The sequence below is a fragment of the Mesoplodon mirus genome (assembly GCF_964341445.2).
Source record: "Mesoplodon mirus genome assembly, chromosome: 13".
Taxonomy (NCBI): Eukaryota; Metazoa; Chordata; class Mammalia; order Artiodactyla; family Ziphiidae; genus Mesoplodon; species Mesoplodon mirus.
In genome coordinates this window covers 17,689,148-17,760,461 of record NC_138989.1, presented here as the reverse complement: position 1 = coordinate 17,760,461, position 71,314 = coordinate 17,689,148, and the positions used below count along the sequence as shown (strand labels likewise).

Sequence of the window (71,314 nt, the reverse complement as noted above, 5' to 3'; positions counted from 1 at the left end):
CAGTTATATGTGGAATCTAAAAAAAGTGATACAAATGAACTTATTTCCAAAACAGAAACAGACTCACAGCCATAGAAAACAAACTTACGGCTACCAAAAGAGAAAGGGGAGGAGGGGTAAATTAGGAGTATGGGGTTAACAGATACACACTACTATATATAAAATAGACAACCAACAAGGACCTACTGTATAGCATAGAGAACTATACTCAATATTTTGTAATAACCTATAAGGGAAAAGACTCTGAAAAAGAATGTATCTATCTACATCTGAGTCACTTGGCTGTACACCTGAAACTAACACAATATTGTAAATCGACTATACTTCAATTAAAAAAAAAGAAAAAAGTGATTAGAACCAAATCTGTCACACAGTAAGTACTATGTAAGTGTCCTGTCACCAAGCACATCTCATAGTTGGGGAAACTGAGGCTCAGAAATGACTTGCTCAAGATCACACAGCTGAGAAGTGGCTGATCAGGTCTTAAACCAATGTCTTGAGACTCCAGTGTCTGCTCCTTTTCCCCCCTGTTCAGAGGCCCCCATTTGACAGTGCCCCTTGTTTGGGTCCCCTGTCGTGCCCCAGACATCTGGGTGGGATACCCCAGCCTCTATGGCTTTGGCCTGTCCTGTTTTGGTCCATGGAAGACCCATGCCCAGTCTGAGCCTCCAGGGGCATGGAAATAAACCGCAGAGCCTGAGAAATAAATAAAAAATTAGCTTCACACTTCCAGTGTCCAGAGGCTGAGGCAGGTGTTGAATTATTCAGGCTGTTTGGGTGAAGTGTTAGTTTTCTGCTACTCTCGCCTTGACGGCTGCCCTGACAGATTGATGGATGAGCCAGTAAAATACTCGGAGCCCAGGAGGAAAATTCGTAATCATAACTCGCTGACGGGAGTGAGCGTCTTTTCTGCACTGGTAGCTCCAGAGGCTCAGCCTGGACCGGACCCTCCCGTCTTCCTCTAATGAAGCTGGAGATGCCAACTGCACAGTCATCCTCGGTGATCAGGTGAGCACTTAAAGGAGGCCTTTTAAGAATGGAGCTCTTCCTTCATTTGTTATGTTTGTATTTTAAAAAGGAAGTAGTAATTTATGTAAAAGGAACAAAATCTTAAGTGTTGAGCTCTATGAATTTTCACCTTTGTGAACACGGTGTAACTACCCACTCAGATCGAGATATGAAACATTCCTATTCTTCTCGAAGTTTCCCTCATTCTCCTTTCCAGCCAATACACCTCTGCTCCCAGACAGTACCTATCCTGATCTTTATCGGATTAGTTTTGTCTTCTCTAGAGTTTCATACAAATGGAATCATATAGCTGGTGTCTAACTTCTTTCGCTAGCATTTTTTTGCGATTCATCCATGCCATGGCATGCCTCAGTCATTTGTTCATTTTTATTATTGAGTAGTATCCCACTATATGAATATACCACTATTTCTCTATCCATTCTCTTATTGATGGGTGTCTGGAATTCTCCAGGCTCTATTATAAACAAAGCTGGTATAAACACCTGTGTACCAGTCTTTGTATGGACGTGTGTTTTTCTTTCTCTTGGGCATACACCTGAGGCAGAGATGGCTGTGCCTCAGCAAAGTGCTTGTTTAGTTTTAAAAGAAACAGCCAGACGATTTTCCAAAGTTGTGCCATTTTACAGCCCCCATCAGGAGTCCATGAGTTTCGGTTGTTCCACATCTTCACTGATACTTGGTATGACCAGTCTTTTCAATTTCAGCCATTCTGATGGGGATGCAGTATCATCTCCTTGTGGTTTTATTTTTGTGTGATTAGTGCTGGCGAACCACTTTACATGCACTTAGTGGTCATTTGCATATGTTTTGTTTTTTTTTTTTTTGGCTGTGCTACATGGCTTGCAGGATCTCAGTTCCCCAACCAGGTATTGAACCTGGGCCACGGCAGTGAAAGCCTGGAATCCTAACCGCTAGGCCACCAGGGAACTCCCTGTATATCTTCTTTTGTGCAGTATCTTTTCAACTCCACCCATGTAACTCTGCTTCTCTGCATGAGGTCTTCTTCCTGGACCTGGGAGCCTGCAGTGCAGTCTGGAGATGTGAGAGACATAACACCCCAGGGGCAATCTTCAAACAGGAGAGATGGAATTTCGTAGACAAATGACACAGCTCTCATCCCTCCAGCAGGCTGATTCTAAGGTATGATTCTTAGAAGGGCCCCAGTGGAACCGAGCCCAGTAGCCCATCAAGGTCACCAGCTAATTCACATACTCTTTATTAGCTTTGATTCCTTCCCCATCTCACTCCCTCCCTTGTTCTTCTGGGGTTGCCTCCCAAGTAAACTGCACGTACCCAGGTCTTTGTCTTGGGATCTGCTTTGAGGGTAACCCAAACGCAGATGGCAGGTACCCCAGAGATGAGCAAGGGCAGGAGGCTGTTACCTCCCTGGTCAGGAGCTGCAGGAGCACAGGGAGGGGCTGGTGTGACTGGTGTCCAAGGGCTGGAGCCCCGGCAGAAGCTGGAATAACAGTGGCCTTTTCAGGGGAAACTGATGCCTCCCCTTAAGGAGTCCAACACTGTCAGACACACGCCCAAATCGGAGACGGAAGGGGAGAAAGGCCGTGGCTCCTCCTCTGTCCCCCACCCTCCAATCTCCTGCCCGAGCTTCTCATTAGTGGAGTCCAGACAGAATCCAGATGAACCAGGAGCCTGGGAAATGCAGCCTGCAGCGTCAGGACCCTGAGATTCAGAGCTGAGCCAGGGAAGGACGAGGCACGGTTACAGGGCAAGCTAGCCCAGACCCAGAAGGAAGCAAATGGGCGGGGGGCCTCTTAGGTACTTAGGGATGACCCACTCTCCTTTTTCCAGTGGATACCCACACCAGATCCAAGAATCATCCTCTTTGCTGCTTTCTTCTCCCCAAGGCTCTGTGTGGATGCTCTTTCTCAGTCACTTAGATCCTGAGCATGACAGCTGCCCCTTTTGCCCAGACACAGGGCATGATCTGGAGCCCCTTCTTCCAGGGCACTTTGAAATTTTGCTTCTTCCGGGGTGATGGGCTGCATAGGTATCTGTTGTCTGCAAGATTAAAACCTACCCAGGTGGAAAATGGCAGATGGGATGCTAAGCAAAAGGATTCCTTCCGTCCGCAGCGGGAAGGCAGTCCTTTGAACCAGTGCCAGGGATGTCGGATGCCACTGCTGGCAAGGCCCGCCCTGGCAGATGGAGTCTACAGACCTTGGTGCCCTGCAAGGGAAGTCAGACCGAGGAGGAAAAAAATCCAGACTGGAGCCTGCATGCTCATCCAGCCCATCCACCAACTGGACAAGTGACCTTGGGCAAAGCATCTCAACTCCCCCAGTCTCTGCTTTGCCGTCTTGTAATACAAGATCATGATACTCTATTACATTTCTCATGGCATGTTGAGTGGACTCATGTCCAGAGAAAGTACCTGTCAACAGGATGAAGGGAAAGAAGCTTGTTTCTGCCCCTACACAGTCTCCTGCTCAGAAAAGGGGACATTGAGGACGTACACCGGCAAGTCCAGTTTGTCTTTAGCACAGACACGTGATGGGAAAACCACTAACGTGGCCCCCAGTGATCAATGATCAATTAAGCAGGTGCTTAATAAATGCTTGCTAAATGCATGAATACATCAACGCCAGCCCCTTACCCCTTATTCAATCAGATCTAAACTAATATCTGGTGGTCAAAGCTCCTAGGTCTTGCCACAGCCCTTCCCACCTAAACTCCTTTCCCGCTGCTTCCCACTATGCAGCTTGCATCCTACTGATGCCTGTCTTCTCATCCTCCTGCTGGCTTGTGACTTGGCTACATCCCTCTCCAGAAGGCCACGGCTTCTGTTACACAGTCCTCTGAGCTCTGTACCGCTTCCCCCATGCCTCCTACTTTTTCTGCCCTTTCCCAGGCCACCTCGGGCCTCTGGACCCCTCTAGCCCATCCTGGCGCCTGACAACTGGGGAGGATTGGGGAGCACAGCATAAGCAAGGGCCCAAGGGTGGGAATGAGCAGGCCCTGAACAGAGCAGGGAGGCGATGGACCTGATTACAGGGGTAAGTTACCGAGCACATGTTCTGTGCCAGGCACGGTGCCAAGCTCATTACACACATTCTCATTTAAGCTGCTTATGTGTCTTATGACCCCTGCTTATGTAGCTAAATCCCAGGCTCTGGAGTCAGACAGCCTGGGCTCAGAGCACAGCTCCCCGACGTCCTGGTAGATTGAACTTGTTAGAATGTAACCTGGCTGCCCCTCAGCTTCTCCAGAGGGAGCACCGGGGATCTAGCACCTACTCATGGGGTTCTTATGAGAATTAGGAGTTAATACATGGGAAGTGCTTAGAACAGGACCTGCCACACGGTCACTGCTCGGTAGATGTTATCATCAGGGTCTCCAGACTCGTGCTGTCCAATGCGGCAGCCACCAGCTACATGCAGCTAATTTAAGTGAATTAAAATCCAATAAAATTCAGAACTTAGTTCCTCAACACATTAACCACAGTTCCAGCGCTCAATAGCCCATGATTCAGAGAACATAGGTATGGGACATCTCCATCACTGGAAAGTTCTTGGATGGAGCTGCTTCAGAGGATGCATAAGCAGCTCGTATTAGTGGTTACATCTGGTGTGGGGAGGAGTGGAGATGGTGGAGACAGGGGTGGGAGAAAGACTTTCCTCTTTCGTACATTTGGAGCTTTCGTTTTATCTTGAGCACTTATTTCTTAGCAAAACAAAAAAACACCTTAGTAAGCAACCCTCTTTGTAGAGGAGAATATGAAGCTCAGAGAATGTCTAAGCCCACAGCGCTGGAAAGTGGAGGGTCCGAGGGTGGAACCTCCTGTCTGACCTAGACCTTGAGCCCTTGACCACCAGGCAGCCGGGATGCAGATTTGAAGGGAAGTGGGGAAGCCCCAAAGGCAGGCAATGTTTCAAAGGGGTCCAGCCCTGGAGACTCCCAGGACCTATTTCCCTCATTTAGTCTTAAACAGGGACCACCTTGTAACACCCCTTAGAAGGATGAGTCAGATTCGTGGAGCCCATATTACAGGGACTGTGGTAAGAGCTCTGGCTCTGGTGTCAGGAGGTTCTGGTTCAAGTCCAGCCTCCTCCACTAAATTGCTGTGATCTTGTGCCTTGGTTTTCTCATCTGCAAAATGGGCACAGTAACTGTTCCAAGCTCACAGGGCTGTTGCCAAGATGAAGTGCTTGGCTCACAGCGAGCCCACAGTATGGGTGAGTTAATTATTATTTTATTAAACTTTTCAAGCTGGCCTCTGAAGAAGGAATACGTGAAGGGGGAGCCATTTGTGGGCCCCCTGAAGCAGCTTCTCTTCCCACATCCCTGGGAAGGGCAAATGGAAAAGGGAGGAGGGAGCCTGAAATTCTCTTAATTACCAATGGGGCCCATTCCCTGGCATGTTCCCCTCAGCCTTGCAAAGCGTGGACAGAAAAACACTACCTTCTGATAACAAAGGGTGTGGCAACAGGCAGGAGTGGCCTCGAGGAATATTTATGAGGCTGTCTCACGGGTGTTCTCCAGGTTTCCAACAGTTCCAAGGTGAAGCAGCAATTTTGTATCTACCATTAACCTGGCAAATAAATGCATGAAGTGGCCGCAGCTGGGAGTTTTCCTATTAATTGATGGTAGCTTCAGAACCGAGTTCAGAGCTCATTAGGCAGGGCTTTTGCAGGTGGTAGTCGCCACGTGGCATGTGCAGCCCGCCGTGGCCCTGGCTTAGGGGTGGGCGGTGCTCGGGGCTCCCCACAGCACCAGGACTGGTATCCAGGAGCCCAAGGGGAGGAAGAAGGGGCTGCGAGGGTGGAGAACAGTGTGGTTTCACGGAGTGATCTTGGGGTTGTGAGAGGGTATGAGGTTTGGGAGACAGGGGTCACGTCTGGGCGCCCCACTCCCCACTAGTAAGCACTCGGTCACTGCCCCCTCTGAGGCTCAGATTCTTCATCTCTGAAATGGAGGTGATACCAATGCTTCATACAGAAATTTACTCTGAGGGTTACGTCAGTGCTACCATTATTGTGAGCAGCATTTACTCTGACCTAGGATGTGACTACTGGGTTCTAGAAGAATCTTTCCTTTAAACCCCAATCCCATCTGCTATGTTTCAGGATGGCTGAAATACTCCCCTTCATGCTCCGTCTCTCAAAGATATATATTCAAACACGCTGAGCTGTGATCCATCACTGACAGCCCAGGGTGAATAAAGGATTGAAGAGCACGTTGCTCGGGGGAAGGGATGGCGGAAACCAGGAGGCGCTGGGAGCCCGGGGAGGGGGAGGGGGTGGGGGTGGGAGAGGACCCCTGACGCGCGTAACGGGCTTTACAGCTTTTATAGGATGCGATGCGCATTCGTTGCCTCATCTGTTCACCTCCCAAGCCAAAAAGGCAAACAGGCATCTGTTGATGTCTCTTTGCTACTTTTCCAGCCTTCACTCCGAGTACTATCACTTCCCCCTCCGTGTCACAGGCCATCTGCTTGGTGCCTCTTCCCTCAAATGTCCACTTCACGTCTCAGGGCCTTCTCCAGAGCACTACCACGTGAAACCCTCATTGGTTCAACCAATCAGTGAACCAACCAACCATCTCATCAATCATCTTATCAATGAACTGGCCATCTAACTAGCTAACTAACCACTCAACCCAAATAATGGAACCAACCAACCATCAACGGACTGACTAACCAATCAAGTAATCGACAAACTAGCCAACTGATCAGTGAACGAGCCAACTAGCCAACCAACTACTCAACCATTCAATGAGCAACTAATCAATCATCCAATCCCACAAACCAACCAACCAAACAACCAAATAACTACTAACCAACAAGTCAACCAAAATTTACTAGTTTCAGGCAAATACACACGACAAGACTCTGGCCCAGGGCGAGGGCTGTCTGCCTCCTGTCTGGGATTTCAGCAGCCCTCCTGGTTAAGGGGCCTCACCTGGGCACTAACCTCCCTGGGTAACCCTGAGCCAGGCATTATCCCTGAGCCTGACTAGAACTTTGCCAATGGGGTTCCTTGGGGCCCGGGGTTCTGTGGAAGGGCCCTGGGGCTCCCTTGGGAGGCAAGAGGCAGCCATGTAGGCAGGGACCTGGATTGTCATCTCTTTTTTCTCCTTTTATCCATTTTGTGTTGGGATTTTGAGTAAGTCTTTCTTTGAAGAAAGTCTTACATGTCTTAAAAACCATTGCGTTGGGTCACCTTTTCAACTGTAAGGGGGAAACGAGAGTTTCCTTGTGGTTGTAGGGGGAGGCGCGAAGGAGACCCTGGGCTCCAGACCTGGGGTTTCCAGTGGGAAGAATGCAGCGAAAGCACAGAGGCGGCCGCGTGGGTCTCCCTAGGACGTGGGACTGCCGAGTTCCGGGTTCCAGGACAGCGCCGTTGGGAACCCGATGTACTTAGAAGCATTCAGAGACCACATATCAGTGAAGGGCTGAGTATAAACAACGGCTAACTGCATTTTCTCACCTGTTTCCAAGCAGAGCTGCTTCCCATGATCCAGGGTCCGCTGCAATTTCCAAACAGCCCGTGGCAGGGCGTGGGATGTCCTTGGACGCACCACCCACCAGGAACTGACTCCAATCTGCCTGGTTCTCGGAGTCACCACAGTGGGAGGGACGCAGAGCCGGGGCGTGTAGGAAGACGGTGTGTATCACAGCAGCCCACAGCAACCGGCCCCCAGAGGCCCCACGGTGGGCTGTGCAGCTGGGACTTCCCAGGGGCTTCAGCCCCCAAAAGTGAAAAGGCAGCCAAAGAGCTCCCAGGGCTCCCATGGTGGGAGACAATGGCGTCGGGGGCTCGGGCATTTGCCTGAATCCCGATTTGCTGTGAGACTTCATCTTTCTGAGCCTCTATTTCCTCTTCTGTATAAAATGGGGCCGGTCAGTGGTTACCACTGAGACGTGCAAGGTCAAGAGTAGCACACGTCTTTGTTTACTGGGACCCCCAGTTTCTAGATGAATAAACTGGCCAAGCAGCGGATTCTGAGAGGAGCTGGGATTGTAATTGAGGTTTCTAAATTGATGTCTTTCCATAATCCCATGTTGGGCTGCACCCCGTGGGCCCGCGAGCCTTGGCCCAGTCTCGAAACCGAAGAAAGAGCCTGGAGACAGTGACAGGGGCGTCAGTGGTTTGTTGGACGGGGGTCTTACACGTCTGAAGCAAGGTCTTGGAGCGACAGCCCACCGTTCGCAGCAGACAGCGAGCAGAACATGGCGGCACTCTTTTTCACCACGGGGAGCGGGGGGAGGGAGGCTGCCATTTATACAGGGAACCTCCATCACGTGGGCTCATCAGTTACCCGGGAAACCAGCAGCTTGGGCACGCCCCTCACGGCCCTCAGGTTAATGACCATCACGAGGCCAGGTGTTTCCCTTTAATAAACTAGCAGGTGGAGTCGCTCTGGGCTAAGGATTAGGACAATCACTAGCTGGGGGCTGGTGGGGCAGGTACGGTCACGTGAGCAGGCGCAGGTGAAGCGGGGGCTGGTCGATCAGGGGACATACAGAGGGCAAGAGAACAGCTACCTTGAGCGGCCTGACCACACACCCTGGGACTTTTTTTCCCTCTCTCTGGGGGATGTTTTTCTTTCAGGCAAGGTAGAGCGAGCCGTGACTGAGAGAGCTTGGGTCTGGTTCTGTCCAAGTACCCAGGGATGACTCCAGGGGCCTCTTGATCTGCTCACCACACTCCCTGACTTCTTAGCCTCCCACCCCAGCAGAGTGCGGGTTGAGCTCTCTCCCAAGGTATGTTAAACAGCCCCAGCTCGCCTGCGCACTGATCAGAGGGGCTATCATTTATTCAAACGCATCACCGGGAGTTTCTGATTTATTGGTGACGGGTCAGCTACGGTCTTCAGGCAGCTTATGGTTGTGCCATTAAATTTTCAGAGAATAAGAGCATGACGGGGAAGATAAATAGTGATTCTGGGGATCCTGGGAGAGCAGCTCCTAGGAGGCGCCCCACGACCCTTCATGCTCACTTCATGAGTCCCTTTCTGCCGCCGTCATGATGAAAGGCATCCCAGAAGGAGATTTGCTCCCAGAACAGGAGAAGGTCCATTCCTGGAGTCACAGGCTAGTCTCATGCTAGAATCATGAATATTTGAATCGGAGAATCACAGATGGTTAGAGAAAGACAAGCTCTTAAAAATCACACAGTCCAGCCCTCTCATTTTATTGATGAAGTAACTGAGGGCCAGGGTGGGGAAGTGACCTAAGCAGGAGCATTGAGCCAGAAGGCTGCATCCTGACCCTTTTTCCAGTGCTCCTTTTGTGGCACCAGGATACCCTTCTCCTAGAGGTAGGGATTAGCTGCACCGTGGAGGAAAAGGACTTTTGAGGGGGACTTACATCTTCATCAGCACCCCGACCTTACAGAAAAAGAAGCTGATGTTTAGAGAAGACATCTGACCTCCTGACTGTAAATTTCACCAAGACCCGTTGGTTTTGCACAGCTTCCTTAGCAACCACCTCAGTGCTTAGAATATAACAGGTGCCAAAAATATTTGTTGAATGAATGAATGAGTGAATGAATAAATGAATGAACGTTTATCAGCAGATCTGGAACTAGAACTATGTGATTTAAAAGCCTGCATTTGGTGCTGGAGAGGGTGTGGCGAAAAGGGAACACTTCTACACTGTTGGTGGGAATGTAAGTTGGTGCAGCCACTGTGGAAAAACTTTAGCCTCAGAAAACTAAAAATGGAATTACCATATAATCCAGCAATCTCATTCCTTGGCATATATCCAGACAAAACTCTAATTCAAAAAGATACGTGCACCCCTATGTACACAGCAGCACTGTTCACAATAGTCAAGACATGGAAACAACGTAAGTGTCCATCAATAGATGAATGGATAAAGAAGATGTGGTACATATATACAAGGAAATACCACTCAGCCATAAAAAAGAAAGAATGACATTTGCAGCAACAAGGATGCAACTAGAGATCATCATACTAAGTGAAGTAAGTCAGAAAGAGAAAGACAAATACCAAATGATATCACTTATATGTGGAATCTAAAATACGACACAGGGAATTTCCTGGTGGCCCAGTGATTAGGACTTGGTGCTTTCACTGCCGGGGTCCTGGTTTCGATCCCTGGCTGGGGAACTAAGATCCCACAAGCTGCACAGTGCAGTCAAAAAAATGAAATAAAATAAAAGATATGACACAAATGAACCTATCTATGAAACAGAATCACAGACACAGAGAACAGACTGGTGGTTACCAAGGGGGTGGGAGTTGGGGGAGGGCTGGAGTGGGAGGTTGGGATTAGCAGATGTTAAGCTTTTATATATAGGATGGGTAAACACCAAGGTCCTACTGTATAGCACAGGGAACTATATTCCATATCCTATGGTAAATCATAATGGAAAAGTATATATATATATATATATATACACACATATGTATAACTGAATCACTTTGCTGTACAGCAGTAATTAACACAACATTGTAAATCAACTACACTTCAATTAAAAAGGAAAGCCTGCATTTGGGCTCAGTGGCCAATTTCTGCAACAGCAGCTGCATTGCTGCGCAGCCTGTCCTATTTTATGCGTTTCCCGTACGGTAATGAGCAGCAGGTGGGGAACTGGAATTCCCACGGGTGGACACTGCCTTCCAGACAGTGAAAATTTCCATCTGAGGGCTTTAAATGTCCCAAAGGGAAATTTTAAAAGGCTTCAACAGCCCCCACAATGCTTAGCCTTGTGCCGACGACCCCCTCCTCCTCTTTTAGGTAAATGCCACTGCCAGAAAAGCGACTCAGAAGGCTCCAGTGCTAAGACAGACTTCTAGGGATACGTCTGAAATGGATCTGGAAGTTGAAGTCGTAGCCCAGGAGGGAGGCAGAGCCTGAGAGCTGGAGTAGGGTGGCCAGGCTGGAGACATACTAGAAGCAAGAGGCTGCAGAGTCAGGCGTGGACAGTTGGAGGGGAGGACGGGTATTCCTTGTCTTTACGGACCGTGCCTGGGTGATTTCACACCATCACCTGGGCAAGGACCCCATCCCAGCAGAAACCACAAACCAGTTCTTGACATAGGAACACAAAATCGGTCGAAATAATAGCATTGGATTCTAGTAGGTCTAATTCCCAGAGACTCTGTTCAATGAAACAGACATTTTCTGAGCACTTATTGTGTGCGGAGCTCTGCCCAAGGCTCTTTGGGACTTAGGATAGGCAGGGCTGCCTATAGTTAAGAGAATGGATTCTAGAACCAGACTGTCCGGGTCTGAATCCCGGCTCTACCACTTACTAGCTGTGTGACTTGGGTAAGTCACTTAATGGAACCTCAGTTTCCTTATCTGTAAAGTGGGGCTAATAGTCATACCCACCTCACAGGGAGGTTGTTGAGGATTAAATGAGTAAATACACATAAAGCACTTGGCATGGTGTCAGCACATAGTATGTGCTCAATAAGTACTGTTGCTCAGACGTACATGGAGCAATGCAAACGGGGTTGCAGGGACCATAACTCTCAAAGTACAAGGGCATTCAGTCCCTACTTGCAGGACCTCACTTTCCCCTCAATGTCTCTCCCAGTGATTTCCAGAGGCCTTCCGGGGTACTTCCCTTGTGTTTTGGAAGTTGTCCACCCACGTTCTCCTGCTCTGAGCCCCATGAGGACGTCCACACCCACAGGCCATTTAATTTCCCACATAATTCCTACAGTCCACTCTCTCAGAGGTTACACACTGGCAGTCTGCACTCTGTATGTGGCTCCAAGACATATTTGGATGGATGGCAGGATGTTTCAAAACAATTTGAGCCAACTTCTATAAGCCAGGAGATTTCATCTTTAAAGAAAACATATTTTCAAAAACAAAAAGGAAGCCCTAGCACATCTTCCAGAAATGCAGAAATGGGTCTACATTTCTGCTTGGCAGTGGAACTGAGTAGCTGCCAACCTACTGAGTGGTACAGTGTCCACTTGGCCCTAGTCCCCAGGGCGGTCTCTCCTAACCCCCCATCCCCCCACCCCTCCAGTCCACTGAATCCTATGACCAGCCTGGCCTCTGCAAGCATTCCTGTCCCCTGATCCATTCCTTTCTGGCCCTGCTGAATAGGTCAGGGCTGACTCCACTGTCCCCTCCCCATGAATTCACTACCCTGGGAGTCAGCTCCAATGACCTCTGCTCCAGCTCCCACCCCACCTCTCGCCCCTGGAGTACTGCTTGTGAAACAGGCACAATTGATTTGCCAAGGACGGGTGATTAATTAGAAACAAGGGCTCGCAGCAGGAGAGCCTCCAAGGCTGTTTTTTTAAAAAAATACATAAATTTATTTATTTATTTATGGCTGCATGGGGTCTTCGTTGCTGCACGTGGGCTTTCTCTAGGGGGCTACTCTTCTTTGCGGTGAATGGACTTCTCATTGCGGTGGCTTCCCTTGTTGCGAAGCACGGGCTCTAGGTGCTTGGGCTTCAGTAGTTGTGGCACGCAGGCTCAGTAGTTGTGGTGCACGGGCTTAGTTGCTCTGCAGCATGTGGGATCTTCCCAGACCAGGGCTTGAAACCGTGTCCCCTGCATTGGCAGGCGGATTCTTAACCACTGCGCCACTAGGGAAGTCCCCATAGTGATTCCTAAATGACAGGGTATTTGATTCTCACCATCCACCACCCTCCACCCTGCCCCCTGCCCAGCGTCTGGTGCGTGGTAGGTGCTCAGTAAGTTTTTCTAGATTTGAATCCCCCATAAGGCTAGGTTCCCTATGTGGTTCTGAGCCTGGACCACAAGTTGGACTCCTCTGGGGAGCTTTACACTTTACTGGTCACCAGACCCCACCCCCAGGGAGTCTAACTTAATTGCCTGGGCATGGCTTGGTTGTGCCTGAGCCTGGCCTGGCTTGCAGACTTGAAAACTTCCCAGAGTTCCAAGTGCAGCCCTGGCTGAGATCCACCATGTTGTTGCCTAAGATAAAAGTTCTGAGTGGTCAGAATCACTCTTTCAAATCCCACAGTGAGGCTGGTGTTGGAGACCCACTCACCATCTCTCAGTTTTTCCTCAGTGTTGGGATTGGATAGCCGTTTCCCCACTGAAGAACAGATACACTTGCTGGCTTGCATTTAGGCTCAAGACATGAAATACGTATCTTTGAATCCAAGGATCACGCTTGGGTGATGGCACCAGGGTGAGATGCTCACTTTGGGAGGGGCACGTGGGACCTGAAAGCTCTTCCACGTACATGGACACACCTGCCCTTTTATCCCTCTCTTCTCCCACCTCCCGTAGTTAACTCCTATTCCTTCTTTAGGTTGCAACTTGATGGTCACTACCTCCAGGAAGCCTTCCCTGACTACCCATAGGGTAGGCAAGTTCCTTTGTTACTTGTTTTCAAAGGACGATGTGCTTTTCAGAGCCCACTTGGCAGTTAGGCGCTCAGGCATGTGAAGTTGGGCTTCATGTCTGGCGCCCCCTTCTGGACTGGAGGCTCGCTGCAGTCCTTCCTTGTATTTCCAGTGCATATCACAGGGGCTAGGTAAACATTGCAATGAATGGTTGAATGACTGAATGAGTGAGTGAATGAATACATGTAATTCCACATACACAGGTGGTGGAGGGTGCCACAGTTGGGGGGGGAGGGTTCTTCCTTTCCACATGGCTTCTATGTAGATGGGGCTTACCCAATTACCATGAGGTGTTCGGTCAAACCTGTGGCGTGCAGTGAGGCATAGCTGTGTTTCTTAGGTCTACAATTTTCCAATAATTAGATTTTCAGGCACATAGGTCTAGTGGTTTGAATATGATTCAGTTATATCTCTGTTGCTACAGAAACTGCATACGTAAGCCCTCAAAAATCTGCTTTAATCGTGATGGGCTACTGTGAATTTGTGCTATTTAGGTAACTTGCAATATACTTTCAGGACAATAAAATTACATGGCTGGGTTATTTTTAATTTCATGGGGCAGTGTTTCTCAAGCCTCAATTGTTCCAATGCCACCTTTTTTATTTTTGCCCTGCTTGTATACCACCTCTATGGTGTCATGAATTTAATATTTTTCTTTAAATCTACTCATTAAAAAATGTGAGTAAAGTTATTCTTTAAAAAATCAGTAAATGTAGCTCAAAAGGAAAATTTATATGACCACAGTAAATAGAAAACCAGTTATCACTTTCCTCGAATAGGAGGTAACCATAAAATATCGCCGCCCCCCATAAACAATAAAACAATATTATTAAATGTTAGCTGGATACTGTTGCCTGTGGGCTCTGAGCCTGAAGCCTGCTCTTTCTTTGTTATAGAGGGAAATTGGCAAGTGTTGGAGAAGATGTTGAAGACCTGTTAGCACCAAATGGAGACTTTTTCCTAGGTGTAATTAGAAGGGTTGAAAGAGAATTGGAAAAAATAATTTCCTCATGTTGTGATTCCATATGTATTTTGTGTCTTTTTCATATTATCGGGTATTTTTTATCATGTAAATTCATTTGTACGAGCTCATAGCTTGCTCTTATAAAGTCAATAGCAAGTCTGATGCTTCAGCATCAAGTTTATTGTAACTGACTCTGTTTTTCTCCAGGTCTTTCTTACGACATTACCAAGGTCGAGATCAGGTGGGTCTTAGGGTCTTTTGTTCTGCCTAAACAGTAAAGTTAAGAACCACCGACAGATATAGGGAACAGACTTGTGGCTGCTAAATCTGGAGAGGGGTTGGAGGAGGGATGGATTGGGAGTTTGGGATTAGCAGATGCAAACTATTATATATAGAATGGATAAACAACAAGGTCCTATTATATAGCACAGAGAACTACATTCAATTTCCTATGACAAACTATAATGGAAAAGAATATGAAAAAGAATATATATATGTATAACTGAATCACTTGCTGTACAGCAGAAATTAACACAACATTGTAAATCAACTATACTTCAATTAAAGAAAAAAAAAGAAAAACCACTGATAAATCACAGGTACCTTGGACGTATAACTGACCAGGGTTGGAACCTTGGTTTTACCATTTGTTTGATCTGTGACCTTGGGCTGAGCACTTCACTTCTCTGGCCTCAGTTTTCTTACCTGTACAATGTGAATAATGGGATCAGCCTCCAAGTGTTGATGTGAAAGCTTATTAAGAAAGTATTGTGGGCTTCCCTGGTGGCACAGTGGTTGAGAGTCCGCCTGCCGATGCAGGGGACACAGGTTTGTGCCCTGGTCCGGGAAGATCCCACATGCCGCGGAGTGGCTGGGCCCATGTGCCATGGCCGCTGAGCCTGTGCGTCCGGAGCCTGTGCTCCACAACGGGAGAGGCCACAACAGTGAGAGGCCCGCGTACAGAAAAAAAAAAAAAAGAAAGTATTGTACGTGAATCCCCCTCTGGAGCAGGAGACAGGGTCTGTAATTGGTAGTTATGGTTGATCCTATATGCTCCGAGAAAACAGGACAGTGTGTGTCTTACTCACTGGCACAGAACCAGCTCTGGTTGATGCTCAAGAAATATCCTCACACTTGACCAGGTTCAGGGGTGCAGAGGGTGGGGATGCCATTTGCTCACACTGCCTTCTTTGGAAAGTCTTCTTCAATTAGGTAGATTGAAAAGTGTCACTCAGTTTAGAGATTGCCTTTGGGGGCAGAATGGCCCTCGAGATTCCTGGGGCAGGGGCTGTACTGGGCTGTCAGTAGGAAGAGCTTCCAGTTGTTTGTTACATGGATGGTAGAAGGAGAGATGGCAGATGTGAGACCACAGAATCACAAACCATCAGAACTAGGACCCAGTGGCCTCATTTTAAAGAGGGGGAAACTGAGGCCTGGAGAGAGATGGTGACTTGCTTGACTAAGGTCATCCAGCCTGTTGGAGGTAGAGCAGGAGCTCGAACTCACATCTGTCTCCTGGCGTCCACCCAGTTCAGAGCTCTGTCCCTGACATCTGGTCCAGTCCCTATTTACTTCCTCCAGCTGTTGTCACATAACGATGATCTTGCTTGTCTTTATTCCCAGAACTTTGCAAAGCTTCTGGTCTCATCTCTCCTCTGGAAAGAAGTCCATATTCTCCGCCAGCACCTGCAGAAAGCAAGGGATGCCGGGAGCCTCCATGACGGCATGTGTTATTCCACTCGGCCCAGCTCTGATCCCAGGGGTGTGAGTGTGCTCCCACCAGAGGGAGGGCCAGGCCAAGCATCCCCAGAAAAACATTGCCGGATGTCTTCCCTCCCGGGTGTCATCTGTTGGACTAAAAAAAAATGTTTATTCTTTAATATTATGCAACATCCACTGTGAATATGGAAAAGGAAAAAAGGTGTCAGGAAGCTTTAAAAGATTGCAATTCCACAACCCGGAGATAACCACTGCTAATACATTGGCATATTTCCTTCTAGTCTTTTTTCTCTCCAGACCTATGCATTTCTGTTTCCCCCACCCCCTCGTGTACTCCCATCCTGTACATAGAGCTTTATATCTGCTTTTATCATGGATTTGGAGAAAATAATTTTTGATATTAAAATTAACATGGCCATATTTTGAAGTGGAAGGCAAAATGTGCTGGAATTTTGTAACTAAAATATGAAGCTTCTGAGAAAAATGTTCCAGTGGCTTAAGCTCTACCCCAGACCCTCAGAGCTGTGCATTCATTCTTCTTTACCATTTGATACATAGGTCTGAGAAGTTATCAGTCTGCTATTTCAAGAGAGTGTTTTTATATAATATTCACCAAGCATCATTTACTTAATATATATTTACACATTACATATATATACTTAATCTATATTTATATATATTTATATAATCAATATACATTTATATGTGATACACTTAATAAATGATATTCATTGTGTAATAATACAAATAAAATAGCTTTGTTGAGATATAATTCACATACAATTCACCCAAAGTGCTTATTTCACTGGTTTTTAGCATGTTCACAACACATACTATTTTGGTGCAACTATCACCAGAGGCAATTCTAGAACATGTTCATTACCTCAAAAAGAAACATTGTATGCATTTGCTGTCATTCTCCATTTTCCTCCAGCCCCTGACAACCACTCATCTACTTTCTGTCTCTAGATTTGCCTTTTCTTGATACTTCATATCAATGGAATCCTACACTATGTGGCTCTTTGTATCTGGCTTCTTCCACTCAGCAAAATACCTTCTAAGTTCCTCCTCATCGTAGCAGTTATCAGTACCTCATTTCCTTTTTATGGTTAAACAATAGTCCATTGTATGGACAGACCATATTTTGTTTATTCTACTTTTCAGCTATTATGAATAGTGCTGCTGTGAACATCTGAGTCTAAGTTTTTGTGTGGACATACATTTTCATTTCTCTTGGGTGTATCCCTAGGAGTGGAATTGCTGGGTTCTATGGTAACTCTGTTTCTCCTTTTTAGAACTGCTAGACTATTTTCCCAAAGTAGTTGCATCATTTTACGTTCCCATCAGCAGTGTGTGAAGGCTCCCTTTTCTCCACATCCTCTGCAACACCTGTTATTACAGTCATCCTAGTGGGTGTGAAGTGGTATTTCACTGTGGTTTTGATTTGCGTTTCCCTAATGACTAACGATATTGAGCATCTTTTCATGTGCTTATTAGCCATTTGTATATCTTCTTTGGAGACATGTCTATTTAAATCACTTGCCCATCTTTAATTTGGGTTATATATAAATATAAAAGACACGAGTTATAAAAGCTCTTTTAATATTCAAATACAAGTCCCTTATCAGGTATGACTTGCAAATATTTTCTTCCATTCTGTGGGTTGTCTTCACTTTCTTGATGATATCCTTTGAAGAACAAAATTTCTAAAATTTTTATGAAGTTTCAAGAGTATTTTCAAGACATGACTTTACTTGATTTAATGTTTCATATTAGTATGCTACAATTTGTTTAACACCTGCTGCTGAAGACTTGCATTGTTTTCAGTTTCTTTGCTGTTCTTAATCATGTTAAGCTGTATGTTTCCGTGAAGAAATCTTTGTCACAATTCTGATGCTCTGCTTGGGACAAAGTCCTGGAAGGGCAGTTATTCTGCCTAAGACTGTGAATGCTTTGACGCCTCTTACAAGATTGCTTTCCAAAAAAGTAGTGGTCCCGTGTACCTTCCTCTGCCCACCACCCATCCCTATAATGCATACGAGTGCCTAGTCAATGCAGCCTCTGGTACTATTATTTACAAAGGAAGACTTCTTTACCAAATTCACTGAATTTTAAGATGTGTATTTTCTAGCTGGTCTGGGGAAAAAATTGGGGGGTTGATCAGAGGCAAGTCTAGGTAGAAGAGATGGCTAATTAGATCCCAGACTGTCTTTTAAGAGATGCAGTTTCATTACTTTTGTGTGCACACAACTGTCTGGGATGAGAAAGCATCTTCTTTGTAAAGTTCCTTGGGGAGCTGCTTCAGTGCTTGGAGCAGGAAATGGCAGCTCTGAGAACACTTGGCTGGCCGGCAGTGGGCACCCTTTAATGTCACTCGATGCTCATTCTTCTTTGCATCATTAATGTACCTCTCCCTTCCTGGGACAGAAAAAGAATCCATTCAAGTGATCCCCAAATTCCAGATTGGAAAATTGGAAAAATCTGATTATCAGTTTGGCAACCCGTGGTTTGAAACGGTCATTCAGTGAATGATTCGTTCAGCCAACGTGTCTTGAGCACCTGTCATGCACTGGCTACAGTACGAGACGGTAGGGACGGAGCTATGCATCACATTTATGATCTCATATTACAACCATTTCAGGTTCTGGAACTCTTTTGAAAATCTGATGAAAAAGCTGGACAAGCACCCCCCCCCCAAGAAAAATCTGTGCCCACACACACGTGATTTTATGTGTTTATGTCCACCTGAGAGACCACCAATGGATTTCCTAGGGGGGGCCATGGATCCCAAGTTCAGAGTCACTGTTATATTCCAGTAAGTGAGAAAAAAAAGATGCCGTGTCATATTTGTGTTATTATAATTATGTAACACCCTGAAGCTTGACTCCGGATCAAGGATTTCCTTCCTCATACTGCAGGACTTGTAGACTTTGCCATCTGAACATCGGTTCCTAGGTTCTCTGCTGGGGTTTGAGATGCTCCAGCTTTAGCAGGAAGTTTGACAGACGTGGTCCCGGCCCGCACGGAGCCTGCGATCTGGGGGAGGAGCTTCTGTCCTTACTTGACCTGGGCTACCCTGGGGACATTTGCTGAATCTCAGCAGGGTGTTTGTCCTCTGGCTCTCACTGACAGCATGTCAGGAAGAAACAAGGGTGACAGAGCTGAAGAGGGGACATGTAGGCGGCGGTGGTGTCAGGGTGCACCAGGTATGATGACCTCCAGTCAAGGCAGGGGCTGCGGGTTGCTGAGTCCAGCCTGGTGTTTTAGATGGACATCAGAGCCCAGTTAGGGTTTTGGGAACCAACACGCCTCAAAGAGTGGAAACCAAAACCAATGCGTTACATCTGTGGGCATGAAACAAAGCCAAGGGGAGTGGCCACCAAGATCCTCCAGATCTGGGAGGTCCACAAATTACTTTGTGTGCGGTTTTCCACACCACATCACCAAAATCCTGTTCCACCGATGAGGAATGGCAGGTTCTCCCGTCTGCCTCCAAAGGAGTGAATCCAGTCAGACATAGGAAGACATCTTTCTGGGGTGAATAATTCACAGGTGTCCTCTGTCAAATTCCAAATGAGCTCTTGGGCCGCCCTTTCTTTCACCCCAACATCACACAAAAGGAACACGAAGGGTTCTGAACCAGGGGGCAGCCAGTTGCTTCAGAACAGGCAATAAAGCAGCACAAAGAGAAACCCTAGTAATGAAGCCTCGATGTCTTGCTGCCCTGGAGCAGGACTGTCTGAGAACAGGCAAACCCGGGAAAATAAAGGAGGGCGTTGATTTAGACCCGGGCCAGCTCCTCAATGCTCTTGATCCTGTGACTGTGTCCTTCTCATGGGTCACAGGCTTTGAGTAGCCAATGAAAACTATGGGACCCTCTCTCCATATGTTACTACTGCGAATAACTTGATGAGGTTTTTGGACCACTGGAACCCAACCATGGGTTGCTATGTGATCCCTGGAAAGCAAATCTTAACATGTATTGTCCACTGAGGGAGACAAGATGTATATGTACTGTAATTATTGCCGTTAAAGAAGGTATGAATGATACACATTAGGCAAACTTTCTCTTAAAGGGCAAGATAGTAAACACTGTAGGCTTTGTGAGCCATTCGGTCTCTTGCTGCAACTGCTCAGCCCTGTGGTTATAGCATCAAAGCAGCCAGAGATGATCCATAAATGAATGGGTGTAGTTGTGTTCCGTTAAATGTTTATTTACAAAAACAGGCAGTGTTTTTGTAAATAAACAAAAACAAAATATGTTTATTTACATATTTGGCTTATGGGTAATAGTTTTCTGACCCCTGATAATAATAACAGCCAATGTTTAGGAACACTCATCATAAGCCAAGATCTGAGTATGTTTTATTATATTATAATAATATAATATATTATGGGCTATTATTATCCCTATTTTACAGATGAGAAATTAGTGTTGCAAGTTGCCCAAGGTCACTCGGCAGGTAATTGATGGAGATAGATTCTGATTTTATTGCTTTGTTCCTAAGAGATGGTCACAAAAAGTGTTATGAAGGATAGGAGGCAGGAGAGGATGATGACGTTGATGATAATAATAATAAACATTTATTGAGAGTCCGCGATGTGCCAGGTGCTATGCTAAGTACCTTATTTGGGTTAACATAAGTCATCCCCATCACAACTCACTGTCACTATTATGACCCGTGAGAGGGAACTGAGGCACAGAGAGGTTAAGCCACCTGCCTTAGGTCACACAGCTCATCAGTGGTAGGGCAGGATTCGAACTCACACTGTGCTCTCAACCTCCTTCAGTTGCTGTCTCCAAGTCCTTAGGCTGAGAGGACGTGGGCTCTGACCAATTAGAAGGCAGCTCTGAGTCAAGATTCTGGGCCCACCGCTTGCCTGTTGTTACCCCTTTAGTTCTTGGATCAGAGGGTGGTCCTAGGAGAGGGTCCTATGTAGCTGGGGTTTCCCAACTGGCCAGGAAGTATTTTGATATTTACAGAACCAGCTCAAGTCGTCCAGCTGTGCTCCTACAAGGTGGGCTGTTCTGAAGATGCATTCCTAGGTGGGAGCCTGTGGATGAACACGGTGGGGGAAGCCCGGGGGCTGGCCAGGAATGTCAGGGGCATCTGGGTGCCTGGAGGACATGCCAGTTGAAGGGGACCTGAGGCTGGGGCTCCTGAGCGTCAGCAGGACCCCCAGCCCTCCCTCAGAGGCAGCAGACTGAGTTCCGGGCTTGCCTCTGAGTCAGAGGCCCCAGCAGGAAAATAAACTTTCTGTACTAAGAGGAGGAGGGAAGAGCTCACTTTTTAAAAATAGGAGAGGCAGCCCTGTTGCTATGACGAATTTCTCGTGTTGCTCCATGTTTTTAAATTAAAAAAATTTTTTTATGACCCACATAAAAAGGTACATACAGCCTCTTTGTAAAAATACATGGAAAAATCTTCATCTTATGCCCAATTTGAGTAAGACTCAAGGGACTATGGACCAAGAGAGCTTGTTTTAAGGCCTTTGAAGGTTCCGGGACCTCTGACGTTATGGGGACCACACCCCACACCATGGCAAACCTCATAATGTCGCTACGGATCCCATTACACGTACGCATTTTTGCTAAAAGTATCTGAAAAGGTATTAAAGTAATTCACATATATGGGGTTTATGAAGAATAAATTATTTTTTGCGTCCTTGTGATTTGAGCTTTTCTATTTCTAAACACAAGTGCCGTTGGATGGCAGTTGACTCACTAACATGTTGTAGACATTTAATCAGACATTTATTAATTTTGACTTTGCAGTTGCCTTTTGCTGTTCTGGAGTCGATTTGCTTGTGAGTTCAGGTTTCAAATATCACTGCAGGCCCTTGACAGGTTTGTAGATCTCAAGGTTCTGGGCCTCTAATGTGGGACCATAGAGGCAGGGGCCAGAAGCAACTCCCTGGGTCTCAGTTTTCCCATAAGCAAAATGGGAGTGGTTCAGGAAAAGATGTGCAGAGAGAGAGAGAGAGAGAGAGAGAGAGGGAAGGAGAGGGAGGGAGAGAAAGATAAAGCAAATGGGGCAAAATATAAATAATTGGAGAACCTGGGTGAAGGTATAAGGGAGTTCCTTGCACTACGGTTGCTACTTTTCTGCACGTTTAAAAGGATATCAGAATGATGGCACATAGCTGGAAAAGACACAAACTCTAGTCCGAAAAGATGCATGCGCCCCAATTGTTCACTGTAGCACTATTCACAGTAGCCAAGACATGGAAGCAACCTAAACGTCCACTGATGGACGAATGCATAAAGAAGATGTGGTACATATACACAATGGAATATTACTCAGCCATAAAAAAGAATGAAATAATGCCATTTGCAGCAACATGGGTGGACCTAGAGATGATCATACTAAGTGAAGTAAGTCAGACGGAGAAAGATAAATATCATACCATATCACTTATACATGGCATCTAAAAATATGATACAAATGAACTTATTTATAAAACAGAAATAGACTCATAGACATAGAAAACAAATGTATGGTTACCAAAGGGGAAAGGGCAGGTAGGGATAAATTAGGAGTTCGGGATTAACAGGAACAAACAACTATATATAAAACAGATAAATAACAGGGACCTCCTGTATAGCACAGGGAACTATATTCAATAACTTGTAATAACCTACAATGGAAAAGAATCTGAAAAAGAATATATATATACGTATAACTGAATCACTTTGCTATATACCTGAAACGAACACATTCTAAATCAACTATACTTCAATTTGCAAAATGAAATGACATTATATCAAGATGAAAAATGAAGAAGTCCCCCCCTCCCAAGGTGGGAGGGGGCAGGGTCAATGGATTAAATGGAAGTTTGGGGCTGTGCTCAGATGGAGCCTGGGGACAACCAGGGAATTGAAGGGTGTGTCTCCCTGTCCCCTGACTCCTCTAGCCAAGCACGTCCATTTTCATGTGCCTTATATTTTGGGGATCCAGATTCTTCTGGAAGAAGAGGGTTCCCTAAAGAAAAAGCCAGATACCAGTGGCCGTGGAAGTGCTTGAGGACGGAGGCAGGTTTAAGGACATGAAGGATCTTGTCCAGCCATCTCGGAGGCCTTGGGTTTTCCTAACAGTGAAGGGAAAACAGGCCAAGTCATTGGCTGTAGATTGTGGGTGAGGCAGGAGGAGGAGGTGGGCAATGGGAGGAGAAACACATGGAGCAAGAAGTGGCAGAAGACGATGGTGAGATTGAGTCTTTACCAGCCAGTGCTCAGTACGTGCCAGGTGCTAATCTAGGTCCTTTACAAGCACTAACTCCTTTCATTCTCAGAATACCCTGCCAGGCAGGCACTGTTACCATCCCTATGTAACAGAGGAGGAAACTGAGGCTCAGAGAGGTGAAGTCACTTCCTCAAGATCACACAGCCAGGCAGTGGCATACCCAGCGTGGCTTTACTTCTTCCCTGTTAAGAAAACAGCAAGAGGGACTTCCCTGGTGACGCAGTGGTTAAGAATCCACCTGCCAATGCAGGGGACACAGGTTAGAGCCCTGGTCTGGAAAGATCCCACATGCCGCGAAGCAACTAAGCCCGTGTGCCACAACTGCTGAGCCTGCATGTCACAACTACTGAGCCCACATGCCACAACTACTGAAGCCCACACACCTAGAGCCCGTGCTCTGCAACGAGAAGCCACCACAATGAGAAGCCCATGCACTGCAATGAAGAGTAGCCCCCGCTCGCCGCAACTAGAGAAAGCCCGGGCAGCAACGAAGACCCAACGCAGCACACAAAATAAATAAATAAATAACTCTTCCTTAAAAAAAAAAAAAGAACACAGCAAGAACAGGGACTTTGGTGAATGACACAAGGCCAGAGCAAGGAGGGAGGATGGAGGGAAATGGGCTTCCAGAAATAACTCACAGTTATGGCAACACTATGTATTAAGCACTTGCTCTGAGCCCCATGCCATATATACAACATGTATCATCTCGGAGAATTCTCCTAACCATGAGGTGGAGATTATGTTCTCCATTTTACAGAAAGGACAAGGGAAGCCCAGAGAGGGCAAGTGCCTTACCCAAGGTCACACAGCAAGAAAGTAGCAGAGATGGGATTCAAACCCAGATTTTTCTGACCTCAAAAGGCTGTGTTCCTACAACATTGTACATCAACTATACTTCAATTAAAAAAATAAATAAAAGGCTGTGTTCCTGAACACTAGGCTGAACTGCCCTAATATGCAGTGGCTTTGAGGTATCTGATCCATTTCTAGTAGCTCACATAACAGCTGGCCTTGGGGAGGGATGGGCAGGCATGGGGGCTACCTCAATCCATCAAACATTTCCAGTAAGGGTCAGGTCTAGTGTCAGGAACTGGAGTGACAGAGTCCAGAGGCTGAGACAGGTGTGCACATGGCAGAATGAAAAAGCGGTGTGATTTGAGAAAGGACGGATGTGTTGGCCAAGTACAGACCCACCTGGCAGAAGGAGCAATCAACTTTCCCAGGTAGGTGGGGAGAGAAGGGACAATCCTGGAAGGCTGACTGAAGGAAGGGGCAATTGAGCTAGGTTTTGAAAGATGACCAGGTTACCAGATGGCTGGGCACAGGGCAGTGAGAGAGAGCATTACTGGCAGAAGGGGAAGCTCAGGCAAAGGTGCCAGGATTTGAAACTGCACGATGGGGTCAGAGTAGAAGGAGGGGAAGAGGTGGGCCATGTGGCTGGGGAGATGGGCAGGGGCAAGGTAATAGAAAACCTGTGTGTGTGTGTGTGTGTGTGTGTGTGTGTGTGTGTGCGCGCGCGCGCATGCGCGTGCACCATGTGTAGCAGAGTTGAGAGGGTTCTCTGGGAACTGGGAAGCTTGCCTGCTCAGGACTTGCTGTGTGGCTCTGAGCAGCTGCTAACCCTCTCTGGGCCTCTGTTCTACCCCCTGGAAAATGGAAGCTTTCCTAGAATCAAGCTACATGCTGTCAGGCACCACCTGAGAGCTGGGGAATTGCAGGCAAGGGGGCTCCAAGCTTCTCCCATCCCCATCCTGGAGAAATGGGCCGGCACAACCTTGCCGGCTCTCCCAGCCCTCCCAGGCATCCGGGGTGGTCCCCCACCTCCACTGCCAGAGGCAAACTGTCTCTTCCAGCAGGAGGAGCAGGGCGGGTGGGGTCTCCATGGCTCACGGGGGAGCGGTGGGCCTTATCGACCCCTCACCAGGACAGTCCCCTCCCCTGGTCTCAGAGTTGAGGCTTCCTCATTCCTTATCCCACCCAGGCCCCACTTAGCGCTGTTAACCGTTCCCAGCTTGGATGAAAGCCCAGGGCCTGGATGTTTGCTGAGTGGACAGAACCCTGGGCTGCTAGCATCCTCCCATCTCTTCCTCTTTTTCAGCCCCCACAATTCAACATCTCACCTCAGACAATCTCCGACAGCTCGAGGGACCCGCCTTCACGCAAGAAGAATTAACTCTTGCTGTTACTTGAACCCAAATCAAGTTTGCAATACAATTTTTGGCTGAGGGTGTGACAAGTGTCTGGTGATGCTTGGCCCAGTGCTCAACTCTCCTGCCTCGATAACTCTGCAGCCCTCTCAGTGGTTAAGAGCCAGAACTTGGCTGTCAGGAAAAACTCTGGGTCCTCAGCCCAGCTGGCCTGGGAGGTTGCTGACTGGTCATCCATCTCTTCATTCATTTAACAAGTCCTTATTGAGAAGGGACTACATGCCTAGCACCAGTCTCTGCCCCCATGGAGTTTACATGTGGAGGGGGAGATGGGTGGTATATTCCCAGCACAAATGATCATCACACTAGACTGAGGTTGGTACTGCTGTGGAGGTCAGGATGCTACAAGAATGAACAACAGGGGTGCTGACCTGTCTCAGGGGGTCTGGAGAAAGTGACGTTTCAATTGACATCTGAAGGTTTGTCTCCTCAAACTCTTTTCAGTTTTGCCATCCCTTTGTTTTCTCCTTCCTGGGAGATGAGGCTGGCAAGAGCCCAGTTATGGGGGATTTTGATCAACCAGATTAAAGACATTGTACTGGGGAGCCATGGAATGTTGTTGAGCAGTGGATGGACACTGAATGAAATGGAGCATCAGGAAGGTGGCTCTAGCAGCATCCCAGGGGAGATTAGAGGGCCTGTATTTGGGAATGTAGGCCTCTTAAGGCCCAACAGAAGGGGGAAAATCCAACATTTATTGAGGGCTGTGTGCCAGACTCTGTTCTAAGCATGTGGTGTGTATCAACTGATTTCATTTTCCCTACAGTCTGAGGTTGGTTCCTCTTTTTTTTTTTTTTTGCGGTACGCGGGCCTCTCTCTGTTGTGGCCTCTCCCGTTGTGGAGCACAGGCTCCGGACGCGCAGGCTAGGCGGCCATGGCTCACGGGCCCAGCTGCTCCGCGGCACGTGGGATCTTCCCGGACCGGGGCACGAACCCGTGTCCCCTGCACCGGCAGGCGGACTCTCAACCACTGCGCCACCAGGGAAGCCCGAGGTTGGTTCTTTATTACTCTCATGTGCACAGTAGAAAGCTGAGATTCAGAGAGGTTAGGAATTGCACAAGGCCACACAGCTAGCAAGTGGAGCAGGGACTCAAGCCCAGATCTGCCTACCACCAAGGGCAGTGTTCTGGTCTTCTCTGGAACAGCCCTTATATTCATTTCCTATTGCCACTTTACAAATTACCACAAATTTAGGGGTTTAAAACAGTACATATTCTCCCACAGTTCTGGAGGTCAGAAGTTCAAAATGAGTATTAAGGGGTTAGAATCAGGATGTTGGCAGGGCTGGCTCCTCCTGGAGGCTCCAGGGTAGAATCCATTCCTTGTCTCTTCCAGCACAGAGGCTGCCTGCATTCCTTGGCTTGTGATCTCAGATCTCTGCTTCCTTCATCACCCTACTGCCTTCTCCTCCCTTTTATCTCCTCCCTTCCTCTTCTGAGGCCCCTTGGATTATACTGGGCCCACCTAGATAATCCAGAATAATCTTCCCATCTCCAGATTCACAACTTAATCACATCCGTAATTTAATCTCACGAGCACTGAAGGAACCAGAGAGGATAAATGACTTGCCCAAGGCCACACAGCCCAAGGCTGAAGTGGAGTTCTCATTCGGTGTGGCTTGTTCATGCCTTAAAGAAAGTCCAAAATAGGCACAGTTTGGTTTTATAGAGAATCCTGCATGTCACAGAAAGCATCTATGAAGGCTCCCTTTGGTTTGAGAGCCTCTCTGGTGAATCTGCTTTAGCAACTGATGATCAGGAAGATAGAGGAATCATTTAGCTTTAACTAGGATATTAGGGATCCATGAACTGTAAAGATCAATCAGAAATACCAAGGAGTGTGGGAATTGAGATACAGATTAGATATACACTAGGATCTGCCAATTCCTGGAACAAATGGGGCAGAGCTGGAACCAGCCCCTGAGCCTTCTAGTCCAATGGGATGGACTTTTGTTGGAGGACAGAGTGGGATGAGAAAGCCAATACGGCCCCACCCCACTCCTGGCCAGGGCAGGCATTGCTAATCGATCACTGTGCTCTTCCCAGCCAGGCCTGGATGTGGCCTCAGAGTCCCTTAAACAGAGAGCTCCAGGACTCCAGAACCAACCAACTGGAGTTGGGCATCAAGATGAAGCCTGATCGGGCTTCCCTGGTGGCTCAGTGGTTGAGAGTCCGCCTGCCGATGCAGGGGACACAGGTTCGTGCCCCGGTTCGGGATGATCCCACATGCCGCAGAGAGGCTGGGCCCGTGAGCCATGGCCACTGAGCCTGCGCGTCCGGAGCCTGTGTTCCGCAACAGGAGAGGCCACAACAGTGAGAGGCCCGTGTACTGCAAAAAAAAAAAAAAAAAAAAAAAAAAAAAAAAAAAAAGATGAAGCCTGATCTGACAAAACTATAATTCAAAAAGATACATGCACCCCTATGTTCATAGCAGCACTATTCACAATAGCCAAGGCATAGAAACAACCTAAATGTCCATTGACAGATGAATGGATAAAGAAGATGTGGTGAATAGTACTCAGCCATAAAAAAGAATGAAATAATGCCATTTGCAGCAACATGGATGGACCTAGAGATTATAGTAAGTGAAGTAAGTCAGAAAGAGAAAGGCAAATACCATATATCACTTATATGTCGAATCTAAAATATGACACAAATGAACTTATCTATGAAACAGAAACAGACTCACAGACATAGAGAACAGACTAGTGGTTGCCAATGGGGAGGGGGTTGGGGGAGGGACATATTGGGGGGTTGGGGGAAGGACGTATTGGGAGTTTGGGATTAGCAGATGCAAACTAGTATATATAGAATGGATAAACAACAAGGTCCCACTGTATAGCACAGGGAACTATATTCAATATCCTGTGATAAACCGTAATGGAAAAGAATATGAAAAAGAATGCATATGTATGTATAACTGAATCACTTGGCTGTACAGTATAAATTAACACTATATTGTAAATCAACTAGACTTCAACAAAATAAAAAAATATAAAATAAAAAAAAAGAATGAAGCCTGATCCACCACCTTGGAACAACACAGTTTCTATGGGAATAAACAGAGGCGTCTTTGCAGGCCCTGAAGAGCACCACGTCTCTCTCAGGCCCCAGTATTCCTATATCAGGCCTTAGATTTCAAAATCCTATTTAAAAAAAAAAAAACACCAAAAACTCACCGAAAGGCTTTTCACTCCAAGGAAGAAATAGTCAAACTTTGCCGCCGTGTTCAGAATGCTGGCCCAAGACTGTGGCTTCTGATTGGTCGGAGCAGCGCGACTCCGCCTGTTCCTCACCGGGCCGGGTGGAGCTGTGAGCTCCAACCTCCACCTCTGACCTCCGGCCTCCACCTCTGACCTCCGGCCTCCGAGGCCTGGCTGGCTGGGAGCCCAGCGTCCTCACTCAGCCTGGTGTGGTTCCCAGCTGATAACACCTGAGCCTCATTATTATAGCCTTGGGTTGGCTCGGGAGGCGAGAGGCCTCCGGGGGGCCTGCAGTAGCCGCACCCAAGGAAGGAGGAAAAGGCAATTTCCATAAATCCATCCAGAGGCCAGATTCTTCCAGCTCCTCTTTCAGGATCTCCCCTCCCCCACCCCCAGCGTGCTCTATCTTCCTGGAAGGCTGCTTCCTCCCTCTCCTTCTCCCCTCCATCCTCTACTTCCTCCTCCTCCGCCCCTCCCCCGTCCCCTGCTCATTCATCCAGAACAGATGAGGAAACTGAGGCTCAGCTAGGTGAAACGACTTGCCCACACAGCTTCCAGGGGTGGAGACAGGGATTCAATCAAATCGGGTCTGTCTGATCCCAAGGTCTCTGTTCTTAACTACGATTCTGTGGATTGAGAAGGTGACCTATCCTGGGATCCAGAATGTATTCTTAATGGCTTTTCCATTAAGAATACAGACATTTTCTGTATCAGTGGTTTTTAAACTTGAGCCAGCATCAGAACCCCTTGGTGGCTTGTTAAGAGCCTGCATTTCTAACAAGCTGCCAGGCAAGGCTGCTGCTGCTGGTCCGGAATCCATGCTTTGAGTACCACTGGTCTGTATTAGTGACAAACCTTTAGATGGTGATGTATAGGATCCCCCTTGCATGGTGGAAGTGTCCTCTCCTTTGGACCAGGAGACTTGGGGCTGCTGCTCTACTGCTAACTGTTGGGTGACCTTGGGCGAGTCCCTTGCCTTCTTTGGATCCAATGTTCCCATCTGTACAGTAAGGATTTGCATGGGCTAGCCTGGCAGAGTGGGGAGGAGAGGAGTTTGGAGTCAGGCTGGGTCTGACTTCTGACCCTAGGAAGCTGTGTGACTTTGGGCAAGTGACTTAACCTCTCTGTGCTTCCAGTTATTATCTCTGAAATGAAAGCATTAAACCAGATAGTTTTCTAAGTGTAAACCTCACTGAATTAAGGGTTGAGGATGGTGGGGAGAGAAGATGAGGTTCTCGGGCTGGTCATATGGTGAAGGACATGTTTCCCCACTTGCCAAAGTTCTGGAGGCCCAAGAAGAGCAGATGTCCCTCCTTCCCCCTCCCTCCCTCCCTTCCTTCCTTTTTTCCTTTCCTTCTTTCCTATGCCCCCTCCTTCCCTTTTTCTCTGTTACCTTTTCTCATCCCCTCCCCCACCCCTCCCCTTCTCTTTTCCTTTTTTCACAGGTTATTTTCAGCAGCCCCAGCTTTGGAATCAGACAGACCTGGGTTCAGTCATGCCTCTGTTGGCATGATCTGGGCACCCTTGGCAAGATGACTTTCCCTCCGTGGCCCCAGAATCCTCATCTGTAAAATGGGCAAGTGTCACCTCCTGCAGCGTTGTTGGTTCACTACTTACTCCACGGAAAGCACCTGGCACAGGGCAATGCACACAGTGGGCCCTTCTGTTAGTTCTTTAGTTTGGAGGCTAAAGGTGGGGCTCTGGAGCCAGGTGGCCTGGTTGGAATCCCAGCTGTGCCCCCTACTAGCTGTGTGGCCTTGGGCAAGTGACTTAACCTTTCTGTGTCCCAATTTTCTCATCGCAAAATGGGGGCAGAAATAGTGCCTGCTTCCTTCCTTCATAAGGATTAAGTATCAAGTTTCTAGCACACTGCCTGGCTGTCAGCTATTTAGATTATTCACTGATGATGGTGATGTTGCCAGGCACCGTGCTTAGCGCTGGGGATAGAGCAGGGAACAAAACACAGACCCTTCCCCAAGGAGTTCCTAGTGCAAGGGAAGGAGACACCCTAACAAGCTGGGACAACATTGCATCAGTGCTGTGATGGGGGGGAGCCCAGAGCAGTCCCCCAAGGGGCAGGGAAGTCTTACCTGGGAGGTGGCTCCAAGCTGAGACATGAAGAGAGAGTGGGCGACTCTTTGAATAATAAACATGTTCATAGGAAATTTGTATAATAAAGTAATTGGACAAGTGTGCAATGGTGTGCTCACTATAATCGAAAAGTTGAAAGTAACCTAATCATCCACCCTCAAAGTATTGTATTGATTTAATAAACTACGGTACACTGAGTAAATGAAATAATTAGCAACGTTTAAAATATGGTAAGGTATATATACATATACACATATATTTTATATATATAATCATTGAATGCAAAAACAGGTTACAATATGGTACACAGAGCATGACTGAGCCATTTTACATTTATATATAAAATATATATGTGCATGTGTTCATACCAACATGTTAATGATATTTATCTCTGGGGAGCTGGGTTTAGGATGAAAACAGAATTTATATTTAAACAACACAAGGTCTGAACATAGTTAAAGGTCTGATGTAGTTTGTTAGCTTTCTAGAAGTGGTACATGAATGTATGTATATTCCAATGATGGATAAGATTTTGCTTCCCTGTAACACTGACTAAAATCAAATATTACAGAACATTTTAATCTTTGTTCATTTGATACTTAAAAAAAAAAGACCACATCGCTATTTTAATTTAACACCCCCCCCCACTGAAAACAAAAGGAAGCAGGAGGTCATCAGGCCACGAATAGGGGCAGGAAGCAGGAAGGGCATCCAGGTGGAAGGACGTACAGACGCCTGGGGTGAGGAGGTGACCCAAGGTGGTGGGATATCCGGCAGCTAGTCTCCCTTGTACGTAGTCTGTCTGGAGCTCCGGAGGCCCTTGCTGGGAGCAGACGTGCTTCCCACAGCTGCCCGGGGCCCACATGTGCTCCTGGTTTGTGCTCAGACGGTGAGCACAGCTCCCAGCTCCCAGAGGGGCGAGTCGTCCCCAGCAGGCCTCGCCATCAGCCACCACCCTCGACAGGCAGGCTCCCCTGACAGCCCCGCTCCCCGCAGCTGGCCGCCCCCGCCCTCGGGTCAGCCCGGTTTCCTGCCCCTCCTTCTCTCCTCCCTCCAGCTGTTTCTCTGGCAGAGGCCTGTCCCATTCAGGACAGCAGCCCTGGTGAGCAAAGAGCGCAGGACAGACTGGGGTCTCCCTGGGAGCCTCCGGGGGATGAGAATGTTCTAGTGGGGCTGAACTCTGGGCTATTTGAGGGGTCCTTGAATGAATGGATGAACTGCTTTCTGGGCAAACGGCCACAGCCAAAGGACGGTGTGATTTCAAGAAAGAAGTCGGGGAACACGGGTCTCCTGCACAACCTCGAGTGGCCTGAAGTCACGGAACCCTTGGGAACACCTGGGCGGAGACCAGCCACAAGGTATCACGCTCCGCTCTGACATCACCCAGAGGCGCCAGGAAAGGGGAAATGGTAATAGAGAGAGAAGTTCTTTGGTTCTTGGTAAAATGTAATTTTTGTCAAAATGGAAATAGCTTTATTATGGTTTTCAGATTTCCAAAGTAATGCATGCTAATTGTAAAAAACCAGCGAGGTCACCATAGTTATAAAAGCAGTGAGCTCAGTGTTTCCCTTCGGTTAATGCTCACAAAAAACCCTACAAGGGAGATGCTTTCATTGTCCACATCTTATAGGTGAAGAAACTGAGAGTCAGATTGGGGGTTGCGGGGCTGGGTGCTGAGATCCAAATGACATGAGGGTCTGCATAGCCCACCTTCTTAGCTGCTGGACTGTCCTACCGCTCAGCTATGGAGAGGAAAGAAGGGGTTCCTAACCCAGAGGTGAACCTTCGGGTGCCTCTCACTCACCCTCTCACTACTTGACCTATGATGTTTGTTGAGTGCCTACAATGTACCAGACACATAGGAGTATCTAAATGTGGACACACACATGCTTTTCCAACATCTCGTTTCATACCTTACCTTGTCCTTAACCACGGATCATGAACCTGCATCTGTATTTTCTATGTTCCTCCAATATACATTTTAATGGCTGCACAGAGAGGGTGACTTGGGATTTATTAATCATTCCTCCATGTGGTTGCTTCCTTCTTCTTCCTCTTTTTTATTTTTTTCATTATTATAAACAGCACTGCAAAGGCTGCTCCTAGTACATCATCTTTGCGTGTTTGGGCCTATGGATACCTTTCCTAAGGTGAAATTGCTGGCTCAAATGTTCGCGTGTTTTTAAGTCTTTTGAGGCTGTTGCCCTGGAAGGTCGTGCCGGCTTCCACTCCCCTGGCACAGTATTGGGGTGTGATATTCTCACAGCCTCACCCACACTGGTTGCTACCCATCTCCTAAAACTTCCCTGATGGGAAAGGTGAGAATAACATCTGGCTGCTTGACTTTGCATTCCTTCATTCATTCTGAATAACCTTTATAATCTTATTGTTCATTTTATGACTATCCTGCTCAAGTCTATTCCCATTTGTTCCTTGCTGGCATGTTTCTCTCCTTTCTTATTGAGATTTAAGAGTTCTTTGTATATGAAGGATACGCACCCTTTGCCAGTGGTATCTGTTGAACATATTCCACTCCCCTCTCTGCTTTCAAATTAGCACATTTTAAATGGGTGAGCCATTTGGACCAGCGTTTGGCAAAGTTATGAGCAAACAGCAGATTATTATACTCAAGTAACTCTTACTTGATGTCTGTCTGATCATTCAGACCTATGTGGTTCAGAGAGGCCAGCGAGCAAGTGGCTGAGCCTTGGGTCTACCTTCTCTCTCTATGCAAGGGCCCAGCCCCCAGCTTCCTTTTTGTCATCCCTGACCTCCTTTTCAAGACCAATCTTCCCTGTAGTTCTTGCTGTCGAATTAGACTCAGGACTTCTCAAAGGGCAATCCTGGGACCACGAGCATCAGTTTTTTGAGTCAGAATCTCTGAGGATGGGGTATAGGAGTCTGCATTTTGAATCAGCACCCCCAGTGATTTTGACACACCCTAAAATTTGAGAACCACTGAGCTAAGTGTCTTTTCTTTTTGCCCTTTGTCCAAGTTTCTGGGTTCTTTTTTGCACGCTGAGGCTTCTTTTTTTCCTTTCTAAGCAAATATCTATGACCTTCTGTGAGTCTACATGCCCTGTGTCAGCAGCTGAGGCCAGGAGACAATGGTGGAGAAGAAGCAAAACTTGGTCTTGTACCACAGAAAGTCAGACCACATCACCCAGCATTCGGGCTTTGACGTTAGTTTAAGCCACAGAGCCCTTTCTTCTGATGAAAATATGGAGAAGTGCAATTTGAAGACAGATAAAAGTGCTGTTTTTCTAGTAGAAACAGAAGTGGAGGACTGCAGACGGCAGCTCACTGAACTTAAGTCTCACTGCTGAAGGGCCTCTCGGAATCCTCATGGCTCTCGGGGGCAGGTTGAAAACTGCAAAATCTACTCCAAATTGTTAAGACACCAAAGTTCTTAATCATTGCTGAATTTGCTGTGTGACCTTAGGCAAGGTACTCTCATTCTCTGGCCCTAATCGTCTCATTTGTAAATAAGGAGGTTGAATGTTGTATTAGGGTAATAGGTGCAGTAACAAATAGACCCAAGCGTGTATCATGGCTCAAACAAAACAGATGTTTGTTATAAGGCAGGTATTTGTGAGTGGAGGGTTGTCCTCTTCCACACAGTGATTCAGGGAGCCATCTCACCTTCCGACTATCCCTTGGATATCATCACCAAGGAAAGAAAGCATGGAGGGGGCATGTTTGCTTCTTAACTGTTTTCTGCCACACATGAGAACTAGTCATGGGACCAATCTAGTTGCAAAGGAGTCTGTGAAATATAGCGCTTGGCAAGGGTGGCTCTTTCCCATCTATGGCTGTGTACTGTGGAAGGGAAAACGAATTTTTGTGGACAGCTAGCTGTCTCTGCCACAAATACGGTGACCTCTTGAGTCTCTTCCAGTCTCTGATTCTAAATTCTAAATTTTCATTAGTTAATCTTAAAGTTAACATGGTGATGTTGGACCCACAAATACTTTCCTATCCTCAAAATAATCCCCATCAAATAGACTGAGTAAATTCCCACATTCCAGGCCCCCTAAACATGGATGTCCTTGAAACCTAGGCAACTGCCATTCTCTTTCCCTCCTGGAAAAAGGAAACAAAAATAACAATGTTGTTGAGCAAATCACATTTACGAACCAAAGGTTTTTGTATCCACTATCTCATTGAATCTCCCTACAACACTACATGGAAAGGCTTCATGATTAGCATTCCCATTTTATAAAGGAAGAAAATGAGGCTCAGAGAGGTAAAGGGACTTGCCCAAAGTCACACAGCTCATAAGCAAAAGAGCTGGGATTTGAACTCAGAAAATCCAACTTCTGTCCTAGGGTCCTACTGCACATTGGAGTGTGTGTGTGCAAGCGTGCGTGTGTGTGTGCCAGTGCATGTGTGGGGTTAGGGTAGGGGTTTTCCTTGGGCTGTATTTCCCCAGGACGGGGTATAAGGAAGTGGAAGTGAAGGAATTATTGTCCAAGTCCCCAGAATGGGCCAAGCTTGCTATTTAGAAGGCAGCTGGGTCGCTGTCTTGGGCCGAGGAAGCCCACTGTGACTAAGTATTATAGTCACTGGCCAGAAAAAAGAGAAGGGGGTGGCGTGTGAGGACACAGCTGAGGCTGTGTGTGGGTCCTGGATGCCACCGAGGCCTTGACTGGGCCAGGCACGTAGTAGGTGCTTGTGGATGATTTCCTGTGTGAATAAACCCACGGAGGAGTGAAAGCTGTACCTGTGCGAGAACCTAAGATGGGTCAGCCCAGTCCCTGTTTTTAAGACCTTTGGGGGAGGGGAGGCAAACTTGTCACATAGACTTTTATTCAGTCACTCAACAAACATTTATTACCACCTGCTCTGTGTCTGGCATTCCACAAGGCAGGGTGATGAAAAAGACAGGATTCCTGCCCTCGTGGGACTGTGGAGGGGCTGTGAGGGTAGTTACATTGGCCCCCGTATTAGATCTGAGGAAAGTGAGGCCCTGATTGGTTGAGCTACATTCCCAAGGTCACCTGGTAGGATTAAGACCCGGGGCTCTGGTTCCCAGCTCAGGACTCCTTATGTGCCCCTGGCTGAGGGCGAGGCCCTAGCCTTGGGCCTGGGATGCAGGGTTGGCTTCTGGCTCCCAGGACGTGCTGTTTTCAGGCAAAATTAGGACACCAGTTAATTTACAATACTTCCCTTTTGGAACCTCTATATTTTTGCAGCGTTGGGCACAAGCATGATAGAGGAAGAGTAGAATTTCTTGCCCTGCTGGATGGAAGCCAGAGGCCATGTTAATTCTACACGGTGCTGTCAGAGAAAGAAACAATGTCAGGCTGGCATCGGCTGACAGCATGACATGGCATGAACTCCACAGCCACCTGCTCTAGGGTTCAGACCCCGTCTCTGCCCTTTAACCTCCTTCCCCCTCCGAGTCCTCATCTCTAAGGGGGGGATACTCTCAGGGTCTACTACTTCACAGGGTTATTGGGTGTTAAATGAGTTAATATACGTAAAAATATACATGAGCACAGCACATGGCCAGCTCAACGAAGGCGCTTCTATTTTTATTCCCGGGGAAGTGGGCACTGATATTCACGTTTGTACGCAGAGGGTGATGTGGGCATCTTGTGCCCTGTGACCTCGGGTTCCCAGCACAGGAAAGGTCATTTCAGGCAGTCTCCTGGCTTCATGCCTTGCCCCATGGGGGAGTCCTGGTCTCTGTGGGCAGTGGGGGGCGTCCCACCCACCATAGACACACTCTGGCAACCTTGGAAGTATCAGCAGCTGACTCAGCAGAGGGTCAGCTGCTATCCAGGCAGAATTCAGAATCGGTTCTGCTTTCTTGGGGTATGTGACTTGGGTCCTCTGATCTTGGCCCTGGGATCCCACTGAGAGCAGCTCTTGTGCAAGAATGCGGGTTAGGTGGGGGGTGGGGGGCGACTGGTGCAAGAAGCAGTGGCTAGCATGCTCAGTTTCTCCTCCTGGAGCTCAGGGGTCAGAGACACAGGAGGCCTGGTGGGGTGTAGCCAGGCAGACCTGGGTTCTGGTCTCTGAGCCTCAGTTTCCTCTTGTTTCAGAGTTGTTGAGTTCTGCAGTGTTCAATCAGTGATCTGGGGGTGGTGATTAGGGCCAGGGGACATTTAAAATATGCCCATCCCTTGTTATCAGAATTTGTTTGAACAGTTTTCAGAATCTATGAATTCCGGGGCGTGGGATGAACGAATTGCTCAGATAGTCAGTGTATGAGCCTGTTGCTGCTATAACAACCACTGCAAACTTTGTGGCTTAAAACAATACACATTTATGATCCTACCTTTCTGGAGGTCAGAAGTCTCAAATGAGTTTCAACCTGGGCCTTTTTGACCGCGGCCTTTTCAATTGTTGAAGACACTCCCATCAGTGCCTGCCTGGTGCATTCAGCACCCAAACTACCACGGGAGCTAAGAGGGGGTAGCTTTGATCGGGGAAGTCAGGAAATAGTGTCTGGAGAAGGGAGCATGCACCTGAGCTGGTTCCAAGGATGATTGGCCTTGAGCGCCTAGAGGAAAACTTGGCCAGAAATAAAAGATATTTCTGGCTGGGAGAGCAACGTGAGCGGAGATTTGGAGGCTTGACGAGTGAGGAATATCTGATGTGGCGAATGGAAGCAGGGAACGGCCGGAGGGAGCCTGGATGTTCTGCAGGGCCTTGAAGGTCCCATGCAACTTGCTGGGTGGTCCAGTATGCCCCATTTCACTGGAACAGCATCTTGTTGCCCCCAGACCTTGCCCTCTCCAAACTTGGTGCTTAAACTCGAACATTTGGATGAGTGAAGATTCCAGACAATCTCAAATTAATTGAGTTTGAAATTCCAACTTGGCAGAAGGGCATGTTGGTTAGTGGCTTCATCTCCTGGGTTGTCTGGTCCAGAAACCAGCTCGGAGGAGAGAATATTTCTTTGCATTGGTGGCTTTCTTGGCTGAATGTTGGGTCTCCTCTCCTAGCACATCCAGGACTTGCTGACAGCTGTAGGCGCGGAACTTGGGAGAAACGAGGTGTTTCCTTCAGGGTTAAAGAGAGTTGGCTTAGGGTGGCACCTGTGGCCGGCCTGGGATACGTTTACTGCGGAGAGAGGGACTTGGCCACTGCCCGCTGGAGCCAGATGAACCGGGCTGGGCATTGAAGGGTCTGCTGGCCCCCTCCATCGCCAGGGTGTAGAGCTGACTGACGTCAAGAGCAGGTCTTCGGGGAGTTCAGGCAATTTTCAGTCTCTTTTATGACAGATGCGACTCACAGGGGGCCTTCTTCAATGGTCAGGGATTTGGGTCAGGAAGAAAAACGACATCCCTTGAGTAAGAAAGAAACGGCCCCCCGGGGTAGAAGCGGGACTCTGCCAGCTCACGGACCTGTTTTGAAACCCACCTCTGCCCTCGCTGGCTGTGAGACCTCGGAGAGGACACTTAACTTCTCTGAGCCTCAGTTTCCTCCACTGTAAATTGGGGGTGATTAAAGGGTTTTCCTCACGGGGTGGAGGGTGTTGGCTGGCTTACGTGAGATGCAGAGTGGCACAGAGTCGGGGCTGAAGACCAGCTGTGGCCTGAGCATGAGGGGCTGGCTCAGGTGATGGGCTGAGCAGCGGGGACCAAAAGTCCTGAGCTGTGAGAGGCTAGAAATGCCAGGTGTGGATGGTGCCAGGGTCGGAGCTTCACCCCAAGCTTCCCCTCCACTTCCCGGCTTGGCCTGAAAACATGGCAGGGTCTGGGTAGAGACCCCAGATCACAGGTCTCTCTTTTCCTGGGACCAGTGGGGCCTGACTGGCTTAAATGAGCCTTTCCTTTTCTGTGTTTCCCTGCCCTCCTGTGAAAAGCCTCAGACATGAGGGAAGTCAGAGCCAGGACCCTGGGGAAGGGTAGGGCAGCTCCCCGGAGCCGGGCTGGGCGACGCTGCTCATCTGCCCCGTCCCACTGGGCTGGCCCTGGCTCCACGCATCCTGTCTGCTCCATATTCTCGGCCCTCTCCCAGCTCTGGCAGCTCACGCTTTCCAGGGGCTGGGAAGCCAGCAGCGCCCCCAAATTCCTCCTTCCAAGAGCTTTGTGTATTGTTTCCACTGTCTGAAGGGACAGGGAGCTTTCATTCGCCGAGACCACGCCGGACTTCTGCCCAATCCTGCTCCCCACCGCCAAGATCCTCTTCGGGGGCCAGTCATTCCTCTCCTGGTGTCACACAGACCCATCAGAAATGTGGGAGATGGGACAAACTGTCCCATTTTACAGCTAAGGAAACTGAGGCCTGGAGAAAACATGTGTGCTCACCCCTCCTCCATTCCCTAATTCACAGCCTCCCTCTCTGCCTTGGGAACATGTCCCATCTCCAGTGGCCCTGGCTTTTTGTGCTTTGATGGGGCCCTCAGAGTAATGATTCAGTTTGGAGTAAGGCAGACCTGGGTTCGAATCCTGAGTCGCTTGATGACCAGCTGGGTGATCTCGGGTCGGTTCCTCTCTCTCAGCCTCGGTTTCCCCACTTGTAAATGAGAGTGTTGGCAGGTTCTGCCCTGAGTTGTGTGGTGAGAATTAAAGGAGATAATCCATGTAAAGGGCTTAGCACTGGGTCCCGCACTTAGTGGGTCCCTGCAAAGACTTCTGCGCCCTGAAAATGGGGTATGTGGCAGGTCCTTGGTAAATACTACCTGAAATGAGATTGAATTCTTTAATCACCCCCTTCTGCTCCAACCCCCAGACTGTTGGCAGTTATTTTTTTCCTGTGAAGGATGAGGCTCAGAGATTGAGGATCAGAGAGGTTAATTGGCTCCCTAAGGCCACACAGCTCACAACGAAAGGAGTCAGGCTCCTGAGCCTTGCCCTTCGTTTACCTGGACACCACAAGGGCTGTTCCTATTCTCCTGGTCCCTTCTCCAGAGCTCACCTACCCTCCTCCTCTGTGATTTCCAGGCCTTTCCACTGATGCCACAGACTCTCCCTACGCCAGTCAGGGTTATCTCATTTATCTTTGAGAGCTCGATCAAAACTTAATGAATCTCATGCCCCATCCCTCAGAAGACTCTTCTCATCCAGATGTTCTACTGAAAACCAAAGGGATCAACTCCTTCACCCTGAGGTGTTTGCAGCTGATGACAGCTCGCAGGAGAGGGGTTTGTGAGCCTAGTGCCTTAAGCCAGCACAGCGTGTCCACAGTGGTGGACCCTCAGGCTTTTGGACACGGGTGACGGGAGCCTTTGGCCTGGGATCTTCCTGGAGGTTAGTAAGCAGCAGCCTCCCCTGCTTCAAGGACCTGAGGACAGGCAGTGACTGAGTCAGTTCCATAGACGTCTGTGTTACCACTTCCTCATACTTCCACTGGGACCTCTCTGTTCCTCCCTTTTCTTGTAGAATTGCATTGACTTTTTTTTTTTTTTTTTTTAATGTGACAAAGCTGCACATCAGCAGAGCTCAGAGAAACCGAACAGGTTTCTGGGAGGCCATGAGGGTAAGTGTTGCAATCTTGGCACACTCATGTCTACACTGCCTGCCTGCCTGCCTGCCTGCGGCTTTCTGCCAGAGCCCACGGGCCACGGTGATTGAGGGTGGTTAAGGCTGTGTCCTGTGACCTGGATGAAGAGACTGGGGTCCCTGTCACCTTCTGCTGAACTGGTAAAACTGTTCCCTCACTCAGGCATCCTTCCTTCCCTGTGTGGGCATTAGAGCCAGTGCCGGGAGACCAGGGAGAGAAGCACGGCTCGTCAAGGTGTGTTTGGAGAGGCAGGATGGCACGGTGGTCGGAGTTTCTGGAATCCGACTGCTTGGCTTCAAATTCCTTGCCTTCCTAGTTCTGCAGCCTTGGTTTCCTCATCTGTGAAATGGGAACGACACTGCCTCACAGGGCCTTTGGTGGGGGGACATGGATCTAGGGGAGGGCACATTTTATTTTATTTTATTTTATTTATTTATTATTTTTTTGCGGTACGCAGGCCTCTCACTGTTGTGGCCTCTCCCGTTGCGGAGCACAGGCTCCAGACACGCCGGCTCGGTGGCCATGGCTCACGGGCCCAGCCGTTCCACGGCATGTGGGATCTTCCCAGACTGGGGCATGAACCTGCGTCCCCTGCATCGGCAGGACTCTCAACCACTGCGCCACCAGGGAAGCCCTATTTTATTTTTTATCTTTGTTATTTTGGTATTTGCCATGCCATTTGTTTAAAGGAAAGAAACTGGGGTTGGGGAACTTGGAATTGGGTGTTCATGTGGGGGACGCACTTAGCTGGGGGCCCAGAGCTCGGTAAGCGTGTGGCGTTCACGACTTTGTCTCTAGGTGTCCGTGTCCCCGGCGATGGGGCAGATTTAGTGAGAAGCTCTGCCCCTTTCTGCTTTCTCGCTGTGGCGCTTTGGCAAGTTGCTGTGCCTCGCTGAGAGCCGTGTTCTTGAAAACTGGGGCTGCGTCAGCTCCATCTCTGGTGGTTGTAAGGATGCAGGGCTGACGTCAAAGGCGGCCCTGGCCCTGGAGCAGCCATCAGTTCTGGAAGCGCCTGAAAGGCCTCTTTGGGCGTCATCTGGCTTCCCCGGGGTGGGGGCGGGGGCGGGGGCTGGCTGGTTTCTCCCCTAGGATGTCATATGGAAATGCTGGGGGCACCCCAGACACTCAAGTTCCTTAGGGGGCTCTGAAGCTCATGGGATGTGGATCAGGGCCACCGTGGGGAGCTGAGTAGAAGGCCGGCTGCCTGGCCCCTGCCTTCTCAATGCACCTCCTGCCCCCGGGACCCCTCCATCCCTTCTGGCTCTCCCTCCACTCCTCTCCCCTTCCCCCTCCTTTCTTCGACAGCCAGTGCTCTGAGCCAACCGACATCTTCCAGAGCTGGAGTGGATGGAGCATCTTTGGGCAAAACCAAGCACTTACCTGCACCCTGAATCATGGGCCCTCATTAACCCTTAGCGAGGGAATGAACACATGAGCCCCAACAGCAGAGGGCCACCCCCTGATATTTTGGGGGACAGGATCTGGGGCATCACTTGAAGCACCCTCTTTCCCTTACAGAAAACCAACCCTCACTAAAGTTATTTTGAGGTCGTGTGCCTTATTTTTAAAACACACATAATTCTTTTGAGGGCATACGCTTTGTAAAAAAAAAAAAAAAAAAAAAAAAGCATGGGACTTTTGTGTTCAACACTGTAATATTCCCATCCATTTAAAGACCAAAACTGTGTCCCTTGGAAATCTTTGGCTCAGCTCCAGGGAGAGGCCCCTCACCTGATTCCTATCTCTGTGGTTCATTTGGAGAAATTTGGGGTAGAGAATGAATGGATCGTCAGGTCTGACGGGGGACACTCACAGACAATTGAGTCCTCTTCCCTTGCTTCTCCGCTGTGTAGGTGAGGAAACAGAGGCACAGAGAGGTTAAGTGACTTGCCCAAGGTCACACAGCTGGTAAAGGCAGAGCCAGAGTTTGAACCCAGACAGCATTAACCACAACACTTGCATTCCCAGAAGAGGAAACTGAGGCCCAAACGTGATGTCAGAGAAAGAAGCCTGGGTGTCCAGACCATTTCTTCAGCCGTGCTGGCTCCTGAGCTCGGGCAGGGTCTGAGCCCCATGTCCTCAATGCTGGACCAGAGGGCATCTTCAGGGTCATCTGAAATATCTACAGGTTCGAGGCTCAGAGAGGGGAAGAGATTTGTGCAGATTCTTTGAAAATTAGGAGCAGAGTTGGGCCTGGAACCCAGGCCTCCTACCTCAGCGTGGTTTCCCTCTGGGGAAGATTCAAGGACGTGGGTTTGGACGGGAAAGACAGAGCTGCTCTGTGGGTCTCAGTTTCCTCTGATGTCAAAAGGGGGGTTGAGAACCCCGGCCCACTGGAACCTGTCTGGCCAAGTTTTTACCAGCCTGCAGAGAAACAAAAAGAGAGAACACAGACAATCGAGTGATTTTTTCATAAAGTGAAGTATTTTCAGCTGAGAAGGATGAGTCCATGTCCCATCGATATTTGTCAGTATTAACATACTGTTTGTTTTCTGAAATGATGAAGATGGTCAAAGACAGTTTTAATTCTGCCGTGCCCTTACTTGGCAAACCTAGAAAAGTGGTAAGTCTAGGACAGTCTCAGAAGTGTTTGGGAAATGTAACTGGTTCAGGAGTTCGCTTGAGCTCAGAGCGTCTCTTGGGCTCCTTTGAGGTGAGGGAGGGCACGGGTGCAGCTGAGGTGGGGCGCCCAGAAAGAACTGAGAAATTGGGTGTGGAGATGAAGGCTGTCGCTGCCAGCGCCAGGGCTGGACTTCAGAGAGGAGGACGTACCAGGCACACCATGGGTTCCCCACGGGGGCAACAGGATGCAATGGTTGCCATGTGAGGCCTCCGTCATGACTCAGAGTCCAGGCAGTGGGTGGGGAGGGAGAGGACTGGGGGAGAGAGAATGAAAGGGGGAGATGCTTATCGTGGCTCAGAAGGACACAGGAGGGGGCTGGGAAGGGGCACAGGGAGCCTGCTCTGGCTGGGACAGAGGGCGAGATTTTGGTGGGAAGGGGGCTGAGCGGGGAGGAGTTGAGAGGGGGTCGTAGGGCCTCTGTCAAGGTGGTAGATACACAGGAAAGGAATGAGCAAAAGACAGTCCCAAGAGGCTTGTTGTGGCTTCTGAGCTGGATATCTGTCTTAGGCAGGGGCTCCCCAGAAGCAGAGCCTGAGGTGAGGATTTGGTGAATGGGAGGTGGTGAGGGTGTGTCTCAGGCAGGGCTGGGATTTGGTGAGGGAAGGCAGGCAGGGTCATGCCATTTCAGGGTTGGATCTCATCTTTATTGAACATTTTGATATTTTGCTCATCGTGCCTTCTGTGCATTAGCTTTGATTTTTCAATACTGCATGAAAGTATTATCTATCCTGATTAGTGGGTTTGGGGGGGCACACCCTTAAATTTGCATTCCAGGATCGGGCACAGGGAAGATGTCAGCAAGAATATGGTCTCAGGTGGTGACTAGCCTCAGCCTGATCCCGGGGGGTGGGTGGACTCTGGAGCCTGAATTGTACCCCATGGCAGTCGGGGAGAAGCAGCTCCTGCTTGGCTGAGGGCAGTTCTCAGGAGAAGGAGGCAGCGGTGAGCTGTGATATCTAGCGTTCTCTGCAGCTGTGGGATGGGTGCCCCCCTCTGGTAAAGGGGATCTGGGCCACCAACACCTACTACAATATTCTTTGTGGTTCTTTGAGAGATGGCAGTAAAATCTGAATTCTTTAGAAGTGCTTATGGCTGCTGGACTGTTTCTTTGACTGTGGTAGAGCTTCCAGGGCGCAGCGTCTATTCCTGTTATAGAATGGATGAATGAATGAATGCTTGCAGCAGGGAGGGTGTCCGGGCTTGGGGGGAGGGGAGCAGGATGGTGGGCGGAGCTAGTGTGGCTGTGGACCTCACCTGAGGGGTGGACTCATTTCAAGTTGCTCGTTCATTTCCTTAGAAGGTGGGAGCTGTGGAGAGGAAGGCCAAAGTGGAGTAAGTATCTATGATTCTGGCCATGGAAAGAGGAGCAGAGGAAGGAGGAACCTGGCTTTGGGTTTCTTAGGACTTGGAATTATATCTTTGTATTTCTAGCTGCTCGCCCGCTACCTGGCAGATAATATGGGCTCCGTGAGGTTTCCTGAATGTATGAATGAGAAATATGTAATCTGTGAGCAGATATTTACACCTCAGTGTGAAAGAAGCTCTGAGAGGAGGTTTTGTATACTGACACTCCCTTATGACTGTACCACATTCATGTCTGGGGCAATGTCAGGCAATCGTACGAATCGTAATCATACTTGACAACACTAATAACAGAAACAGCGATAGATTATTTACTGAGAACTTAACGTGGACCAGGTATTGTTCTGGATGCTCTGTATTCCTTCTCTTATTTAATTCTAATACCAACTCTGTGAGGTATGTACTATTACTGTTCAATCTTGCAGATCGGGAAAGTGAGGCACAGAGAATTTAAGTGACAAAGAAGTCTCACAAGTCGTAAGTGGCAGAACTGGGATTTGAACCTGGATGGCCCAGCCCCAGAGCCTGCCCTCTTCACTATCACACTTTGAGCATGGCTTTGGGTTCAAGTCCTGATTCCTCCATTTTTAAACTGTGTGACCTTGGGCAAGTTGCTTGACCCCCTCTGAGCTTTAGTTTCCTCAGTTGTGAAGTGAGGGTAGTATCAGGGCTCTTGGGAGGCTGGAGCAAAGTGAGGGATGGGAAGGATCCTGAGGGCTCACGGTGATGGTTCCCACGGCTCAGCACCACGGCAGTTTCAAGGGTCCCCACTTGTGGCTACAAACTGCAGGGGCCCTTGGAAACCTACACCAGTGAGACGCTGCCAGGATTCTTGGCAGGAGGGTGAGGAAGAGGGATGAGGGAGACAAAGGCTCTTCTGTCAGCCACTTGGGGCCCGTCCCAAGTTGGGAAGATGTGAGTCTTACAAGGGAGAGATGAGGAGTGCCTGGGCGTGGGGTGGGCACTCTGTCGCCCGCCAAGATTTGTTCTTCATGAGAAATGGGTGGAAAATTATTTTGGATCCTTTCCTGAGGGGCAGGGATGGCCAGGGCCCGTTCATGGAGGGGAGAGGTTTCTCCACACCCCAGGAATGCGATCATGGCCTTATTTTAAAACAGAATGAAAGCAGAAAACAGCTTCAAGTCGGCAGCTGCTGTGGGCTGCTCAAGGCAGCCAAGCCAGCTCCAGAAAATGGCTTCCCATGGGCTCAGGCTCCAGGCTCTGAACTCGGGGTCGACCCCAGAAATCTGCTGACTGGTCCGTCACTACCCTGTCCTGTGCCTCCTCCAGCCTGAGTGCCTTCTTCTCTGGGAACCTACAGGCTCCAGATCTACCCTTTGGGGTTGTTGAGGGCGCCTCGGACCTAAATCTGTCTCCCACACTCTGCAGATAGTTTCATACACCACAGAATTCATTTCTGTTCCCAGTCTACACGGCTCTGAAGCTTTTTTTTTTTCTTTTTTTTTTGATGGATTAAATCACAGAACAGCCCGTGCAAAGGAAGGGCTTAAGACTTGTTTGCTCATCATAAAAGAAAGGGTTTGAGAGCCCCAGACACTATTAAGAATAAGTGGGGAATGACACACACACACACACACACACACACACTGATTTCATGTAATACTGTAACACATACATGATGATGAACTCTAACAGTAAGAGACTGGAAACAAGCCAAGTGCCCGTGCCCAGGACACTGGTTAAGTAAATGAAGGCAAATCCAATAATGGAATACTATGCAGCCATCAAAAAGGACGGGTGCTTTTTACACACTGATATGAAATCATCTCCAAGGTATATTGTTAGGTAAGAAAGACAAGTTACAAAATAGTGTGTGTAATAGACCAACTTTCATGCAAAACAGGGAAGAACTTGGATATAGATTTGTATTTGTTTAAAGACACTCTGGAAGGAGACATAAGAAACAAAAGGATTTGGGTGCAGTGGGGACTGGGTGTATGGTGGCAGGATAGAATGAGGATTTGCATTCTTTTTATAATTTTAGATAGTTTTGAACATCACCAATTCGATGGAGTTGTGTAGCCTAGTCAAAAATTTAAATTAAAAAAGCCAACTTAGAATTGTGAATGGATGCCCATTAGGCTAAAGCAAGTGCCACTGTGAAGAGATATTATAAACGCTAATGTCCGTGGCTTTCATCACTGTTATCTCTTTGACCACCACAGGAACATATTTGGGATTTTAAGCCTACTCTACCTGACTCCAGCTTCCTCGATGTCACAAGGAGAAAGTTCCTTCTGGCCTCCTTGAACCTGGCCTGAGAGGGTCCTGTTTGAGCTTTGTGTAGGACCCACTCTTTCCTCCAGCATCCATGTCATCCTGGTGGATGACATGTGCTCCCAGTGGCCCCCTGTGGCCACGGCCGGTCCAGCCGATCTCTCACAGTGGATTTGCCATCTCATTCCAAGAGAATCCTTGAATGCTTGACCCCTCGATGAAGTGTTTGTAGGGAAGAAATATGTCCTCATGGGCTAATATTCAGTGGACACAGAGATCCTCTGGAGAAGTTAATGACTGAAAACGCATGCTTGCAGGAGTCGTGAGTGTCCTTGTCAGCATCGTTTTACCATAGAACAGGGTAACAGACAAGCAAGCCCAGGGCAGTGAGCGTCGTGACACCCCAGGCCCGTCTCTGGCTGGTGGAGAGCATGGCTGGGTTCTAGCATTTGTCACAGAGAATAATGTCCTGCTCTCTGCTGCTTATAGTATCAAGACTTCAGTTCAGAGAAATGGCATCAGGGAGAATGCCCTGAGGGCCACACACTTCAGGCCCTTTCCCAGACATTCTAGAAATTTCTTCCCATTAAGCCAGCAATGCATAACCCTGGATGTCTAGACCAAAGCAAATAGTCACTCCTTCCCTGGCACGTCTGGGGAAAGCAGCTCCTGCTGAATGGCCTTTTGGGGCAGAGCTGCCAGCTTATAGAAGGGGGTGTTGTATTCAGGCAGCCAGTGTTTGGAAGCCTCTCCTGAAACATCTGGAACCTCAAGCCTGCATCTCCCGTCAGCATATTACTGAGGATGCTGGCCTGCACGTCATGCTGGGTCCTCTCTATGCGGAACTCTGGACAAGGTCCTTCTGCTCCTGGTCCCCGAAGGTTTCACCTTCCCCGAAGTGGGTTTGTTTTGAGCCAAGGGGCACGTGACTCCTGTAACTGGTTTTCTTTTCCAGACTAGGAGTCTGTGAGTCCACTGTGTGGCCCACCCAGGCTAAGTATTTAGGACATTACTTATTGTCTGCATTTTTCCCCTCAGCCCTGGCTCCGTTTTCTGACTCCACCCATGTTTCCCTTCCTCCTTTCACTCTCACTTTTAATTTACGTTCCCTTGGATACGTGAGCCTCTTTGGAGCTTTATCCCACCCTTGGGACCAAGCCGGTACATAAGCAAACAAAAAATTTGACAAAACCTGCAAGCAAAAGCAGCCTGTGAACACCCCTCCCCCTGCCAGGGGAAATAGCGGTCCCAGCTGTAGGGACCAGCAGGTAAGGGGTTAAGAATGATGCAGAGGAAGTGCTGGCCAAGGTTAAAGTGAGGAAGTGGCCGCTGCCAGGGGAAGGAGGTGGCCGGCTTATCCTGTGTGACTCCAGGGGGCTGACCCAGGCTGAGGGGAATGTGACAGGTTGCTGGAGTTCAGGTTAGTAAAAAAAGGAAGAGCTTTCTAATGACTTGATGGGTTTTTCTAGAAGTTCTGCTGTGGGGATGGGGGAAGAGAGAGAAGGGCAACCTTCTCTGGAAAATAGCAGAACCCAGGGAGAGGTTTTTTTCTGATGATTTTATTTCTGAGTGATGACTCGAGGGCCCAGGGGATGCCCGAGAGGAGGTTCTAAGTGGATGGTCCCCCATTTTGAGGTGAAACCAAGCCTCAGAAACCAAGCAACTTACCAGGAGGGCTCCTCTTCCTGCTGCCTGTGTGATGATGTCTTGTGTCTTTCTAAGCTCTACCAGGCACCGGTTTTTGCCCACTCTGCTCTCCACAGCATCCCCACGCCTAGCACAGAGATTTGTCGAGTTTAACTGAATGAAAAAATAAAAGTTTTTTTTTTTTAAATGATGACAGAGCTAGAATAACAAACTCACTGTTATCTGACTCCAGAAGTAGCTTCCTTTAAACATCACAGCCACGGGGTGTGTTTGTTGGAGCTGGGATTTTCATATAGGCAGGGCCACCTACCTGTCCTGATTTGCCTGGAATGTTCTGGTTTTAGCACCAAAAGTCCTATTTCTCAGGACACCCCCAAACTGGGATGACTGGTCAACCTATATACCCTGCATTTGTGATCTCATGTAAGCTTTACACTGGCCCGCTTTGCAGATGAAGAGACTGAGTCATGACCTGAGATCTCAGGGGTCAGGCTGGCCTTGGCACCTGGCTTTGCTGCAGCTGCGTGAGCCTTAAGCCCTCCGCTGCCCTGAGCCAGTTTCCTTTTTCTGTAACATGGGGGTGGCAGACCCCTCGATCCTATAGCCTCTCCAGCAGTGGCTTTTAAGGATTCTGACATTTCCTCTGGGCTTCAACTGTCTGTTTTTTCCACTGAGGGTGGGGGGCAGTTTTCCCAGTGAGACCCTTTCTGGGGCAAGGCTGAGTTTTCCCTTGGGAAAAGGTGACAGCACAGTTACAGGGTCAAGGGGGAGGGCAGCCTGTCCCTCCTCCCCCCAAGCCTGGGAACAGGGTGGGATCTCCTACATACTCCACCAATGCCAGCCCTTCCGTCAGCTGCCTGGGCTGGAGCCAGGCAATTCCAGGGGGCCAGAGCCTGCCTGAGTGCCCCAGGGGCCCTGTGCCTGGTGCTGGCAGCCTGGGCGGGGCGCGGCTGGGGCGGCTCAGGCCTGCAGGATCTCCCAGGGGTCTTCCCGGCTGGACGTGCCTCTGCAGCCCCCTGTCTGCCCTGGAGCCTGGTGTGTGGCGACTGCACTGGCCAGAGGTGGGTAAGTCGGGTCACTGAGGGCTCTTTGAGGTGGGGTTGTGGTTATGTGAGACACGGCTCCCCTGCCTGCCCTGTGCACGGGGGAGTCAGCGGGTGCAAGAACAGAGGGCCTTGCACACAGTGGAGTCCCCAGCCAGCAAGTCACAGAACATCAAGGGCAGTCACGGTGATTGAAGATGTGGGCCCCCGTGTCAGAAGAGCCCAGGTTCAAATCTTACCTCTGCCTCTTCCTAGGTGTGGGATCTTGGGCTAGCGGCTTTGCTTTTCTGTGCCTCAGTTTCCACATCTGCAAAATGGGAATGAAAATACCCACCTTAAAGGTTTGTTCTGAGTAGAGGCACTGGGTACACAGTTGGCACCTGACAAGTAAGGGCCACTGTTATCACCACCTCCCACCCCCAGCCTCTCAGTGGTTTAGATTCCTCCCCTACGAGGGCTGCACCTGGGAACCCGGGGAAGAAGGAGGGAGAGGAAGGGATGCGGCCTGAAGGCTTGTCACGGCCTAGCAGTGAAAGAGGCCAGCAGCCCACCCAGGACGCTTAGAAGCGCTGTGATGAGGACAGGAGAACATTTTAAACAGCTGTGTGGATTGCAGCTGGGGTGCACTGGAGCACGGGCTCTAGAGACCACAGATCCAAGTTCAAGTCCTGGCTCCACCAGGGCTGTCTGGTGATCCTGACCAGGTTCCTTTCAGAGCCTCAATTTCAACACCTGTTAAGTAGGGATAATAACCAGCCCCGTCTTGGGTGGGGAGTTGGTCAGGCTATAGGGAGATAAGGAAGGCAAGCATCCAGCCAGACGTCTGGCACATGCCAGCAGGATCATTCTCTGTCTTCTTACTATTTGCTCTCCGTTCTGCCTGTATTTTTGTCCAGTGTGTAGCGAGGCTGGGGGGAGCAGGAGGACGGGAAAAGGTTCCTCTGACCCCCAGCACAGCAACCTGTAAGAGCAAATGCCCAGAGGCCTTGACCGCCACACGTTCAAGGGGCACTGGGCTCCTGGGGGCACAAGGGAGTGGGTCGTCTTGGAAGGACTTGGGGTCCAAGGTTCCCCCTGTGGCCCCTCCCTGAACCCAGCCAGCGGCTTCCCATGAACCCTGCCGCCCTGTCCTGGGTGGGTGCGTGCATGTCGCTGACCTCTCTCGGGCTGGCTAAGGCGAACAGAGCTCAGTGCTCACAGCCAGAGGCCCTCCCTTCCTCTTTTTTGCAGCTTATCTCCACCCAGCCTCCTGATCTGGGCTGCCTTTTCCCCTTACCATCCCTTCCCTGGAACTTAGTAACGTCAGGATCAGGCACACGTGCGCACATGCCCCCACGTAGATGCTTTTAGCCTTGTTTCATCAATAGTGAGATAACAAGAACCAGGATCTGTGCTACGCGCTCTACGTATGTCAAGTTATTTAATCCCAGAATAGTTCAGTGCAAGAGGCATTACTATTTTCCCCACTTTGCAAATAGGGAAACTGAGGCAGAGGGCAGGTAAATGATCCTTCCCTAGTCCCACTGCTGAGATTAACCCCAGGTAGCCTGGCTCCCCACCTGGGCACTCAGCCCCTCCACCATCTGGCCTCAGTGAGAGCCTGAGCTTGATGGGCTGGATGTCTAAACGTTCCCCCAAATCCTATTTCAAGGAATAGCTAATGATTACATAATAGCAACATTTCTGCCCTTTGTCTTTCATAGCTCTGCAACCCCCATAATTCCTCCACACTGCACCCCAACTTTCTTTGCTTTCCTACTCTCTCTTTCCTCCACTCCAAAGTCTTCCTCTCTCAGTCCAACCTGTCCATTTTAGAGATGTGGAAACTGAGGCCTGATCAGAGAGGGAAAGTGCTTACCTAAAGTCACACAGCAAACCAGGGACACAGTGGGAGTTTCTGTCAGTTTGTTCTCTAAGCTCAGTCCTCCATGCACTCCTCAGGTTTGCTACAGTGGAAGACAGGGATGGGGGATCAGGTGGCATCCTTGAGATGTCCCGCCACCCCCATCATTTAGCATAAACTATTCTCTCCCTCGCTTCTCTCCACACCCACAACTGCTCCAGTCTTGCCCCCAACCAGCCTGAGCCAGTGAATGGTGGTGGTGGGGGGGGTGTTGGCCCCCAGGCCATTATTACTTTTACTGCAGTTAATTGTGCGGGAGTTAAAAGTAGAACTCTAATGGTGGAATTCAAGGCCTAGCAACAGGGTTTACCAGGCATCAATTTTTGGGTAGGGGATGCCTTTCTGAATCCAAAAATCAGACCCCAGAGGCTGCTCTTTCATCTGCACCTGTGTTCTTCACTTACCTGCCTCTCACACCCATCCTAGGATTAGCATACCTTGTAAGCTACTGGTCTGGCTGCCCCTTGGCATTTCCTCCCTCCTGTCTCTCCCCATCCCCAGTGATACCCAAGGATGGGGAATCAGTGTTGCCATGGTGACTAGATTTCATCTGTGGCATCAGGGATTCTGAGGCTGGGGTTGGGTCTCAGCCCCTGGGACTGGCCAGTGTGACCTGGTTTCTTCCATGAAGACTCATTTTGGTGTATCCTGTCCCTACTCCCCTGCTCATCCAAGGTTTTTCTTGGAGCATTGGCAGTTGCCATGGAAACGGCTCTTGAGGCAAATGTGCCCATGCCGGCTGAGGAAGAATTCCCTCAAGAAAATGGGGAGATTGCCAGACTCCCCGGCTCTGTGATGGGGCCCTTGATTTCTGAAGCCTCCAAAAACTGCCAGTTCTGAGTGGACCTGGAGCTGGTAGGGGATTCTCACTCAGCTCATCAGGTCTCTTGCTAGCCTCTTGCCTCCAGTCTCCCCTCTTCCAATGCAGTCTCCGTATGAGCCACCTGGGTTAGAGCTGGGGTTGTTTAGAAAAATGGACACCCCTCTGCTTAAAAACCACCCATGGCTCCCTATTGCCCACAGGATAAATTTGGTACCTTGCAGGAGGTCTCATAATCTGAACCCCTCTTCTTTTCTCAGCCACGTCTCCTGCCATTCCCCCAAAATCCCCGCCACACACACACAGACACCCACACACAATCTAACCTCACGTTACCCAGCCTCTGTACCTCTGCACACAGTTTCCTCTGTGGAGATGCCTTCTCCCTCCACTGCTCCATTAAGCAAAGGCTTCATACCCCTCAAGCCTCAGCTCAAATGTCACTTCCTCCCAGAAGCCTCCCCTGATTTCCCTGGCTACCTTTGTTTTGTACAGAGCCAGGGCCACAAACTCAGTCAGCAACAAGGTCAGGCAGGAGACATGACTGACTAACATCAGAACATTCTCCACTTCCACAAAGAAATCCACACTCTCCCATTAAAGCTGAAAGTGAGAATGACTTTGTTCATCTTTCTCTTATCTTGCTCTTGTTTTGAAAACAGTAGAGAGCCAGGGCAGGCTCCATGGTGAACCACAGCAGACTCATTGCCCCAGAGTCAAGGGGGTTGATAGGGAGGCTGCCAAGAACCTCATCCTGTCTGTGATGCAGGCCCAATAGGGCTGGTTTGCTGGAAGTCTGGATTTTAGGTGACATCTCAGAGCACTGACTATGCCATGTTCCTGCACCCACCTCCCCTACTTGGGGGCATAGACTCCCACAGTCTCCAACAAGGAGTGTGACACTTAGAAGGTATTCACTAGTTGCTTATTGAATGGATGTTTGATGAATGGATCCATGCTGTTTCTTGAACCTGCTAAACCTGCTCCTGCCTCAGGGCCTTTGCGCTTACCCTTCCCACTGCCCGAAGTGCTCTTCCATCAGATAGTGATATGTCTCCCTCTCCCTGTATTCAAGTCTGCTCAAAGGTCTCCGTATCAGAGAGGCCTTCTCGGAACACTCTGCCTAAAATAGCACCCCGCCCCCATCTCTATGCCCCACTCCTCTTTATATTTTAGTTCATAGCATATATCACCATCTGTTATATTCGTTTCATTTTTCCAGCACTTACATAGTGCTTCCAGTGAACCAGGCATGCTTCTAAACATTACCACCATAAACTCATTTAATCCTCCTAACAACCCTATGAGGAAAGAGCTATCACCCCCATTTTTCAGATGAGGAAACTGAGGCACAGAGAGGTGTGGTGACTTGCCCACAGTAACACAGCTGGTGAGTGGCAGGGCAGGGGTTCAAACCCAGGCAGTTTGGCTCTAGAGGTGTTTGTCCTCTTTATTACAAATTTGTTTATCTGTTTGTTACCCAATCCTCACCCTTGAGAATGCCAGCCCCTCCCAGGGAAGCAATGTGTCCATTTTGTTCCCCGCTGTAGCCCCTGGATCTGGATCTGGATCTGGGCTTGGCACACAATAGGTGTTTAATAAATATTTCTTGGAAGGATGGAGGAAGGGAGAGAGGAGGAGCGGAGAACTGGAGGGAAGAATCCTTGGCCTTCTGAGCTTTCCGTTAGCCCAACGTCAAGGCCATCTTGTCGGAAGTTTCTCAGCCTCCTGGAGGGTTTGAGTCAGCCTGTCTGGAAGGGACCCCACCTCGCCCTCCCTTCCCCTCCCTCACCTTCCAAGAGGGCTTCTGTTTTCTGACCTCTCCCAGGCAAAGGTGCCAAACCGCACTCCTGGAACCCCAGGCCCATGCTGTGCGCACTTCCTCCTGTGACAGGGCCATGGAGGAGAACGTTCCAGGCCAGAGGCAGGAAGTCTCTGAAACAAAGTGGCCTGGAGTGAACAGGGCTGTTGGGCAGACAGTGAGGGGCCTGGGCGGGGCTACTCTCGTCTAGATGTGCTGGGGCCTCAGGGCTGCTCAGGCGACGAGCAGATGGGACACAGGAGAAGGCTGGAAAGGGGTCTGTGACCTGACGCTGCAGCCTCCTGGTGTCTCCAATTTACCCAATGTTCCCTGACATTCTGGGAATTCCAGAAAAGGCTGTGTCCTGCCAAGTTCTCCTTGGATCCTAAAATAAAGGACCCCACCAAGAGGGTGGAAACATATTTTCCAGTTTCACTGCTGTGAGATAAATCCGCCCCCCTTTCCTGTAATATTACTAATTACTGGTATTAATAGTATTGGTAATTGTGATCATGGCAGGCACAATGCCAAGCACTTTACCAGCCTTGTTTTATTGTATCCTCACAACTCCCAGAGAAAGATGCTATGGATGAGGAGCCTGAGGCTCAGAGAGGTGAAGCAACCTGTACAAGGTCACACAGCCTCTAAGTGCTGGGGCTGGAATCGAAATCTAGTTCTAAGTGATATGGAACATCATTCCAGGGAAAACCAGGAAAGGCAAAGCCCAAAGTCCAGCCTAGAGCTCCTGGTTATACCCATTGCTCACTTTCTGGGTAACTGTGGGAAAGACCATGAAACTTGTTTGAATCTCAGTTTTCTTATCTGTTAAATGGGCATAAGGGGAAATTGGCATCATCTGAGGCCCTATGAGCGGCTGGCTGTTTTGCTAGGTGCTTCATATAGATCATTTTCCTTCATCTTCACAGTATGTTGGGCCATCTCTATGTGACAGGTTGGAAACGGAAGGTTGGAGATGTGGAGAATGGGCCCGAGGCCACATAGCCCGGGCACCTCCTTGTTATGTTTTAATGCCCTGTGCAGCCAGAAGTAGGACAATGCTTGTTTTAACCTAGGGACTATAGTCAAGTTGAAAAATGCTTTGCAGAAGCTCTGGCAGAGGATGTGGGGATGCCAGGAAGGGAGAAGGGGCCGAGAGGGGGAGGGAATGGCAGTAGCCACCGTTTCCTCATCCGGCCCCAGGCGGCATCTGGTCTGGAAGGAGGAGGCTGAGAGCAACCGCTGGCTGGCTCCCAGCCCTCCTCTACTTCCAGACACCATCCAGGCTCATCGTTGAGCTCCGTGGGTTTCCTGGTAACACAGCCCCTTGCTTTGGTTCAGAATCTGCAAACTGGATATTCGGCCTGGCTTTCTCCCCTCCCTCCATGAGACAGGGATGCTACCGGATCTCACAGGCACGTCACCATCTGATTTTTCTACACAAACGTTTGCTAAGCGCCTGCTGTGCACCAGATACCACGTTCACCTCATCATTTCGTGACATGCTCACGATAACCCTAGGAGGGAGGTAATAATATCAGCCCCATTTTACCAATGAGCACACTGAGGCTTGGAGAAGAGAGGTAATATGTCCACAGTCACTGAATGAGGAAGGGCCTTTAAACCTGGTCTGGCTGACTTTCAAGTATGGGCCTTTAGCCACTGCGCAGCTGGGAAGGGGGAGGGCGGCGAGTCTGAGACAACACTGTCACAGTCAGTAAGGACTCCAGACTTGGGGTCTTGGTGGTGGGGAGGCTTGTAAATTAACCTTGAACTTCCATCCCAGAGATCTTAGGCCTGCAAGGGGTCCCAAGAGATCTCTTCATCCAGATCCCTGGATTTTCTGAAAGGAAGGTTTTATTATTGCCATTTTATAAGCAACCCTACTATAGCTCAGAGAGGTAAAGCAACTTGTCTGGGGTCACACAGCGTGGAGCTGAGCCATGCTGTCTTTTTATGGGCACAAGGCTGGGAATAGACAGACACTTGGCCCATTCAACTATGACATATTTTAAAGCTGGAAGAGAGCCTTTGACGCCATCAACTCCAACCTCCTTGTTTTATAGTTGGGGAAACCAAGGCCCCAAATGGTCAGGGATTTATCTAAAGACATTTGCCACGTAGATCCTGTAAGGTATAAAAGAAAGAGCACTGTATTCTTAATCTGGGTTCAAATCCTACCTCTGCCTCTCACTAGCCACGTGACTTTGGGTAAGACTCTTAACCTCTCTGGCCTTGGCTTTCTCAACTCTAAAATGGCCATAATAATCCCCCTGGGTTTGTGTGAGATGATACACATAAGGTGCTTCTCAATGTCCTGGCATATATAGTAGGTGCTCGATAAAATATTGATATTTTGGTGATTATTATAATATTTAACCCTGGCATTCTAGGGTCAAAAGCTCTTTACCAGAATGTCCAGGAGTGACTTTCAGGGGCCTGGTAAGGTTCTCAGAGTAACAGAGAGAGAGGGAGGGGCTGCAAAGAAGGGTTGCAGAAGCAGATGAGGCCGGTCTTCTGCTTCCTTGCCCTTCTCTCCTGCAGCAGGTTGGGGCACTAAAGATGGGGACAGTTCCTTGGGCTGCTCCCTTCCACGCGTCTCAAGGTACCCAGAGGAGAAGCCATGCTCTGGGGCGGTATCAGATGCAGCCCGGCCCTCAGGGCTGAAGGTGGGCTGTGCTGGCCTGGATTTAGGGGGACAGGGCCTGGAACTATGACAACTCGCAGGGCACCCAGGAGCCACTCAAGCGTCTGGGCTCCAAGCCCACGCCACGAGCAGAGCACTGAGGGCATTGCCAGCACTGGGGAGACAGCGACCAGCACTGGCAGCCTCCTCCGACCACATCCTGAGCGGCTCACGTAAAACCCCTGTGACCGCTGCCTTCCAGATACTCTGTGTACACAGCTTGGGGATTATTTGTGTGAGTGGACTCAAGGCTGACTTCAGGGGATTAAGCGAATGGGATGCCGGGCCTCCCAGTCCAGTGGGTTATAAGCGCGGGAGAAAATCTGTTTACAGGCCACCTCCATGGGCTGGGGCACTGTTTGTGGGGGAGAGACCCAGGCTATTTCCCTGACCGCTTTGGATGTAAGCTGAGTGGCCGGGAGAATTCGTAGTGTTTGTGCATTGGACCCACAGTGGGGGCCAGAGTAGCTTTTTGGCCTGGAAAGAGAGATATACGTCCAAACAACATACGTCCAAACAATCTTGGACGTATGTCCAAAGAGAGACATACATCCAAACAATCTTGGGGGTCTTTTGTGGCTGGAATAGCTGCTGGGTCTGCAGTAAAATAGTGGGGCTGTGTTTGCAAGGAAGAGTCCGCACTCTACCTGGGCCAGGAATCTGCTTCCGAGTCAGGATTCTCTCTGGGGCTGGGGTCCAGCCTCAGCTCAGTCCTAGGGTAGGCAGGGGCCAGACTGCTTTGGGCCTTTGGGACATTGGTAAGGAGTTAGCATTGTTCTAAGAACAAGGAGCTGCCAGGGGCTTTTAAGCAGGGAGAGCTGTGATGCGGTTTGCATTTTGAAACGGTCTCTCCAGCTACTAGGTGGAAAATGAAATCATAGTGGAAATGACATGCTGGTTAGGGGTCTCTAGCCCTCACCCAGGTGGGCAGAAATGATGGACAGATTTGTGAGCTGTTTAGGAAACAGACGTGTGGGTGTTGGAGGGGGAGACACGGAGAGTCTGGATTCTGGGTCAGGGTCTCAGCGGGAAATAGATGACCCACTCAAATGGGGACTTGATGAGTGCTTAGGCAAGGGAGGACTTGGAAAGTGTGGACAGCATAAATGATGTATCCTTGTGTCTTAGACCCCAGGTCTAAGATACAAGGAGACCTTCCTGCCCTTAGGCCGAGGGGTCAGGGAGGGACTGGTTACTGGGACCCAGGTTGTGTAGCTGTGACCGACTCATGGAGACCCTGCAGGGAGGGCACTGGGACAATAAACACCCGACCTGCTTTCTTCCTGTCCTGCAGCCCCTGCTGGGCCTTCGTGGATTAAGTCAACTGGAGGTCAGAGGGCAGGGGGTTAATAATATTATTCCTATAGCTCAGCCTGCAGGGCACAGAGCAGGGAGCAGTGAATTTGAGGACAGCACATTGGGGAGAAGGCATGGATCATTCTAATGGGGGGGATCCAGGCAGCGGAGTGGACATTTGGCGGGGGGGGGGGCAGTCTCCTGCTTCAGTGCTCCCATCAGGCACTGGAGGTTTCCTGGGGCCTCTGGGCAAGCAGGTTGCCCACATCGAAGGGCATAAGCTCCTTGCTTTTTGCCCACTGCTGCAGAGTCCTAAGCCCAAACGCAGCCCTATCCCAACCCAAAGAAAATGGGGCAGGCTGTTAGGCAGCCAGCGCCTTCGATCCCCACTACAGTGACTCAGGCAGAGCTCCCGGGTGTGGGTGTGGGACCAGGGAGGAAATTTTCTCCCGACACAGAGCTAATTCTGTCCCAGCGCTGGCAGCCAGGGCTGTGGCTGGAACAGCTGCTGCTGTGTGGTTTCGAGATTCCTGAGTCTCTCAGGGCTAGGGATCCAGGGATGGTAACCCCTGAGTATCTCTTGGAGCTGGCTGTGGGGCTGGGAGGCCCCCTCTCTCTGCCCTGAAGGATGAGGGACTGGTGGATGGGACCAGCCAGGGGACTGTGGCAGAGGCCAAGGTATCAGGACCAAAGCTGGCTGGCAGGGCCTGGGGGTGGGGGGGACACCGCCGAGGAGGGACATTTTGACCGGGAGAGTGATGCCTGGAAGGCCCCATTACGTTTCACCTGCTGGCTGAGGCTGTGATCTTGGACAAGTAGAAATAGCCAAGGTTTGGGGGTCAGAGAGTCCTTGGTTCAAACCCTGGGCTGATGCTTAAAGGCTGTGTGAGCTGGGGTAAGTCACTTCACCTCTCTGAGTGAGGCTACATTTGCAAATCTATGCCACAAGGGGAGGGTGGAGTGGTGAGGCCTAAGGTATGTCAGGCACCAGGCCGGCTTCTAGGATCTGGGATACATCACGTGCAAGACAGGCTAAGGCCCTCTTCTCTGAGGCTTAGGGAGGGTCAGTCCCTCTCCTGGACCTCCGTTTCCCCGGCTACAAAACAATGCCCTCTGAGGGGCCTCCCAGCTCCTGAGAGCCTGTTGGAGGCTCCGAAAGCTGGAGGAGAGGCATCCGGGGCCGCCCGGCCCAGACTGTCAGGGTGGGCCATGGGGGAGGTGGGAGACGCGGACAGGAGCCAGGGCAAACATGGGGGGAAGAGTTTCCAGTTTCCCCGATGGGGTCCCACGCCCACGGGCCCTGATAAAGCCCCTGCACTCGGCCTGGGGCCTGCAGCCAGGAGACGGTTAGCCATAGGCTGGAGAGGCGGCTGCCGGAAGGCAGCAGGCTGGGAGACAGGGTGGCAGCCTGCGGTGTAGCCCGCTAGGCACATAGGTGAGTGATGCCGGAAGGTGAGGGGTGGCTTGGCCTCTCAGGGGGGAGGATGGGGAGAGAGGGAGGGAACAGGGAGACAAAGAGAAGACAGGGAGACTGCACAGAGAAGTGAGAGGCAGGGCGGGACACAGAGACAGGGACACACAGAGAATACAAGACGAGACAAAGGGGGAGAGACCAAGATAGAGGCTGACAACAGAGAAGCAAGCAGGGAGAGACCAGACCCGGACAGAAAGGGAGCGAGTCCTTTGCACACTCTGGCAGAGGGGCGTGGCAACGACACGGAGAGGAAGCTGAAAGCCACATCTGCCACCCAGATGGCTCTCAGCCCTGCTGTCCCCTGAGTCCAGGGGACATAGGCCAGCAGGTGGCAGCTGGAGGAGGTGGGGCCCTGGATTCCTAAGGACCCATGTTCAAATCCCTGCACTGCCACTAACCAGGTGTGTGACTGCAGGCAGATGACCCTTCTCCCACTGAAGCCTGGCCTCAGACATCCCCTCAGTAAATCAGGACTGATGACAGTGACCCTGCAGGGTTAGGGGGAGGTCCAGGTGGGAAGAGCCGTGCTCACGGCACCCTGGCCTCCTCTCCAGGGCCAGGGGCCAGCGGTCTCCACACATCCTTGAAGAATGGATGAATGAATGAGCCCCCCTCCAAAGGGCTTTTCCTGCAGCACCTGGGATGTGACATGTTCCCCTTAGGGCCATTACCTAGAGGCAGGGGGGCTTGGGGGAAACCCAGGGGAGCCTCGTCTTGCCCCACCTGGAAAATGCACACCCTGACCTCCTGGGGACTCTTGGGAGGTTCCACTGGGGCAATGACTAGAGGATTCTGGAATGTCCCGAGGAGGGAAGGCAGTGGACAAGGAAGGAGAGTGGGTCTGGCAGTTCATCAGGCTCTGAGCTTCCTCCTGTCTGGAATGACAACTTGGCCTATCTTGCTTACCTGAGCTATCTGTGTGACCTTGGGCACTTAACCTCTCTGGCACAATTTCCTCTTCTGTAATCGTGCTTAGAACCGTGCCTGGAATTTGGTGAGGGCTCTATACATGTTTGCTTAATAAAAACTAAGCAAAGAACATCTGCCTGAGGTTTCTGCTCTCTGTGGTGGGAGGAACCAGATGTGGCCTTGAGCTTTCCCACCCCTCCCCCAGCAAAGGTCTGTCTGCCCTGGCCAGGTGGGCAGGGCAGGACCATCTGTGCAGTGTCTTCTGCCTGGTCCATCTGGTCTCCGGCAGGAGGAATCGGGCCTTGGCCACCGCACAGTCACCTCTGACTGGGTTGATGCTGTTCCTTTTGTGGGCTCGTCCAAGTTCATTCCCAGCCTGATGGAGGAGGCTGGCAGGGCGGGGCTCTCAAGGCCCCGGGCAGGGACAAGGCTGCTTGTTTGGTCCTTCCCCTGCCCAATGTGGCTTTATGAGGGATTCAGTGACCCAGGCATGGGCTGGTCACTACCCAAGCCTGAACCCCGGGCAGGAATTTGGGGTGTGTGTTTGTTGGCTTTGGGTTTTTCTAGACCTCAGGAGGGGAGGGAAGGCTGACATAATGACACCCCTCCACCCATCCCCATCTGCCTCAGAGGCCTCCGAAGCCCCCGCCCTTGTCTTATTTTCATTAGTCTCTGCATTCATTTCCTTTTTCCCCTTTTCCTTCTCCCTCTCCCTCCCACCCCCGCTCCCAAGGAGCCATTCTAATCTGTTCAGTGTGTATCTCGTTATTTGGCCCTGTTCTTGCAAAACGTGTGTTACTGTGTTGCTGCTTTTGGATGCTTGTTTTCAGTGTACTTATGTGCGATTTGGGTAGGTGGTTTTAAATTGCTGTGTTCTTTTGCTGTGTGTACATTTGCTAATCTGTTGCTTCTAACAGCTGCGTAGCTTTTTGCCTCTCCCACACTGGACGTAAGCAGCTTCCAGCTTCCAGCCGTCAGCAGATGCCCCTGCGCTTCCCGAGACCCCTGGATCTTTGACTGTTTGGGGGCACACAGCCTCCCGGTAGGCTCTCGCTACTGACAGCCCGCACCTGTGGCTCTTTGTCTGAGGACTGCCCTCAGGTGCTGGGAGGGCCTGGGACTGCGCCCCTCCTAGGACTGGATGGAGGGATATAAATAGCCTCCTGGAATTCAACCTCCATTGTTCCCTGGCCCCGGCATGAACCAAGCCACCTTCCCGGGGATTTTGCCTGGCATTGCCCCCTTGTCGGACCTCCTCCCTTTCCTAATCCTTAATAATCACCTTTGCAGGAAGGCTCACGTGAGGTTTGCTTCTGGAGAACCAAAGCTAAGGCATGCCCCTCCAAACACCGCACATGGGCTGGGGGGCACACAGGGGTTCATGGCTACCTGCAGCAAGGCATGAAGCCTGTGCCAACCCCAGGGGATCTCCATCCCAGCTTTCTAGAACCTTTCCACAGTTCTCATTCGCATGTCTTTGATGATCAGTTTGTCTAATACCTCAGTTTGGAGGTTTCCCTCCTGTAAATTACCTGTTTATATCATTAGCCCATTTTTCGCTTGGGGTTGCTGTCTTTTCGGATTTGCAGGAAGGAATTCCCTGTACATTACAGATGGCAATCCCAGTACAGAGGGAGCGATCTGGAGGAACAGCAAATAACAATGTTAAGTTCTAACAATAATGACAACTATGTAGGTGTTGTGGGCTGAATTGTATCCCCTCCCCCAAATTCATATGCTGACGTCCTAAATCCCTGTACTTTGGGAATGTGACTGTATTTGGAGACAGGGTTTTTAAGTGGTGATTAGGGAAAAGTGAGGTCATTAGAGTGGGCCCTAACCCAATCTGCCTGATGTCCTTATATGAAGAGGTGATTAGGACACGCACAGCACACAGGGAAGACCATGTGAGGACACAGCAATATCCTGAGGACCCACTTGGTGCCCACATTCTGCTCTGACCTGAGATATGGAGCCTGAATAAGACCCAGTCCTCCCCCTCAGGTAGCTTGCAATCTAGTCAGATGGGTGAAGCCAGTAATAATCATATAAATACTGCATGCCCCGCAGTGGGGAGCAGGGTGCCGGCGGAGCCAGAACGGAGGGTGTATTAGTGTCCTAGGGCTGCTGTAACAAATTACTGCACACCGGGTGGCTTAAAACGGTAGAAAAGTATATTCTCTTGTGGTTCTGGAGGCCAGAAGTCTGAAAACAAGCCATCGCAGGCTGTGCTGCTCCCTCTGAAGGCTCTAGGGGAGGACCCTTCCTTGTGTCTTCCAGCTTCTGGGGCTCTGGGTGCTCCTTGGCTTGTGGCTGCATCCCTCCAGGCCCCACCTCCCTCTTCACATGGCCTTCTCTGTTTCTGTGTCAAACCTCCTTCTGTCATTTCCTCTTATAGGGACACTTGTCATTGGATTTAGAGTCCACCTTAATCCAAGATGATCTCATCTTGAGATCCTTATGTTAATTACATCTGCAAAGACCCATTTTTCCAAATAAGGTCACATTTGCAGGTTCTGGTGGACGTATCTTTTTTTTTTTTTTTTTTTTTTTGAGGGAGGACATTTAACCCACTGCAGAGGGTGGAGGGAGGGCTGCCAAGGGAAAAACGGCTGGAGAGGATCCTGGTTTTCAGAGATGAGTTTGAATTTGTAGAGGAAATTTAAAAGGGAATAGAAACTCTTACTCTCTGAAAAAAAGAGTGATTTTGATTTTTGGCAGATGCCACGTAGCAAATGTGTTGCTTCACTTCGGGAAGCTTTGTCTCTCCACAAAGTGGAGCTCTCAGACCTCCCAGGGCCTTGACTCACACTGGGTCTTTCTCCATCATCCTCACCAAGCATGGGACAAGCTGAAGGGCCTTAATGCGTGCTCCCAGCAGTCCTGAGAAGTAAGCAGGGCAGGGGTTATTATCATTCCCATTTTGCAGATGGCACAACCGAGGCTCAGAGATGGGGAAGCAACTTGCTCTGGTGTCATAGCGGGTCTCCCGCCTCCCCTACCACCTCCTCCCTGGCATCCCCTTCTGGGGACCTATGGGAACTGTCCCAAAGAAGACTGCCAAGACGGGCTCGGGGAGTCTGTCTCAGGAGACTCAGAGCAGACCAGCTCTATGCCCCGGTTCCAAATGGGTGTAAGTTTGGGATCACAGGAAGAATCTGGGAGCCGAGCCAGGACAGCTCACCTGTCCCCTGGGCTCCCTGGGGAGCCGAGGGCAGAAAGAAGGACAGTCTGGCTACAGGCTCACTTGCCTTCCTGGGCTGTGATGGACAATGTCAGCTTTGGCAAAGGATTCCCATCTGTACCCCAGACCTCAGCCAGATTGTCCTGAAAACTGGGGAACATGGGTTCCTTGAGGGGCTAAAAAAGGGGAGCAAAGAGGAGGTTTCCCAGGAGGGTGGAGCTGGGGACCCTGGGGCATCAGCAAGGGTGTGAACAGACATGGAAAGGTGTGCTCCACTTCCTGGAAAGCAAGATGGTTAAGAGCAGGGCGCAGAGTCACAGCAACCTGGGTGTGAACTGGCTGCTAGCTGACTCTGTGCCTTAGCCTTACTTCCTCACCTTTACGGTGGGAGTAATAGCAGTACTGCTGCTGGGGTTTGTTGGGGATGTGTGAGTGAATGTCATTAAGAAGCTGGGTGCAGTGTTTGGGCTAGAGTGTGCCCCGATTTATCTATCACAAGGAACTAACCAACATAAAGTATAGCTAGATGTAGACATCAGAGCCAACCAACGCAGAAATTGCAGACCAGCAGGATGAATGGGCTTGCTGCCTCTGACCTGCAGATGTGACTCTGAGCTTCCTTATGGCCACATCAAAAAGGGAAACGTGATCCTTTGTAGAATTTTGTTTATTCAGGTTGAGGAAGCAGTCTAGTTCCTCAGAGGAAATAATGTTTTCCCTTACCTTGAATTCTCCGGGGCATTTCTCACTGGGCAGGGAACTTCCTAAAGGGCATCTTGAGAGAGGCAGTGGGTAGCATCATTGTCCAGGACTAATACAACATCACAGATGTGATTTCCCTGTGGTAGCTGCTTGTAGGGACCTTGAAGGCAAGGCAAAGGGAAACCGGGGAAGGCAGCTCCATGGGAGGATCAAGAATGTGATGAAGGTCTGGGATCTCAGGGTTCAAAGCTAAGGCTTAGAGAGCTCAGAGAGGTGGGATTGGGACTCCTAATCTCTCAGGGAAGCAGGGGGAACCCAAGAGACTTTTCACTTGGGATCCTTGGAAGTCAGGCTCTGGAGTCAGATTTCCCAGCTGTGTGGCTTCGGGCAAGTTGCTTCACCTCTCTGAACCTCAGTTTTCTTACCTGCAAGCTGATGTATCCTTGTAAGGCTATTGCAGAGCACAATAGCATATAGGGAGTGCTCAAGTAAATGTTAGCCATACACATATTATGTATGCAATGTTAGTATACACATAACGTATACTAACATTATGTATACAATGTTAGTATACACATATTATGTATGTATACTTATACTTATACCTTTTTAAAAAATTTTTTTTGCGGTTCGCGGGCCTCTTACTGTTGTGGCCTCTCCCATTGCGGAACACAGGCTCCGGACGCGCAGGCTCAGCAGCCATGGCTCACGGGCCCAGGCGCTCCGCGGCATGTGGGATCTTCCCGGACCCGGCACGAACCCGCGTCCCCTGCATCGGCAGGCGGACTCTCAACCACTGCGCCACCAGGGAAGCCCTACTTATACCCTTTTTTCCTAAGCTTCCTGGTTACAGAGGGTTTAAGGAATCTGAACAATGAGAATCTTACAGCTCTTTACAATTGGCAAAGGAGTCATTGTCATTTCTTATGACCCTTCCAACAGCAATGAGGGAAGGGTTCTTACCCCACTGGAGAGATGAGGAGACTGGAGCTTAGAGAAGCAAATTCTTGCCTGTATCGCCCTTGACCTGCCCTTGAATCCAGAGCTGGGGAGACAAGTGGGCAAGGTGCACAGGTCCTCTGGCCTTCCTGGCCCCTCCCACCATTTTAGAATGGCAAAGGCCATTTTAGAAGGGAGTTAAGAGTAGAAGACTGAGGGGGAAAAATGATGATAATAATAACAACAGTAACAATGACAGTAAAAACATAGTGCTTACCCCATAAGAGACCCTTTTCTCAGTACTTTGCATGTGACATTTAATCCTCTCAACCATTTGAACTATTACGATCATACCCATTTTATAGATAAGACAACTGAGGCACAGAGAAGACACCTGAGTGGCTCAAGGTCACAGGGAGTTCATGAAGGAGGAGGATTTGGACTCTGGTAGCTAGGCTGGGCCCCAGGGTCTGTGTCCTTGACGGCTCTGCTGTACTGCCCAGGCAGTACAGGAGGCAGTACAGGATGGGAGGGATGTACGTTGGGATAGAGCAGAGGTCGAGACTGAGGGCAAACCTGTGGCTGGCGCCCCCCTGCAGGGAGATCCCAGGGGCTCAGACGCGGGGGGTAGTGGAGGGGAAGGGCACACAACTATGGGGGACACTGACATTCCTGGGGGGATGAGGGGTGAGGAGTAGTCTGGACAGACATGCCGGGGGATGTCAGCACCACCCTGTGCAGGCCCAGCCTGGCCTCCACCCTGCTCAAAGATGAAAAGACCTGTGACCTCTGACCCCGAGCTGCTTCCAGCCCAGCGGGAGAGCCAGACGTGACGTCGCATTTCTGCAGCTGCTTCAGTGCCAATTGCTGGGTCCTGAGACCCTGCCACTCTCCGCCCTCCTCTGGGGGCTCAGACACCGCCCCCCGCCCGCTAATGAGGGGGGATGCGGGGGCGGGGGAGACAGCCTGGCATGCTCTCCCTCCTCCCTCCTTCCCGTCTTAACTCACAAGTGTCCTTTAAAACTCAGCCCATAGCCCACCTGCCACAGGAAGCCTCCGATGCCCAGGTTAGGGGATGCCCTTCCGCGGGGCTCCCTGGGGGCAGCCTGGCCTTGCTCAGGACACAGCACCACCTCTGTCTTGTCCCTTGTGACTGACCATGAGCCCCTGTGGGAAGGCACCCTGGGAAGCCACGGCCTCGTCCTTGGATCCTGCACAGCCCGGAACAGGGAACGTGGACATGCTCATTCCTTCCTCGAGGACACACTCGGTGGCTGTCATGAGATCACGATTTCGCAGCGTGGAGTGGCGGGCAAGATCCCACATTCTGCAGACCTGGTTCAAATCCAGGCTCTCCCACCCCCTGCCCAAGAAGACCCTTGGGCAAGGGTCTTCATCTCCTTCAGCCTCGCTGTGGCCCCTCCTGGGTCAAAGTGAGACCAGCTGAATCACATGCTCAGCACATACATTGTTATCGTGAACACCTGTCACGTTTCCCCCAGTTGTGGGAGTCGGGGGAGGGGGCAGCTGCTGCCTCCCCGTCTTCTCTCCGCATCCCACAGGAAGTCCTTGGGGACCCCTGGTTGGACACCTCTGGATGCTTCTCCCAGGCTGCAGAGTGGGATGATGCCCACTCCTTTGAGCCCAGAGTCCTCAATGGAAATTTCCAAGTGGCTTTTATTTAATAAAAAGCACAAGATGACTTTTATGCAATAAAATACAACCTCAAGCCCATCAAGCAGCAATGATGAATTTATATGGAGAAGGGTTGGACTTATTTATAATGAAGTGTCGATTGCCAGTCTCGCCAGGCTGAAACATCTGGTTTAGAGCCCATTTGTCAGATGGGGAAAACATGGGTGGTGGAAAGTGCATGGGCTCTGGGTTGTCAGCACCCTGGGTTCGAATTCCAGCTCAGAATTCAGCTGTTTACCCTTGGGTTGCAATGTAATCACTAATATTTATCGAGTGTGCCAGCACGGAGCCAAATGCTCCAAATTCCTGATTGCCTGTAATTCTTACATCCTTTCTGTGAAGTAGTGAGTATTCCCATTTTACTGATGAGGAAACTGAGGCTCAGAGAGGAGAAATCATGTGTCCAAAGCCACAGAGCTGGCAGGTGGCCAAGGCTGGGTGTGAACGATGCATGAGACCACCTCCTCCAAGACCTCCCAAGCTTGCGAACTCTCCAATCTTTGTTTCTTCTTCCATAAATTGGGAAAATACCCAACAAGGTTGTTATGGGGATTGTATGAAGTACCAGTTCAGCTGTCTGGCATACAGTAGATGCTCAGGGAATGTATTTGTGTCTGTCTCATTGGACCGTTGTGACACCAGGGCCCAATTCTTGGTACCAGAGGGCCCAGAGGATGCCCGGTGAGAAGGATGCTTCTCTCTAGCCTCAGTTTCCGCAGCTCCAAACCAAGAGTAGTATCACCTGCCTGGAAGACCCTCTGGGAGGATTTAATGTGATGAGGGAATTATAGTTCCTGGCACATAGTAGGTGCTCTGGGCAGTTCCCCTTCTTGTCTCCTATGTCCCCAACACTGCCTGAAATGGTGTTTTCTGGGTCCTGCCCTGGCACTGGATTTGTATTGAGCCATCCATACTCTCTCCCCTGCACCATCCCCTGCACCCACCCCTGAATCGGGTTCTCATCTCTGGATGTGCTGGGATGGGGGGTCGGTGGAGATGGGGGTTGGGATGAAGGATTCAGCTGTTGATCTGGGTTCAGGGGTTCCCAGCTGGGTAACCTCGGGCGCATCACTTAGCTTCTCTGAGCCTCTGCTTCCTCCTCTGGAAAGTGGGAGTAACAGCGATATATTCAACCTCTGGCTCTGGGTCCACCCAAACCTCTGGTTCTGAGATCCAGAGCCAACTGCTGTTCCTCATTCTTCCCTGCAGGTGTTTCCAGCTGTGTTTGGGGACTGATTGGCCAAGGACCCATATTGGAGAGCTTTGGGCATCGTAACAGTGAACGGTAAGGGACACGGGATCTGAACTCATCTCTCCAAAGGGCATCAGTGGGGGACGAGGATGAGGTGGGTGAACTGTCAGTGCAGCTGTCCCTGGGTTTTGGAAATATGGTCAGAACCAAATATGGTCAGAACCAAAATATGGTCAGAACAGCACTACGCACCTCTCCTTTATTGCGCTTAGCATTGTTGCGATTTTTCCATGATTTGAGGAGCTTTTTTCATGAATATTTGTCTTCCACTAGACTGTAAGGGAAAGGGGAAGGTCCCAGAGAGGCAGCAAAAACATGGTGGTCCAGAGGGACCATAGACTCTGAAGCTGGGGCCTGACTCCTGGCTCTGCCTCTTCCCAGCTGTATGACTTTGGGCACGTGACTTAAGCTCTCTGTGCCTCAGTTTCCTCATCTGTAAAATGGGGTTTGTAACAACCTCATTGAGTTATTCTGAGGATGAGAAGAGTTTACATACCTCAACCCTTTAGAATAGTACCCGATATATAGGAGGTGCCTGAGAGGTGTTAGTCAAGTAAATAAAGTAGCAAAGCCACCCAGTTGGCCTCGCTCACAGCCCGGGAGGACACTGTCAGTCGTGCTGGCAGTGGTCCACCTCTTAAAGCCAGTTCTCATCAAAGTTCCCCTAATGACCACTGCCTCCACTTGCAGAGAATGGAGGATGAGGATTACAACACCTCCCTCACCTATGAGTATGTGTACTCTGATGATTTCGACCCCATCGTGGTTTTCGAGGAGTTATCTCCCCTGGAAGGCAGGGTGGTCAGGATCTTCCTGGTGGTCGTCTACAGCATCATCTGTTTCCTCGGGATCCTGGGCAATGGCTTGGTGATCATCATTGCCACCTGCAAGATGAAGAAGACGGTGAACACCGTCTGGTTCCTCAATCTGGCCATTGCGGATTTCCTGTTCAATGTCTTCCTCCCAATCCACATCACCTATGCCGCCATGGACTACCACTGGGTGTTCGGGACAGCCATGTGCAAGGTCAGCAGCTTCCTGCTCATGCACAACATGTACACCAGCGTCTTCCTGCTCACGGTCATCAGCTCCGACCGCTGCATCTCCGTGCTCCTCCCCGTCTGGTCCCAGAACCACCGCAGCGTCCGGCTGGCTTACATGGCCTGCGTGGTCATCTGGGTCCTGGCTTTCTTCTTGAGTTCCCCATCCCTCGTCTTCCGGGACACAGCCCGTCTGCACGGGAAAATATCCTGCTTTAACAACTTCAGCCTGTCTGCCACCAGCTCTTCCTCGTGGCCCACTCATCCCCAAATGGACCCTGTGGGCTTTGGCCGGCATATGGCGGTGACCGTCACCCGCTTCCTCTGTGGCTTCCTGATCCCGGTGCTCATCATCACCGCCTGCTACTTCACCATTGTCTGCAAGCTGCGGCGCAACCGCCTGGCCAAGACCAAGAAGCCCTTCAAGATCATCGTGACCATCATTAGCACCTTCTTCCTCTGCTGGTGTCCCTACCACACGCTGTACCTTCTGGAGCTCCATCACAGCGCCATGCCTGGCTCCGTCTTCAGCCTGGGTGTGCCCCTGGCCACTGCCATCGCCATTGCCAACAGCTGCATGAATCCCATTCTGTACGTCTTCGTGGGTCAGGACTTCAAGAAGTTCAAGGTGGCCCTCTTCTCCCGTCTGGTCAATGCTCTGAGTGAGGACACAGGCCACTCCTCCTATCCCAGCCACAGAAGTTTCACCAAGATGTCATCCATGAACGAGAGGGAGACCAGCATGCTCTGAGCCTCACCTGGAACACGCCCCCGTGGATACTCCCAACCTTGGAGGCTCAAAGCTACGCCTTCTCAAGACCACGGCAAGAACACCTTGGGCACCCACAGATGCCCGCTGTATTTTGCATGGGGCTGAACTGTTTGGAACTGGGAATCCAGGGCTCAGAACTCCTTTCTTCCAGGGGCACGGCGGACAGAGCATGCTACGGTGCTCAGCCTTGGACCAGCATCCCGTGCATCCTGGGAGACCAGCCTTGACTGATGCAAAGCAAAAAAGGGAGAATTCTCAAAAGCACTGCCATGAACTGGGATGGGCATAAGACAGAGGGATCAGTTACCTACCTGAGTGCTTCTCAGGAATGACACAAACGCTTTTCAAGGTGCATTCCTGGTGTGAGCAGAGGAGGTCAGAGCAAACCCAGTGTGATGTAGGTCACGCCTTGCTCATATCCCTCTGTCAATAGCTGGCCAGAAATCCTGCCACTCAAGCCATTCCTCTGGGTTAGGGTGTGTGGAAATGCACACACCTTCTCCAGGTTCCCTGGGAAGAGAAGGTGACATATGAGCACAGGAACTCCCAGGACCATGCATTTGACTTTCAGATCAGCTGAAAAGACAGACAACAGGTCCTGAGGAGCCATGGGGCTCTTTGTGAGGGCAAGAGAAGCAGGGTTATGATGAGGACTCGGGGATTTGGGGGAAGGAATGAAGAAAGAAAAGACCTTTCAAAGGGGGCGTGACATGAATCAACTCACCCTTGAACCTCCCAGGGCGATGATGCTTTGGGTCGTAGCTATTTTGGGGGTGGGGGTGATGCCAGCCCCTTGCCCAAAGCCCTGTTCTCACTTTGCATTTGTTACCCTGGGCTGGTTCGAGGTGGGCAGCTTCACCAGCAGCCTCCACCCCATCACAGGGTCTCCTCCCTCTTCCCTGATCCACTGGTTCTGGTTGGAGATACTCAGAAGAAAACACTCCAGGGCAGGAGGCAGATGGGAGGATGGTGGGGGACATATACTCCTTCCCAACTTCCTCAAAACCTGGCTGGAGGCTAGTCCAAAATCAGCTGCAGGAAGCAACCTGGGAGCACCTCACGGGCTGAAGCTGAGTCCGAGGGCTCAGTCCCCGAGCTCGAAGCAGAATCTGGAGCCTGGCTCGCTGGACTGTGCTCCTGAGATGCAGGGCCGAGGGGGGCCCACAGCCTGGGGCCCCTCCTATGTGCAGTCACAGTGTCTTTTCTGGGGCCCACACCTCCCTGTGCTGCAGTGTCATTGTCCCATTTACAAACGACACAGCTGAGGCTCAGAGCAGGGAAGTTACACACCCAACGTCACACAGCTAGCCAGGGGCACAGTTACCCGTCTGAACCCAGCTCCGTCTAGTCCCAGAAACTCTGTTCTTTTACGGAGAATGTATCTACTGAGAATATTCTAGACTATCTTGGTAACCTACATTTATTTAGCACTTCTATGTTAAGCACTTTACATGTGTATCTCATGTATCCCTCACAGCAGCCCTGAGTTAAGTACAATTATCACTTCCCTTTTATGGATGAGGCATCTGGGGCTCAGAGTTTAAGTAACTTGCCCAAGGGCACCCAGCAGGTCTCTGTTAGAGCCTGGCTAGGTTTGAACCTAGGTCTGTCTGGCTCAGATAGGTCCGCAGAGGCTTGGGGTTTTGACCATAAATATATATGCATCCCTCAGCAGATTA

At 49.9% G+C, this 71,314-nt stretch overlaps 1 protein-coding gene across 5 annotated transcripts; it reads left to right on the top strand.

Annotated features, from left to right (window-relative positions):
- Positions 1-31,887: 31,887 nt before the first annotated feature.
- CMKLR1 (chemerin chemokine-like receptor 1) lies at positions 31,888-69,971 on the top strand. 5 transcript variants are annotated; one of them, XM_082640375.1, is made up of 3 exons: positions 31,888-32,151; positions 67,781-67,856; positions 68,514-69,971. In XM_082640375.1, exon 3 carries the CDS (start codon positions 68,517-68,519, stop codon positions 69,612-69,614), a length of 1,098 nt encoding a protein of 365 aa, XP_082496501.1. In that variant the 5' UTR covers positions 31,888-32,151; positions 67,781-67,856; positions 68,514-68,516; the 3' UTR covers positions 69,615-69,971. The 5 variants fall into 5 exon arrangements, with proteins under 5 accessions (XP_082496501.1, XP_082496505.1, XP_082496503.1 ...); XM_082640379.1 differs by having other exon boundaries at positions 32,139-32,202; XM_082640377.1 differs by lacking the exon at positions 31,888-32,151 and adding an exon at positions 40,100-40,392.
- The last annotated feature ends 1,343 nt before the right edge of the window (positions 69,972-71,314 follow it).

What these genes read in the sequence shown, in the direction of transcription:
- CMKLR1 (XM_082640375.1), top strand. Translation starts at nt 68,517, where the DNA reads ATGGAGGATGAGGATTACAACACCTCCCTCACCTATGAGTATGTGTAC.